We start from the raw sequence: 71,886 nt of genomic DNA, 5'->3' as shown, positions 1-71,886 counted from the left end.
AGACGAAGTCCAGGCCAGGCAGATAGTCCGTAGGTCGAAGTCATTCACTGTCATTAACGGCCAATTGTACAAGGAGAGCGTGTCAGGAGTTCTTCAACGATGCATCTCCCCACAGGAGGGGCAGCTGATCCTGGAGGATATTCATTCGGGAACCTGCGGTCATCACGCCTCTTTGAGAGCAATCATCGCCAAGGCGTTTAGGGCTGGTTTCTTCTGGTTACAGGCAAACGAGATGGCTAAAGATATGGTCGACCGATCTGAGGGCTGTCAGTTCTACTCCAACAAATCCCACAAGCCGACATCTGCGTTCAAGACAATCCCTCTAGTGTGGCCATTCGCGGTATGGGGATTAGATACAGTCGGACCATTCAAGACAGGCCAAGGTGGATACACACATCTGTTGGTGGCAGTCGACAAGTTCACAAAATGGCTTGAAGCCAAGCCCATCAAGAAACTCGACGCCTCAACAGCCGTCAAGTTTATCAGGGACATCATCTCCAGATTCGGTGTACCTCACAGCATAATCACCGACAACGGGACAAACTTTGACTCGGACAGATTCAAAGGTTTCTGTGCAAGCCAAGGTATCCGAGTGGATTTTGCTTCCGTAGCACATCCTCAATCCAATGAACAAGCAGAGCGGGCGAATGGGCTTATTCTTCAAGGTTTGAAGCCCCGACTCCTGCGAGAGGTGGGACACGCCGCTGGCGCATGGGTCACCGAGTTACCTTCAGTACTTTGGGGTCTCCGCACAACCCCGAACAGATCTACAGGGCGATCACCATTCTTCCTCGTTTATGGAGCAGAAGCGGTCCTTCCGAGTGACTTGCTTCATAATGCGCCACGAGTCGAACTCTTCTCCGAAGCTGAAGCAGAATAAGCAAGGCAAGATGGAGTGGACCTTCTGGAGGAGGAGCGCGAGATGGCACTGACTCGCTCAACCATTTATCAACAAGATCTGCGGCGTTTTCATGCACGCCACGTCAGGAGTCGCACATTCCAAGCAGGCAACCTGGTGCTCCGAGTGGATCAGCAAAGACCTCACAAGTTGGCTCCGGCCTGGGAAGGAGTTTTCATCATCTCCAAGGTGCTGAACAACGGAGCATACAGACTTTACAACATCGAGAGGGAGACAGACGAGCCGCGTGCATGGAATGGAGACCTCCTGAAGCGCTTCTACACGTGATCGTCGACTGAAGCAGTGTAAAGAACAAGTATTGGTGAAATATTATAAAGCAGATTCAGTTTTTGCAGATTCAGAATTCTTCCGCGGTCGCAGACTCCGGTCACAAAAAAAAACTTAGTTGCGATCCAGAATCGCCTAAGTTCTAACTTCCTCCGAGTGTGCACTAAACGTCGCACTCGGGGACTTAGCTGTGATCAAGAATCACCTAAGTAATAACTTTCTCCGAGTGTGCACTAAACGTCGCACTCGGGGACTTAGCTGTGATCAAGAATCACCTAAGTAATAACTTTCTCCGAGTGTGCACTAAACGTCGCACTCGGGGACTTAGCTGTGATCAAGAATCACCTAAGTAATAACTTTCTCCGAGTGTGCACTAAACGTCGCACTCGGGGACTTAGCTGTGATCAAGAATCACCTAAGTAATAACTTTCTCCGAGTGTGCACTAAACGTCGCTCTCGGGGGCTTAGCTGTGATAAAAAATCACCTAAGTAATAAATCTCTCCGAGTGGGCACTAAACGTCGCTCTCGGGGACTTAGCTGTGATCAAGAATCACCTAAGTAATAACTTTCTCCGAGTGTGCACTAAATGTCGCACTCGGGGACTTAGCTGTGATCAAGAATCACCTAAGTAATAACTTTCTCCGAGTGTGCACTAAACGTCGCATTCGGGGACTTAGCTGTGAACAAGAATCACCTAAGTAATAACTTTCTCCGAGTGTGCACTAAACGTCGCACTCGGGGACTTAGCTGTGATCAAGAATCACCTAAGTAATAACTTTCTCCGAGTGCGCACTAAACGTCGCACTCGGAGACTTAGCTGTGATCCAGAATCACCTAAGTAATAACTTTCTCCGAGTGCGCACTAAACGTTGCACTCGGCGACTCAGCTGCGATCACGAATCACCTAAGTACTAAAATTCTCCGAGTATGCACTAAACGTTGCACTCGGAGACTTAGCTGTGATTGAGAATCACCTAAGTATTACCTTCCTCCGAGTGTGCACTAAACGTCGCACTCGGAGAGTTAGCTGCGATCAACAATCGCCTAAGTATTCACTTTCTTCGAGTGTGCACTTCACGCCACACTCGGGGACTTAGATGCAATATAGAATCGCCTAAATACATGACTAACACTTACATGTTAAGCATGTTTCCCTTTGGCTTCACCAAGAAACGCCAAACAGAAAAATTCGAAACAACATTGCAACACAAGAGCAAACGCTTTGTTTCAAATTCAAAAGTTCTAACAAAGATAGTTCACTCGGTGCGGATCAAGCTTACCCGCACCGATCCAAGAATGTGACGACCAACAGCAGTGGCCAAAGTTCCTTACAGATCAACACTCGACATACCGAGGATAAAAGTCTTCTTATGCATCATCTGGATTAATGCCAAGACTGGAGGGCTCTACGAACGTGTCAAGATCAATACCGTCGACGATGCGGGTAGCACTCTCAAGGAAAGTTTCCATGAAGTCTTTGAATCGAAGTTTCTTCGTGTTGGCGACCTTCAATGTCTTCAGCTTCTCCTCGAGCACCTCCTTGCAATGGACTCGGACCAGGGACAGAGCAACATCTGCACCACAACGAGCTGCAGATTTCTTCCACGACTGCACTCGGTTCGGAATCTCCTCCAGTCTAGCCATCAAGTTCTCCATCTCCTGCCGCGACTCATCTTCCGGCCAAAGCTCCTTGTCGATTCGGCTGACTACTTCTCTCAGTCGACCGATGAAAGGGCCAACTTTGCCCACGCGGATGTGCGCCTGGAGCAGATCCCGATTGGCGTCCTCGCCGAGTGGAACGTTCTCGCGAATCGACCGCTCCACGTCAGCTGCTTCAACTTCAGCATCAATGCAAAAATCTGCAACAGAAGGACACGCAAACAATAAGCGGCGAGTGTCACGCACATACCACAAGCACTCGGCAAACAACAAGACTTACCAGCCAGACGCGTCATCATCTGCCGAGCCCAGTCGCTGATGTATTTCTCCTGAGCTATGCATCGTTTGTTCAGCACGTCCATCTGCCCGATCAGAGCAGTCCTCTGTTTCCCCATCTTTTCAACTTCCTGAGTCAGCACTTTGTTCGCTTCACGAGCCTGCTCCAATGACTTCTCTCGTCCCGCCAGAGCATCCTTCATGCCAGCCATTGCAAGCAGCGCCGCATCAAGCTCACCAGCTAACTGATTCTTCTCCGCCATGAGAGTCTCATAGGCTGTTCCCATTTCACAAGTTTTCTGCCAGCAAACACCAAGGGACAATCAGAAAATTCAACAACAAAGGTCTAAGTTTTTTAGACCCCTGCCGACGCAAGCAGTCGACAGCGGTTTCGGGGACTACACCCAGTGGGTTCACTCAGAGTGACCCCACTGGCATGCAACTCAAACAGGCCCGCCCTATTGAGATGCATGTTACCACCTACGCCTAAGAGGTCAATACTACCCGACCTGAGTACAAATTACTCTCGGGGACCCTTACAGTAAGTGCACCCCGAGTGCCACAACTGCTCGCAGTCGGTCATATTATTTACAGACCTGACCAAAGCAAAGACAATATGTGTAAAGACAACTGCCGGTGCAAGCACTCGACAGAAGTCTCGGGGACTACACCCACTTGGTTCACTCAGAGTGAACCCATTGCAAACAACAGATGCTATCAAACAACACCCAGTGGGTTACAAGAGAAAAGTAAATACTTACTAGCCCACTTACTCGGATATCATCCCGCAGCTCCAAGCTCCGCTGCTACAAGGATGCGACGGAGTCGTAGGCCCTCTTGGCTTCTCCAGCCATCAGCTCCGCCTGCACCATGGCTCCCTTGGCCGCTCCCACCTGCTCCTCCGGGAGATGCTGGATGTTGAACTCGACATTCGACGAGCCTGGCAGCGTCGGAAGTTCCTGAGGCATCCCAAGGTTCGCTCCAGTCGGCTCTTCAACCACCAGCGCCGGTTCAGTCGGCGGCAGCGCCTCAATCGGCAGCACATCTGCGGCGAGAGCAGCAACAGGAGGAGCAGCCTCAAGAACAGGCTCCACAGCTTGTTCAGCTCTCCCCTGGTCACTCACGTCCATGCAAATCGCCCCTGATAGACGGAACGACGCGAGATCTCAGAAAAAGAAAGAGGCAAGATCTATGATAGAATTCGAGACGCGATAGTATAAAACTCTCGGAGTCACTACAACACACCTGGCTGGGACGAGACGACGTTGTCCGTGTCCATGGGGTCATCCTCCTGGCGCGCCGGAGAGGTGGCAGAAGTAGCAACTCTGTCGAGTGAAATCCATTCGACCAATAAACAGGAGTCCACTCGGATACCAGAAGAAATTAGAAGATCGATGCACTTACGTGGAGGTGACAGGGACAGCAACCCTCATCTGCGGTAGAGCCTTCCGAGGCTTGGGCCCACTCGGTTTGGCCGCCTTGGAAGACTGACCCGCAGGCTCAGCAGCAGCATCCCTGGCCCTCTTGGTGCTTCGAGCACTCGGAGCCACTGGGGCAGTGGGTGGAGCACTCGAGGATGCCGGAGGGACCGAGGGAACGGCAGGCTCGTGTCGGCGCTTGGTCCGATGCTCTAACTGCGGAGGCGGCGAGTCCTGCTCTTCATCTTCCTCCTCTTCCTCGCTAGTCTCTTCCTCCGATTCCCCGCTGTCGGAGACATACTCAGCGCTCTCCACGCTGCCTTACTCCTCCTCCTTGGTCGGGTTCCCGTTCGAGACGGGAGAAAACTAGTTGGTCCACTTCTGCATAAAATTCAGTCGGCGACATCAGACGTCACATAGAGATTCAAGCAAACGATAAGATTAAGACAGTTAAGCGCACTCGACAAATGTTACTCACCTGATTCGGAGGAGGATTATCCGCGCAGAAAGGCTTCACTCGCCGAGATCCTTTGGGATTTCCGCAGGGGCCTGTGATCTGGAGCACCCACGAGGTCACCTTCTCCTCAGTCACGCCCACAACGATGGTCCGAGTGGAATCCTCGGGCCCCGTATAATGCCACATGGTTTGGTCGCGAGCCTGCAGGGGTTGGATACGCCGACCGAGGAAGACCTCCAGCAAGTCTATGCCGGTGACCCCCCTCCTGACGACATCTACGAGTGCCTCAACCAGAGGCTGGATGTCGTTCTTCTCCGCCTTCGTGAGCACGAGCTGCTTAGGTGGGGCGGGCCGGTCTAAGCTAAAGGGAGGCAGCCCTGTCGCGGCATTCGGACAGACAATATCCTGGCAATAGAACCACGTCGACTGCCAGTTCCTGACCGACTCACTTAACTGGAGGGCAGGATGACTACTCTGACTCTTTTTCTGGAAACCTAAGCCCCCGCAGAGCTGGAGAAGATGTGTCTTATCATCCGACTGGCTGAGTCGTTTGATGGTCTGGGATCTAGAAGAAAATATGTGCTTGAACAGCCCTCAATGGGGAGGACAGCCAATGAAACACTCGCACAGAACTATAAAAGCAGAGAGATGAGCAATGGCGTTCGGGGGAAAATGGTGAAGTTGTGCCCCGAAGTGATTCATGATGCCCTTGAAGAAAGGATGCGGGGGCAAGGAGAAACCTCGATGGACGTGGCTGAGCAACAAGACGCGCTCCCCCTCCCGGGGTGTCGGCTCGACCTCGTTCTCCGCCGGCAACCTCCAAGACTTGTGCACGATCATCCCGTGCTCCACCAGCTGCAGCAGATCCCCCTCCGTCACCGTGGAGGGGAGGAAGTCGCCTTGAACCCACCCCGCCGGCAGCGGCCGCTGCCGCCGCTGAGCAGGAGCAGTCGCCTTCCCCTTCTTCTTCCTCGCCTCCATCTTGTTGGTCTGACCCTTGGTCATGGCGGAAGCTGCGAACCCGCGAGAGGAAGGAGGAGGAAGGAGTGTAGAGGCGCTGGAGGTGGCGAGAAGGACGGAGAAAGCGAAGGCAAGAGATTCGGCGAGCGTAACGAAAAACCCTCGCCGCGCGAGATTTAAATAAGGTTCCGACTGGGTCGCTGGCAGGTGGCCCCGAAACCTTATCCCCTGACCCACCGTGGCGATATTAGTGGAGAGGGTGAAGGCGCGAGAATCGAGGCGTCAGGTGCTACTCGAGCGCGATGGCGTCATCCCCACTGAGCGCGCGGAAACCAAAATTTGAGGATCCCGGAAAATCCGCAGCTGTTAGTTGACCGATCGCGTCAGAAGATGCCGCTGAAGCACTCGGTTTCCGACAGTCTGTTTTGCGAGTACGTCCACTCGGATCGTGGATCGGAAAAGATAAAATGGATCAAGGCAGGCAACGCCAAAGTCACGTCCGTGCCAGTCGGATCCAAACCTCAAGCATCACTTCGTCGTTTCAACCTCAATCCATTCGGGGACTAATGATGGGGTTATAGTCCTAGGGTAGGGTCATAAGCCTGCCCTATAGGTCCTACCCAAGGACTACCCTTCATAAGGGACAAGGCCCTTAGTCAGCTCCGACTGAAGTAAGGACTTCCCATCATCCAGTCGGTAACAGACATCCGACCATCCAGTCGAAGGCGAACATTCGGAGCGTATCGAATGGACCGACTGGATTACACTATGTACATCGTAACCCCCCAGGAGGGAAACGGTCATACGTTTCCCACGCTTTTATTAGCATTTAGGCCGTACGTTACCTGTAACGTAGGCATTTATTCGCCATTATTCCACCCCTGTGCACCAACCGTTGTGAAGGGCAGCGCACTCTATATAAGCCACCCTTCCCCACTGGTGCAAGGGTTAGCAACTAATTGTATTCTATATTCCACTCGACAACAAGCTCCCAGAGCACTGAGACGTAGTGCTATTACCTCCACCGCAGAGGGGCCTGAACATACAACCTCGCCGTAGCTAAGGCTCTGCCCATCCTTTTCGTACCCTACACATCTACTGTCAGGCTTATACCCACGACACTCACTGTTCCTAGTTCAGCTTTGTTGTGAGAGAAACATGTTTGCAATGACAACTTAGAGATCATAGTTGCTTATGCCATGCTTACTTAGCTAGGAGCTTACAATGGTTTGTCTTGGTTGCCCACATGAATGTTGAGATGACTATGATGTAGTATGATAGGATGGTATCCTCCTTTGAATGTTTCAAGTGGCTTGACTTGGCGCATGTCCACGCATGTAGTTGAAACAAAATCAACATAGCCTCTATGATATTCATGTTCATGGTGATTTATGTCCTACTTATGCTTGCACTCAATGTTGGTTAATCTCAATGCATTTTGATGACTATTGTCGCTCTCTAGTTGGTCGCTTCCCAGTCTTTTGCTAGCCTTCACTTGTACTAAGCGGGAATACTGCTTGTGCATCCACCTCCATAACCCCAAAGTTGTTCCATATGAGTCCACCATACCTACCTATGTGTGGTATCTACCTGCCGTTCCAAGTAAATTTGCATGTGCCACTCTCTAAATCTTCAAGAAATAATTTGTTTTGCATGCCCGAACCGCTCATGTGGTGACAAGGGGCTATTAGTATTTTCCATGCTAGGCGTGTTATCCTTGATATGTGTTTATTCACTATCATTCACGAGAAAGGGGCCGGTAATTGGAATTCCCAATTCCATGCTCAAATCGAAAAGATAATTGCAAACACAACTCCCCCAGGATTGATGTTGTATGGACGGTACCCGAGGATTCGGCTAGCCATGGAGTGTGATTGATTGGTGGTGGGGCAGTCAAAACTTTACTTTTCTGTTTGGGAACCGCCTATAGCATGTGTAGCGTGGAAGATGTTGAGAACTCTTAGTCATTGCGTTGACAATGAAAGCATGCCACCCAAAATTATTATCTCTGTTTTCAAAGCTTGAGCTCTGGCACCTCTGCAAATCAATGCTTCCCTCTGCGAAGGGCCTGTCTATTTATGTTCCTGTTGAGTCATCCTCCTCTTATAAAAGCACCAATTAGAGAGCACCTCTGTCATTTTTATGTTTTGCTTTTAACTTTGTTGAGTATGAATGTGACTGGATCTTCTCTGCCATGAATTACAATGTTTAGTCAGCCCTTGGTCTTTGAAGGTGCTCTGCATTTATGTTTAGCGTTCTTAGAAAGGGCTAGCGAGATACCATCTGTTCGTACTACTTCATGTTGTTTTGATTGAAGTGTTGACATTTGAGGCTTATTATTATTTGCTCGCTAGTTGATTATGCCATTGATATGAGTTTACCGTGAGACCTAGATGTCATTTGCTTATGTGGTTTGCTCGCTAGATGTTATTTGCTCGCTAGTTGCATTTATGTGGTTTGCTGAAACTCTCGATATGAGTTAGACATAGTTGCAACAAAAAGATCAAACAAAGTCATCAAAGTTTTACTTTTGTCTCTTTCAGTTTGTCAACTGAATTGCTTGAGGACAAGCAAGGCTTTAAGCTTGGGGGAGTTGATATGTCTCTCTCGTATCTACTTTTCCGAACTCTTTTGCCCTTGTTTTGGACTCTAATTTGCATGATTTGAATGGAACTAACCCGGACTAATGCTGTTTTCAGCAGAATTGCCATGGTGTTGTTTTTGTGCAGAAATAAAAGTTCTCGGAATGACCTGAAAATTTACGGAGAATTTTTCTGGAATTAATGAAAAATGTCAGCGCAAAGATCCATTGGAGGAGGTGAGCGAGTGGGCCACAAGCCTAGGGGGCGCGGCCACTCCCCCTGGCGGCGCCGTGAGGGCTTGTGGGGCCCACGAGGCTCCACCGCCTCCAAACTCAGCTCTATATATTTCGTTTTGCCCGGAAAAAAATCAGGAGAAGGATTCATCGTGTTTTACAATATGGAGGCGCCGCCACCTCCTGTTCTTCATCTGGAGCGCAGATCTGGAGTCCGTTCTGGGCTCCGGAGAGGGGAAATCGTCGCCATCGTCATCATCAACCTTCCTCCATCGCCAATTCCATGATGCTCTTCACCGTTCGTGAGTAATCTCATCGTAGGCTTGCTGGACGGTGATGAGTTGGATGAGATCTGTCATGTAATCGAGTTAGTTTTGACGGGGATTGATCCCTAGTATCCACTATGTTCTGAGATTGATGTTGCTACTACTTTGCCATGCTTAATGCTTGTCACTAGGGCCCGAGTGCCATGATTTCAGATCTGAACCTATTATGTTGTTGCCAATTTATGTGTGTTTTAGATCCTATCTTGCAAGTTGTAGTCACCTACTATGTGTTATGACCCAGCAACCCCGGAGTGACAATAGCCGGAACCACTCCCGGAGATGACCATAGTTTGAGGAGTTCATGTATTCACCAAGTGTTAATGCGTTGGTCCGGTTCTTTATTAAAAGGAGAACCTTAATATCCCGTAGTTTCCATTAGGACCCAGCTACCACGGGAGGGATGGACAATAGATGTCATGCAAGTTCTTTTCCCTAAGCACGTATGACTACATACGGAATACATGCCTACATTAGATTGACGAACGGGAGCTAGTTACTTATCTCCCTGTGTTATAGCTGTTACATTATGAATCACATCTGGCATAATCATCCATCACCGATCCAATGCCTACGAGTCTTTTACTACTGGTCCTTGCTACGTTACTTTGCTGCTACTGCTGTTACTTGCTACTGCTGTCACTACTGTTGTTACTTGCTACTGCTGTCACTACTGTTGTTACTTGCTACTGTTGTCACTACTGATGTTACTTGTTACTTTGCTGTTACCTGTTGCAAGACTTTTTCTAGCGCCATTGATACAATAAGTCAGGAATAGTTTGCCGTCAACAGACCTTTTTCTGGCACCGTTGCTATCATACCACTTTGCTACTAATACTTTGCTTGCAGATACTAATATTTCAGGTGTGGTTGAATTGACAACTCAGCTGCTAATACTTGAGAATATTCTTTCGCTTCCGCTTGAGTTGAATCAATAAATTTGGGTTGAATACTCTACCCTCGAAAACTGCTGCGATCCCCTACAGTTGTGGGTTATCAGTCGGCTGCTCTCTCCATTATTCCTAAGAATGGAGTCTTAGTCATCTTGCCCATGATGCACGAATCGCATGTGTCAAATGATTCAAAGTCAAGAGACTCTAACAGTCCATCAGTATGGAGTTTCTTCATTCGCATAACACCAATATGACCAAGGCGGCAGTGCCACAAGTATGTGGGACTATCATTACCAACCTTACATCTTTTGGCATTCACACTATGAATATGTGTAACATCGCGATCGAGATTCATCAAGAATAAACCATTCACCAGCGAAGCATGACCATAAAACATATCACTCATATAAATAGAACAACCATTATTCTCTGTCTTAAATGAGTAGCCGTCTCGCATCAAGCAAGACCCTGATACAATGTTCATGCTCAAAGGTGGTACTAAATAACAATTATTAAGGTTTAAAACTAATCCCGACGGTAGATGTGGAGGTAGCATGCCGACGGCGATCACATCGACCTTGGAGCCATCCCGACGCACATCGTCACCTCATCCTTGGCCAGCCTCCGTTTATTCCGCAGTTCCTGCTTTGAGTTGCAAATGTGAGCAACAACACCGGTATCAAATACCCAGGAGCTACTACGAGCGTTGGTAAGGTACACATCAATAACATGTATATCACATATACCTTTCACGTTGCCGGCCTTCTTATCCGCTAAGCACTTGGGGCAGTTCCACTTCCAGTGACCGGTTCCCTTGCAATAGAAGCACTCAGTCTCAGGCTTGGGTCCATTCTTTTTCTTCTTCCCGGCAGCTGGCTTACCCGGCGCGGAAACGGCTTTGCCGTCTTTCTTGAAGTTCTTCTTACCCTTGCCCTACTTGAAACTGGAGGTCTTATTGACCATCAACACTTGATACTCTTTCTTGATTTCTACTTCTGCAGATTTCAGCATCGAGTAAAACTCGGGAATGGTCTTCTCCAACCCTTGCATGTTATAGTTCAGCACAAATCCCTTGTAGCTTGGTTGGAGAGACTGGAGGATTCTGTCAATTACAGCGTCATCCGGAAGTTCGACTCCAAGTTGAGTCACACGTCCGCGCAACCCAGACATTCTGAGTATATGCTTGATACGTCTCCAACGTTTCTATAATTTTTGATGGTTCCATGCTATTATTTTGTCAAACTTTGGATGTTTTGTATGCCTTTTATATATTTTTTGGGACTAACTTATTAAATCAGTGCCAAGTGCCAGTTCCTGTTTTTTCCGTGTTTTTGACCCGTTTCAGAGGAGAATATTAAACCGAGTCCAAATGGAATAAAACTTCCGAAAAGATTTTTTTCGGAACAGAAGATACGCAGGGGGCGTAAGAACCAAGGCAGAGGCCACCAGGGGAGGCCACAAGCCCCCTAGGCGGGGCCAGGGGGGCCGTGCCTAGCAGGCTTGTGGCCCCCTTGTGGCTCGTCTTCCCTACTTCTTCCGCCTATAAATTCCCGAAAAATTGAAAACCACGGGAGAGATCCACGAAAATACTTTTCCGCCGCCGCAAGCTTCTTTCTCCGCAAGATCCCATCTCGGGCACGTTCTGGTGCCCTGCTGGAGGGGGGATTCGGATACGGAGGGCTTCTTCATCAACACCATTGCCTCTTCGATGATACGTGAGTAGTTCACTATAGACCTTCGGGTCCATAGCTAGTAGCTAGATGGCTTCTTCTCTCTCTTGGATCTTCAATACAAAGTTCTCCATGATCTGCATGGAGATCTATCCGATGTAGTCTTCTTTTGCAGTGTGTTTGTTGAGATCGGATGAATTGTGGATTTATGATCAGATTATATATGAATCTTATTTGAGTTTCTTCTGATCTCTTATATGCATGATTTCATATCCTTGTAATTCTCTTCGAGTTGTGGGTTTTGTTTGGCCAACTTGATCTATGATTCTTGCAATGGGAGAAGTGCTTGGTTTTGGGTTCATACCGTGCGGTGACCTCACCCAGTGACAGAAGGGGTAGCAAGGCACGCATCATGTTGTTGCCATCAAGGGTAAAATGATGGGGTTTATATCTATTGCATGAATTTACCCCTCTACATCATGTCATCTTGCTTAAGGCGTTACTCTGTTCGTCATGAACACAATACACTAGATGCATGCTGGATAGTGGTCGATGTGTGGAGTAATAGTAGTAGATGCAGACAGTATCAGTCTACTTGTCTCGGACGTGATGCCTATATGTATGATCATTGCCTTAGATATCGTCATGACTTTGTGCGGTTCTATCAATTGCTCGACAATAATTCGTTCACCCACCATAATATTTGCTATCTTGAGAGAAGCCTCTCGTGAATACTATGGCCCCCGGGTCTACTTCACATCATATTTTCAGCCTTACACTTTTACTTTGTTGCACTTCCCACCTTCAGATCTCACCTTGCAATCAATCGTGAAGGGATTGACAACCCCTTTGTAGCGTTGGTGCAAATTTGCTGTTTTTGCGCACGTACTTTGGAAACTTGGCTTGATACTCCTACTCGATTGATACCTGGGTTCTCAAAACTGAGGGAAATACTTACTTCTACTCTGCTGCATCATCCTTTCCTCTTCAAGGGAAAGACCAACGCAAGCTCAATAGGTAGCTCATCTCTCTGCGTTTGTAGTGCTTTGCGAGTGCTTTATCGGTTGTCCTCCCCATTGGGGGCTCTTTAAGTACATCTTCTCCGCTAGATCCCAGACTATCAAAAAACTTAGCCAGTCGGACGATAAAACTCAAATCCTCCTGCTCTGCGGGGGCTTAGGCTTCCAGAAGTAAAACAAAAGTAGCTACCCCGCTCTTCAGTTGTCCAAGCCCGTTAGGAACTGGCAGTCGACTTGGTTCTATTGCCAGGACGTCGCTTGTCCGAATGCTGTAACTGGGCTGCCACCTTTTAGCCTAGACCGACCGGCTCCGCCCAGGCAGCTTGCGCTCACGAAGATGGAAAAGATCCAGATCCTACCTCTGGTCGAGGCGCTGATAGATGTCGTCCGCAAGGGAGTCACCGGCACGGATTTGCTGGAGACTTTTCTGGGCCGGCGCATCCAGCCTCTGCAAGCTCGACACCACACCATGTGGCACTATGCGGGGCCTCGGGACTCCACTCGGACTCGTCCCGAATGCGTGACCGGGGAAGTTGTGACGACGTGGGTCCGCAGCATCACAGGCGCCTACGATAACCCCAAAGGAGCCCGACGAGTGAAGCCCTTCCGCGCTGACAACCCTCCTCCGAATGAGGTGAGCATATCTTGTCGAGTGCTTTCAATCCTCTTAGATCCATCGCTTTTTCTTGTATCACCGTCGGACGTCTGATGTTGCCGACTGTATTTTGTGCATGCGTGGACCAACTGGTATTCTCCCGTTCCGAACGGGAATCCAGCTGAGGAAGAGGAAGGCAGCCAGGAGGGCAGCGTGGACAGCGTCGAGTACATCTCCGACAGTGGGGAGACGGAGGAGGAGACCGAAGAGGCGGAGGGGGAAGTTGGGGAGCAGAGCTCGCCACCCCCACCACCAGAGCCTCGAACTAAGCACCGTCCCGAACCCGTGACTCCGTCGGCTCCTCCAGTGGCCCCGAGTGCCTCGCCAGCTCCTCCCGTAGCTCCGAGTGCCCCGCCAGCTCCTCCCATGGCTCCGAATGCCCGGAGCATGAAGAGGACCAGGGACGCTGCTACCGAGCCCACGGACCAACCTTCCAAGGCGGCCAAACCGAGTGGATCCAAGCCTCGGATGAGGATCGCTGTTCCCGTTGCCTCAGTGTAAGTGTCTTGTTCTCCTATCTTCTTTCTGTATTTGATTGAACTCATGCTTATTGGTCGAGTGTATTTTACTCGACAGAGCTGCTACCTCCGCCACCTCTCTGCCACGCCAGGAAGACGATCCCATGGATACGGATAACGTGGCTACATCCCAGCAAGGTACGTTGAGATGACTCCGAGAGTTTGCATTATTGTTTCGTGAATTATGTCTTTAATCTTGCCCTTTTTCTGTAATCTCATGTTGTTCAGTTGGGCTTCCTTCAGAGGTGATTCATCTGGAGGAGGATGACCAGAAGAGGTCAGGGCAAGCTTTGGCGCCTGTCCTTGAGGCTGTTCCATCTGCTGCAGCTCCCGCCACGGACGCGCCGCCGACCGAGACGATGTCGTCGACTCAGACGGTGTCCCTCGCGGCAGAACCGACTGGAGCGGGACTTGGGATGCCCAAGGAGTCTCCTGTCGTGCCGGGTCCGTCAACCGCCCAGTACGACGCCCGACACCTCCCGGAAGACCAAGTGGGAGCCGCCAAGGAGGCCATGGTGCAGGCTGAGTTGATGGTGGGTAATGCCAAGGGAGCGTACGACTCCGTTGCATCTTTGTACAAGAGAAGCTTGGAGATCCGGGACGATATCCGAGTAAGTGCGCTAGTAAGTGTTTACTTTCCTCTTGTAATCCACTGGGGGTTGAAGTGATAGACTCGGATACAGTAGTATTATTTTATAGTGGGTTCACTCCGAGTGAACCGAGTGGGTGTAGTCCCCGAGACTTCTGTCGAGTGCTTGCACCGGCAGTTGTCTTTATATATATTTTTCGTGACTTGATCAGATCAGAACTGATCTGCCCGAATGGTACCAGTGGGGGCACTCCGAGTACACCCACTGGAAGTAGTCCCCGAGAGTAGTTTTACTCACGTCGGGTAATAGTAGCCTCATAGGCTAGTTTTGGTCATGTAGCTCAATAGGGCCGACCTGTTCGAGCTTCATGCCAGTGGGGTCACTCTCAGTGAACCCACTGGGCGTAGTCCCCGAGACCGCTGTGGACTGCTTGCGTCGGCAGGTGTCTAAAGAACTTTGAGCTTTTATTGTTTTCCTTGTTGAATGTGTGTGACCTTCTCTTCGCGCTGATTTGCAGAAAACTTGTGAAATGGGATCAGCATATAATGCTCTGAAGGCTGAAAAGATTCGGCTTGCTGCAGAATTGGAGGCAGCTGTGAATGACTTAGGTGGTGTGAAGGAGGCTCTTGCTGACCGAGGGAAGTCCTTGGAGGAGTCTTGTGTGGCGAACAAGGCACTGGTGGCCGAAATTGAGAAAACGGGCAAACAAAGAACTGAACTGATGGGTCAGATGAAGCTGATGAACAGTCGGTGTATATCGCAGGAGAAGTACGTCGGTGACTGGGCAAATAAGATGATTGCACTGCTCGGTGGTAAGTTTTTTCCGAGTGTTTCTTGACTTTGTATGTCATTCCGCGCTTACTTTCTGCTCGTGTTGTCTTTGCAGATTTTTGTATGGACGCTGAGGCTGAAGCAGCTGACATTGAGCGGTCGGTTATTCCGAACGTTCCACTCGGCGACGAAGCCAATCGAGACATACTCCGAGCGCACATTCGCCTTGGCAGAGTGGGACCTTTCATCGGTCGCCTGAGAGAAGTCATCGGCCGAATCAACAAGGAGTTGTGGCCCGAAGACGATTCCCGGCGGGAGGTAGAAGGGTTGATGACTCGGCTGGAGGACGTCCCGAACCGAGTGCAGGCATGGAAGAAGTCTGCCGCTCGTTGTGGTGCGGACGCGGCGCTATCCCTGGTGCGAGTGCACTGCAAGGAAGCTCGCGAAGAGAAGCTGGAGGCGTTGCAGGTCGCCAACACGAAGAAGCTTCGATTCGAAGATTTCATGGAGACCTTCCTTGAGACCGCCACTCGCATCGCAGACGGGATCGACCTTGACACTTTTGTGGAGCCTGCCAGTCCCGGTGCCAGTCCTGACGACGCTTGAAAAACTTTACCTCGGTATGTCGAGTGGTATCTGTATGAAACTTTGGCCACTGCTGTTGGCCGTCACATTCGTGGTTCGGTGTGGATAAGTTTGATCTACACCGAGCCGACTATCGTTGAACCAACTTTAAATTTGAATCGAATATTTTGCTCTTCTTTTGGCAAAAAAAAAATTGACACGATTTTGGCTCGTGGTTTTTGTTTGACGTTTCTTGGTGAAGCCAATGGCAAACATGCGGAGCATGTAGTTGTCAGTTGTCTTCACATCCACATGAGCCTCAATGAGGGTCTGGTAATCCTCCGAGTGGATCCGTAGGATACACTCGAAGGAAGCTTTTTTATTTAGGCGATTCTTGATCGCAGCTAAGTCCCCGAGCGCGACTGTAAGGTCGTACTCGGAGTGAGTTGCTACTCATATAACTGTCAGTTGTCTTCACAGCTACATGAGTCTCAATGAGGGTCTGCTAATCCTCCAAGTGGATCTGTAGGATACACTCGAAGGGAGCTTTTTACTTAGGTGATTCTGGATCGCAGCTAAGTCTCCGAGTGGGACGTTTAGTATACACTCGGAGAGGGTTTGTACTCAGGCGATTCTGGATCGCAACTAAGTCCCCGAGTGCGGCGTTTAGTGCACACTCGGAGAAGGTTTGTACTTAGGCGATTCTGGATCGCAGCTAAGTCCCCGAGTGCGGCATTTAGTGCACACTCGGAGAGAGTTTGTACTTAGGCGATTCTGGATCGCAGCTAAGTCCTCGAGTGCGACATTTAGTGCACACTCGGAGAGAGTTTGTACTTAGGCGATTCTGGATCGCAGCTAAGTCCCCGAGTGCGACGTTTAGTGCACACTCGGAGAAAGTTTGTACTTAGGCAATTCTGGATCGCAGCTAAGTCCCCGAGTGCGACGATTAGTGCACACTCGGAGAGGGTTTGTACTTAGGCGATTCTGGATCGCAGCTATGTCCCCGAGTGCGACGATTAGTGCACACTCGGAGAAAGTTTGTACTTAGGCGATTCTGGATCGCAGCTAAGTCCCCGAGTGCGATGATTAGTGCACACTTGGAGAAAGTTTGTACTTAGGCGATTCTGGATCGCAGCTAAGTCCCCGAGTGCGACGTTTAGTGCACACTCGGAGAAAGTTTGCACTTAGGCGATTCTGGATCGCAGCTAAGTCCCCGAGTGCGACGTTTAGTGCACACTCGGAGAAAGTTTGTACTTAGGCAATTCTGGATCGCAGCTAAGTCCCCGAGTGCGACAATTAGTGCACACTCGGAGAACGTTTGTACTTAGGCGATTCTGGATCGCATCTAAGTCCCCGAGTGCGATGATTAGTGCACACTCGGAGAAAGTTTGTACTTAGGCGATTCTGGATCGCAGCTAAGTCCCCGAGTGCGACGTTTAGTGCACACTCGGAGAAAGTTTGTACTTAGGCAATTCTGGATCGCAGCTAAGTCCCCGAGTGCGACGATTAGTGCACACTCGGAGAGGGTTTGTACTTAGGCGATTCTGGATCGCAGCTATGTCCCCGAGTGCGACGATTAGTGCACACTCGGAGAAAGTTTGTACTTAGGCGATTCTGGATCGCAGCTAAGTCCCCGAGTGCGATGATTAGTGCACACTTGGAGAAAGTTTGTACTTAGGCGATTCTGGATCGCAGCTAAGTCCCCGAGTGCGACGTTTAGTGCACACTCGGAGAAAGTTTGCACTTAGGCGATTCTGGATCGCAGCTAAGTCCCCGAGTGCGATGTTTAGTGCACACTCGGAGAAAGTTTGTACTTAGGCAATTCTGGATCGCAGCTAAGTCCCCGAGTGCGACAATTAGTGCACACTCGGAGAACGTTTGTACTTAGGCGATTCTGGATCGCATCTAAGTCCCCGAGTGCGATGATTAGTGCACACTCGGAGAAAGTTTGTACTTAGGCGATTCTGGATCGCAGCTAAGTCCCCGAGTGCGACGATTAGTGCATACTTGGAGAAAGTTTGTACTTAGGCGATTCTGGATCGCAGCTAAGTCCCCGAGTGCGACGTTTAGTGCACACTCGGAGAAAGTTTGTACTTAGGCGATTCTGGATCACAGCTAAGTCCCCGAGTGCGACGTTTAGTGCGCACTCGGAGCGAATTTTTTATTTTTTTAGACCGGAGTCTACCAACGCGGAAGAATTTGGAATTTGCAAAAAATCCATTTGCTTTGTATTACTTCAATGATACTTGTTCTTTACATTGCCTCAGTCGGCGGTCACGTGTAGAAGCGCTTCAAGAGATCTCCGTTCCATGCTCGCGGCTCGTCCGTTTCCCTGTCGAGGTTGTAGAGTCGATATGCTCCGTTGTTCAGCACCTTGGAGATGATGAAGGGTCCTTCCCAGGCGGGAGCCAACTTGTGAGGTCTCTGCTGATCCACTCGGAGCACCAGGTCGCCTGCTTGGAATGTACGACTCCTGACGTGCCATGTGTGGAAACGCCGCAGATCTTGTTGATAAATGGTTAAGCGAGTCAGTGCCATCTCGCGCTCCTTTTCTAGAAGATCCACTCCGTCTTGCCTGGCTAGCTCTGCTTCGGCTTCGGAGAAGAGTTCGACTCGTGGAGAGTTGTGAAGCAAGTCACTCGGAAGGACTGCCTCTGCTCCATAAACGAGGAAGAACGGGGATCGCCTTGTAGATCTATTTGGAGTTGTGCGGAGGCCCCACAACACCGAAGGCAGCTCGGTGACCCATGCGCCGGCAGCATGTCCAACTTCCCACAGGAGTCGAGGTTTCAACCCTTGAAGAATAAGTCCATTCTCCTGCTCTGCTTGCCCGTTTGTTTGGGGATGCGCCACAGATGCAAAATCCACTCGGATACCTTGGCATGTACAGAAACCTTTGAATATGTCCGAGTCAAAGTTTGTGCCATTGTCAGTGATTATGTTGTGCGGTACCCCGAATCTGGAGATGATGTCCCTGACAAACTTGATGGCCATAAGGGCATCGAGCTTCTTGATGGGCTTGGCTTCAATCCACTTGGTGAACTTGTCGACTGCCAGCAACAAATGTGTGAATTCCCCTTGGCCTGTCCTGAATGGACCGACTGTATCTAATCCCCACACTGCAAATGGCCAAACAAGAGGGATTGTCTTCAGCGTAGATGTTGGCTTGCGGGACTTGTTCGAGTAGAACTGACAGCCTTCGCATTGGTCGACCATATCCTTCGCCATTTCATTCGCAAGCAACAAGAAGAAACCAGCTCTGAATGCTTTGGCGACGATTGCTCTTGAAGAGGCATGCTGGATTTCTTCCAGGATCGTTGAAGGACGCCTCAAACACTTTCCTTGTACAACTGGCCATCAACGACAGTGAAAGATTTCGACCTGTGGACGATCTGCCTCGCTCGGACTTCGTCCTCCGGTAACTCTTGCCTCAGGATGTACGCAATGAACGGCACAGTCCAATCGGGGATGAGAGCAAGAATCTCCATGATCAAATCAACCACAGCGGGGACCTCGACTTCAATCGGATCTGTCGAGCTCTTTGGTTGTACTGGTTCCTTTGTGAAAGGATCTTCTTTAACTGAGGGAAGGTGCAGGTGCTCGAGGCAGACATCACTCGGGACTGGTCTCCGAGTGGATCCAAGTTTCGCCAATTCATCAGCTGCTTGGTTTTTCAGTCGCGCAACATGGTGGAGTTCCAGACCTTCAAACTTCTTCTCGAGCTTCCTCACTGCATTGCAGTATGAAGTCATGGTGGGGTTCCTTACATCCCACTCCTTCATCACTTGATTAACCACCAAATCTGAATCGCCATAAACCATCAGGCGACGGACGCCGAGTGTGATGGCCATACGCAATCCATAAAGGAGAGCTTCATACTCTGCCTCGTTGTTGGAGGAATCGAAATGTATCTGTAGCACATACTTGAGTTTATCACCTTTTGGCGATATGATCACTACGCCAGCGCCGGAGCCATTCAACATCTTGGACCCATCGAAGAACATTGTCCAATGAGCCGAGTAGATGTGAGTTGGTTGCTGTTGTTCTACCCATTCTGCTATGAAGTCAGTCAGAGCTTGAGACTTTATAGCCTTCTTCGCTTCGAACTTGATGTCGCAGTATAACATCTCCATTGACCACTTCGCCACTCGGCCTGATGCGTCTCGATTGTGGAGGATTTCCGACAACGGAGCATCAGAAACGACAGACACCGAGTGGTCTTGGAAATAATGAACCACCTTCTTCGCAGTCATGTAGATCCCGTAAATAAGCTTTTGATAATGGGGATACCTCTGCTTGGAAGGAGTCAGGACTTCGGAGACATAATACACTGGCCGCTGAACCTTGTGTGCTTTGACTTCTTCTTCGCGTTCGACTGTGAGAACAGTGATGACGACTTGATTTGTAGCCGCGATGTACAAAAGAAGGGGTTCTTTACTGAGCGGGGCAGTAAGAACCGGCTGGGTGGAAAGCAGGGCTTTGAGGTCGTCGAATGCAATTTGGGCTTCGTCTGTCCACTCGAAAGTATCTGATTTTCTTCATGAGTCGGTACAGAGGTAGCGCCTTCTCGCCGAGTCGACTGATAAACCTGCTCAAAGCCGCTAGGCAACCTGTGAGCCTTTGAACATCATGTATTCTGACCGGTCGCTCCATTCGGACGATGGTCCCGATCTTTTCGGGGTTGACATCGATCCCTCGTTCGGAAACGAAGAAACCGAGTAACTTTCCGCTGGGAACACCGAATGAACACTTGGCAGGGTTGAGCTTGATATCGTACCTACGAAGGTTGGCGAATGTTTCCGCCAAGTCAGTCAGCAGGTCGGAACCTTTGCGTGACTTGACTACATTATCATCCATATACGCCTCCACATTCCGACCGATCTGGTCAAGGAGGCATTTTTGGATCATGCGCATAAAAGTTGCTCCTGCATTCTTCAAACCGAATGGCATAGTGATGTAGCGGAAGCACCCAAATGGGGTGATGAAGGCTGTTTTTAATTCATCGGGGCCATACAGACGGATCTGATGATAGCCCGAGTAGGCATCAACGAATGACAAACGCTCGCAACCCACAGTCGAATCAACAATTTGATCAATGCGGGGGAGCGGGAAATGATCTTTCGGGCAGACCTTATTGAGATGCTTGAAGTCAATGCACATTCGGAGAGACTTGTCCTTCTTGGGCACCATGACAACATTGGCGAGCCACTCGGAGTGGTGTACCTCGCGAATGAAGTTGGCTGCCAAAAGTTTAGCCACCTCCTCTCCGATTGCTTTCCTCTTGTGCGCGGCGGACCGACGCACGCGTTCTCGGACGGGCCGAGCAGCGGGATCCACATGAAGTCGCTGCTCAGCCAACTCCCTGGGTACACCTGGCATGTCAGCGGGCTTCCATGCCAAAATGTCCCAGTTCTCACGGAGGAATTGGATGAGCTCGACTTCCTATTTTGGATCGAGGGTGGTGGAGATGTTCGTCGGGGCAGCGGTGTCGTCCGTCGGGTGGATGCTGACCTTCTTTGTGTCTCCCGCCGACTGGAATGCGGACTCCGAAGCTGGCTTCTTAGAATGCATCAAGTCAGCAGGGTCGGCTGTCTTCTTGTACTCGTCCAGCTCGAGGATAGCCATCTGTTGATCGGCGATCCTCGGCCCGCTGCCGATTGCCCGTGACAGTGATCACACCTTTGGGACCCGGCATCTTCAACTTCAGATACACGTAACATGGACGGGCCATGAAACGCGCATATGCCGGACGGCCCAGAATCGCATGGTATGCACTCTGGAAGTGTACCACCTCGAATGTCAGCTTTTCCTTGCAGAAGTTCATGTCGGAGCCGAAAACGACGTCTAACGCGATCTGGCCAAGTGACTTGGCCTTTCGTCCAGGGACGACTCCGTGGAACTACATGCTGCTCTCGCTAAGTTTGGACATCGGAATGCCCATCCCCTTGAGAGTGTCGGCGTACATGATGTTCAAGCCGCTGCCGCCGTCCATGAGGACTTTGCGCAGTCGGACTCCTTCCACCACCAGGTCGACGACCAGAGCCTGTCTCCCTGCGGTGGGCACGTGTGCTGGATGATCCGACTGGTCAAAGGTGATCGCAGTCTGAGACCATTTGAGGAACGTGGGGTTGGTTGGGGTGGCCATGTTCACCTCCCTGTTCACCAGCTTCAGTCGACTCTTGCTTTCCACGTCAGCAAAAGCCATCATTGTTGCATGGACTTGGGGGAACGGATCCTCCTTGTCCTCATCATCCTGTTCATTGTCCTTTTCACTCGGTTGCCCATCGCCGAACCCTTGGATCAGGAGGCAACATTGCCGAGTGGTGTGCTTCGGGAATATGGCGTTGCCTTCTTCGTCCATTTTCGTGTGGATTGGACATGGCTGATCCAGGATGGAGTTTCCGAACTGCTTCTTCTTGGGGTGAACTGCGCCTTCCCCTTGCCCTTGAACTTGGCATTGGTAACGGCTGCGGCCTCTGCCTGCGGAGTGGACGGAGATTTCTGCTTCTGCTTCCGAGTGCTGTTCCCATCTCCATCGGCGACTACTTTATGCTTGGCTCTACGAATGCGGTCCTCTTCTTCGCCATTTGCATAGTGTGCCGCTATCTCCATCATCTTGCTCATGGAGATGTCGCCTGCCTGACCGAACTTCAGGTACAGATCTCTGTACCGCACGCCTGCCTTGAAGGCGCAGACTGCTTGGTGCTCTATGACGTTCTCCACCGTGTGGTAGAGGGTTGTCCAACGCTGGATGAAATCGCGCAGGGGCTCATTCTGCTTCTGGACACAATGCTGGAGCTCCACGAGACCAGCAGGGCGTTTGCACGTGCCCTCGAAGGTCCTGATGAAGACTCGGGCCAGATCTGCCCAGCTGTAGATGCTTGAAGGAGCCAACTGGTTCAGCCACGCTCGTGCCGAGCCGTCGAGCATGAGGGGGAGATGTTTCATGGCGACCTGGTCATCTCCGCCACCAATCTGGACCTCCACTCTGTAGTCGTCCAGCCACGTTTCTGGCTTGGATTCTCCTGTAAACTTGCTGATCCCAGTCGCCAATCAGAAGTTGGGAGGGATTTCAGCCGAATGGATGGCCCGACTGAAACACTCGGGGCCAGAAACGATGGTCCTGCTTCCACTCGGACGGTCTCTGTCATGACCATCACGGTGAGCTCGACTCCTGTCGACCTTCCTCTGGGCGATGTACCCTCTTGCGTCGGGCCTTGGATCATACGTGTCACCGACTGAACGCCGATCATCCTGATGTCGGGGCCCGTAAGGCCCACCCCGCAGAGGGGTGCGTGAACGGCGACGATCTTCGGGATTCATGGAACGGCTGCCTCCTCTATGTCGCTGATGAGAATCGGGGCTGAAAACCGACCGATGCATGTTCGCGTCGACGGAACTGTTGTGGATCCTGTTGTGCGACTGGGAGACCGCCGAATTCTGCTGTTGCGCCGTGTGCAACAGGGCACGGATCTGCTCGATCCCTCTACCAGACTCTGAATTAGTCGGTTGGAGGGAATCGGCTATCTTGGCAGCGGCAGCCAGGTTGAGGACGGGCGTGCGGAACACCTCCACGTTGCTCTGACGAGCGCGTCGACTGGCGGAACGGTGGGGCTGACGCCGAGCGTCGGAAGACTCGCCGACCTCGTGCTCGTTCCGACCAGTTTGGCGGGGACTTTCATGGGAATTGGCCATGAGAACTTCGGCCACAGGCCCGCGACCCAAGTACTCGGAAGGCATCTCAATCGGAACTGAGTCCAAGCACTCGGACGACGGCGTGACCACAACCGACTCGAGGACCGCCACTTGAGAGGACGCGTGCTGGCGCGCCTGAGTGTGTCGCACCCAACGTTGGAGCCGCGGACGGCGAGACCGCTTGTTGCGGCGCGTGACGGGGGCGAGGATCGACACCAGAGCCGACTGCTGGAGAAGAAGGACGTCGCGAGCGCCGGCACGGAAGTGTGTAGCCCCGCGAGTGGGGAACGCCTCGACGTCGAGAGGCGCATCCCGAAGCCATGCCGAATCGTCGACGATGAAGGAGAGTGCGCCGAAGAGGATCTCATGACCCATGAACAAATCTCCACCGGACGACATGATGAAAAGATGTAGTCGCAAACTCGCCGGAAGTCGCTTAGACGCCTGCCCCACGGTGGGCGCCAACTGTCTTGGGTATAAGTCTGACAGTAGATGTGTAGGGTACGAAAGGATGGGCAGAGCCTTAGCTACGGCGAGGTTGTATGAGTTCAGGCCCTCTACGGTGGAGGTAAAAGCCCTAAGTCTCAGTGCTCTTGGAGCTTAATGTCGAGTGAAATATGGAGTACAGTGAAATGCTAACCCCTGCACCAGTGGGGAAGGGCGGCTTATATATATAGAGTGCGCTGCCCTTCACAACGGTCCGGTGCACAGGGGTGGAGTAGTGGCGAATAAATGTCTACGTTACAGGTAACGTATGCCTTAAATGCTAATAATGGTGCATGAAAACGTATGACCGTTGCCCTCCAGGGAGGTTACGATATACAGAGTGGAATCCAGTCGGTAAGTTTAATACGCTCCGAATGCTCGTCCCCGACTGGATGGTGGGGGAATCGTCACCGACTGGATGATGGGAAGTCCTTAATTCAGTCGGAACTGACTAAGGGTCTTGTCCCTTATGAAGGATAGTCCTTGGATAGGACCTATAAGGCAGGCCTATGACCCTATCCTGGGACTATAACCCCATCATACTAGGTTTCTATGACTATGATACTTATCAGCGTTGAACTTTCAGCACATCGATCATAATGTAATAACTAATGCAGTGTAACACAATATTTGCTGCTTTGAAGTACTCATCACAAGCTCCAACCCCGATCCCAAGTACAATTATTGGGTGCTTTAACTAAGACCCATATGGCGTCTTTTGCTTGTAAAAGCGCGCGTGCCATGTTGTCATGAATCGATCTGAAGTTGATCGAGTAGGCTAGGGTATAAACGAGTCAACTTTCGAAGCCTGATAGGAACATAATGAGTACAGATCGCGATGATTGTATTTGTACTCCAGAAAAGTGCTGTTCAAAGTTTCAACTTTCTTAGAATAGGCACCATCTCACGCAACCGATGCATGCGTGGAGTGGGCACTGCCGGCCACCTCGACTCAGCCAAGACACTGGTAGAGTATATATACGCCCCTCCGCTATCTCTGTCTCCTGTGCTCACCAACTCTTAAGGTTAAACACAGGAGCTATGGCGTCTACGTTTAGCGTTGCCGATGAACGAGACAAGTATTTCAATGCACAATCCACTGGTTCCACAAATAAAAGTCAAGATGGGGAAGAAAACACTGTGCCTACGTTTATTAAAGGTAAGCAGACAGGTTCTTTTATCCGCCTAGTGCTGACCTCTAGTTCCTCATCAAGGCTTTTTGTTGGGGAAACGTTTCTGGCCGATCCGCGCATGCAGCTGATTAGGCATGTAATTTTTTTTTCGTCTAAATTTATTGTAACCATCGTTCATATTTGCTACAAACGTTTTTTATTTGCTACATTTGTCCAGTAAAAAAGTTACATATATGTTTGGTTGCAACTTCAGTTTGTCGTATTTTTCGTTACAATCGATGTTTTTACTTTTGCTACAAGTGTGTTAATTTTTTCTACAACTGGCATCATTTTTTGCTGCAGCCGTTCATTAAAGAAGTTGCATACACGTTCGTCAGAGTTACAACCCGAGTTCACCGGATTGTTTTGCTACAACCCTTTTTTTGTTTTGCTACCACGCATCATCAGCTTCGTTTTTTTGTTACGACCACGTTGATATTTTTTTGCTACAACTATATTTTTGTTGCAACTATGGACGAAAATTGCTGCATCATGACGAAATTTATTGCATCGAGAGAATAATGCTGCATGAAGATTTAACGGTGTGGCCCGCATACATCTGACGGATCGGGCAGGCCGCGCGCCGGCGCAGAGCACTGCTCTTTTTCTTGAGATATACAGTAAATAGAACATGTACCTCTGTGGATTTGTAAAAAGTATTTGTGATTCACTATTTAATTTTTTTATCCTCAGCTGAGATCTCGGATTCGTTTGATCAGCTTCTGTTTCCATGGAGATGTGAAAATAGCACCCCCACCCCCACAACGAACACACAGTACAATGGTCGCACAAATGAAAGCCATACAAAAAATGCATTTTACCTCCTTTTCTATATACTCTTTCTGTACCTAAGTATTTGTAGTTGAAAAGAACCAGACATTATTTGCATATGGTACCCATCGTACCATATGCATGTACATAGCGAGGCCTGGACATGTACTCCCTGCTTTTCAGTTTATACGGCTCATCTAAAAAATCTTAGATTTTTATTATACTAGGCTCATTTTGAGTATAAATGAGTTAAAGTGATTTGAGTCTCGCATCGTATTTAATTTTCGTAGAGATAAGAGAAAGAAAATTAATGGCTATGCATGATTTCTTTGTACATGCATCATGCAAGTACAATAAGAGGGGGGGTGCTACATTTATTGCTTTGCACATCAAATTTGAGCGAACATGTAATTCCAGCCGGGATTGCACTTTTCCAGTGGGACAAACAGGTCTAGGATCGGTGTAGGGTTGATTTTGAGCGGGATCAGAGGGTATCGATTTCAGGGATTCAAAGGTTGAGGTTCGATTCCGACCAGCTCTACGAGTTTAAGGTTTAAAACAGACTTTGGCCAATTAAATACGACACTCACATAATACCACATTAATTACCAATCTAGATTACCAATTTACCCTTGAAATCAAGGCACTCCTCAAATTTTGGTTGTAGTACTCCCAGGTATCCATATAGGAGTACCAAACAATTCTATCCATCAGATTAGAGTAAATGGATGGCTCTTATTTACTTGTGGGTACTGTAAAAGAGCTCTAAAAAAAAGAGTATACGATAACTATAATTGCACTTTTTGTCATATAGTTAATCTGATACCATCGTATGTGCGCGCAGACTTTATCCAGCAGAAGCAAAAACTACTAGACGATTTCGAGAGGACATTCCTGCTGCCTACCAACTCAAGTGATGCAATAGCTTGCTTGGAAAAATGTACAATCGATATCAAATGCGTCGCTACCCTTGTTTTGAAGGGCAGTGTGAAGGTGAGCTTGGCCCCGTCCTTACTTAGTGACAAGTGACATGTAATGGTCGAACCTATATATGAGTTTGGCTTCGGTACACCCCACTTGAAATGTTTGCAATTTTTGATGCAGCTTAAAGATGGAGATTATAGTTTACTCCTTCAATAAAAAAGTTGAGATCGTTCTGTGATCTCTTATTTGATCCACTACAGGAACAGGGATTAGAATTAGTTGATTATGGAAGTATGAAAAAAATACATTTTTAAGTAACTTTAAGATTCGTGCAAAGTTTTAGGGGGAGGGGGTGGACGAAGCAAAACTCCCTATACATTTGTGGGTTATCTCCAATTTACCTCGAGTATAAGATCGATGCAACAGTCAACTAATAATGTTCTGTTTGTTTACAGCATGTGAAAGAACAATATGAGGTGAAGCTTACGCCAAGAGAAACGAGTAATCTCAAGAAACTGCCTATCACTCCCCCATCCAAGGACCAGACCATGACCGTCGTCGATAAGACAAATGATGCAAAGAAAGAGAAAAGTAAGGGCTCCCATCTTCCTCTATCATCGACAAATGATGCAAAGAAAGAGAAAAGTGAGGGCTCCCTTCTTCCTCTATCTCGTATTCTTTGAACTTCATTGTAGATGAGTTTACTTCTATGTTAATGAAAGCTGTTGATATAAGTTTGATCAAGGGATTATTAATCCCTGATATAATTCTTGATGTACAGTTTTCAATATGCTGATGAGAGCGTCATGTTCCTTGAAAATTATATTTGTACTGTTAGAAATGTTGAATGGTCACTTTCTTTGAACACTTATTAGGAAAGAAAATCATTTTCCCGAAAGTGATTTACTTGCCCATAATTGAGATGACAAAGTGCACTTGAGTTTGCTTGCATGATTTTCTTGCAAATTGAAAGATTTTCATTTTACATATTTGTGTACTCCTTTTCATCTGAGTAAATTGCCTAAAGAGGAACACCGAACTATGGGAGATAAACTAGATTAATGACTTTTATCTTTCCACTTTGTTCTGGGACCTTTATTCTATTTATAATGAACACAACATTATTATTTATTGCGCTTGGTATTATATAGCGGCACAATGCACATATTGCACGAAGCCAGGACTCTGAAGCAGGAGATTTCCGATTTTATGCCATGCAATTTTTTCTAGTTTATGAGGATACCATCTCCTCTATACTTTATATACGCCGGACTTGGGATCGAATCAATACAAGATAAATATTCCAATTTTCTTCACTTGGGATGCTACTGATATTGAATATAATTCACATTTATGACAAGTGATGATAGGCATATGTTAGATCATTGGAACGAATTGATTCGGTTGATTTTCTCTGTTCGGTCATATTATTCAGAAGCATTTTGACTCTTCATTATAGTAGTGTATATTCAACAAAATGCACGAATCGCATTGTTAACAACACCGGTGTTAAACCGTCATTTTGCCATGCTCTCTGGTATCTTATGATTCCTCCCATGGTTTTAAATAGTGCGCTATAGCATGCTATAGCGTTTACAAGAGGTCTTGCGTTAAGGGACATTGATCAAAACACATGAACAAATATTTTAATAGCGCGCTATAGCGTTTAGAATAGGTCCTCCACTAAGAGGATGAACACCTATTTAAAACTATGATTCCTGCTAGGATCAAGTATTCTCGTGCTAGATTGCCATCAACCCATTTCCAACTTGTTTATTTTTCCTGGCATATGAAACCATAGATCATCTCTTCTTTTGTTACATTCTTGCAAAGAGGTGTGACAAATAATTATTGATATGTTTAATTTTCATCTTAGTTCTTATTTGTAGTCGATTGCGCAATTATGGCTTCCTAACAAAAACAAAAGGACATTGAACATTTTCATTTATGGTGCTCTTTGGAGCACATGGTCTTTAAGCAATAATATGTGTTTTCAGGACAATCTACGACTTCAGTAAAACCTTTGCAAGAACACCCTTCCGGCTCTGGAGAATCACCTGGAAAAGGTCTCCAACCTGGAAAGAAAACTCTGGAAGCCACTGAAGGGAAACATGGAAAGGCTCCAAAACCTATAGAAGGTCCTAAGTAACTAGATGATTCAAGGCCAGTTTGTTCTGGTTTAGAAATCCAACCGGCCTGTACTCTGTAGTAGGTGCTTGAACGCATTTGTATCAGCTCCATAAAATAATTATTTCGTACTGAACATGTGAAACAGATTTATGGTTTCTTTCAGTGTGACGAAACCTGGGGGTTTTCACACTTTTCTTCATTTTATCGAATGGATTGTTTGTGTGTATTTCACCAGTTCAATTTTCAATGATGATGTATTATAGAGGTTTCTTTCTTATTTTCAGGAGAGGATTTTGGTTCCTTTTTACCAGCATTATGACTAAACAGTGGGATAAATTAAAACACTAGATATATTTCTAGTATAATCTTGTTTGTGTCAAAAGCAGTTGATGTGGCACACAATTCTTGTTGATGAAAGCATGGCGTCCGAAAAAAATTCTTGTTGAAAAATGTGAAAGCAGTAACCCAGGCACACAATTTGTGATGATTGATGAAGTTTCTTGATTAATGGCTGTATTGTAAGATATGCTCAAGAAGACCTCACTGCCACTGCCATCATGAATCTATGCCGAGACCGGACATAATCCCCTAGATCAAGGAGTATCAATACGTGGTACATATGGCACCCTAGCGTCTACCTTGACGATCAGAGAAGAACTGGAGTGAACCCAACGGATATTTTCCATATGATGCCCTTCATACCATTGGGTTTCCACCAATAATAAAGACACTTAGCCCTAACCTAATCAATACTGTATAACAAATATAAATCTAATATTCCTCATTCTTGAAAGAGGAATTGGCTGTAGATGTTAATCATGTTGCTCATGTAGGATTAGGAAAGAAAGCCAAACCGAGTCCTAGTAGTATTAGGATTCCTAGTCCTAGTCTATTTCCATAGTCCCTTGTGGACGTGTATAAAAGACACCCTAGGGGTGTTGATTGTAACACCAGAAAAACGAAAAGCAATACAAAGCAAAGGCTCGACACGGGCCTTTAGCCATCAAATCCATCGATCAGTTTTATTCGTGTCGCTAGTTACGCAAGTTCCGTCAAGTAGCCGGCCGAAGCAAGAATCGCGTAGGCACGCCTGTACAGCTGCATACGCACGTTCAAAAGCCAACATTTGGTATCAGAGATCGCCATGCGTCTTACTACTTTGGTGGGAGAGATCCGCGCGCTTGGTGCAAAGCTCGATGAGACCGAGATCGTGGAGAAATTTTTCAGTTCTGTCACTGATAAATTCACGTATATCATCGGCACGCTCGAGCAGCTTTACGACATCGACGACATGACCATAACGGAGGCGATCGGACGATTGCGGACATGGGAAGAGAATGCTCGTGGCTGTCGAAAAGGCAAAGGAGGAGGTAGCGACCAACTCATGTACTCGCGCGCAGATTGGGAGGCCCCAAGTAGCAAAGGAAGGCGTGACGGTGGCGAAGGCTCAGGCAACACGAAGGGTGATGGACAAACCGGAAAAGGCAAAGGAAAAGGCAAACCACAAGGTCGTGGTAAGGCGGGCCAATCTAAAGAGCAGAAACCACGGAACTTGGACTTGTCCGAGGTCAAGTGCTATAACTGCAATAAGATGGGTCACTTTGCGAAGGATTGTCCAAAGCCTAACAAGCGGGAGATCAAGGCAAATTTGGCAAAGCAGGAAGACGAAGGTCCAGGTCTTCTGATGGCCGAAGTTTGTGATCTCGCTAAAACGGTGGTTGTAAAACCAAGCCGGAAGGTGCTACTTCATGAGGAAAAAGTGACACCAAAGTTATCCGGTGATCAGAACGTGTCGTGGTATCTCGACACGGGTGCCAGTAACCACATGACGGGGTGCAAGGAGAAATTCCTCGAGCTGGAATACGATGTTGAAGGCTCGGTCAAGTTCGGTGATGGTTCAGCTGTGGAGATTTGCGGACAAGGATCTGTCCTCTTTGAGGGTCTCACAGGCGAACATCGCATACTCACCGGAGTGTACTACATCCCACGGCTGCGCAACAACATCATCTCTATTGGGAAGCTTGACGAGAATGGATGCAAGGTGAATATAGAGAGCGGAGTGATGACGATCTTCGACAACCTCCGAAACGTGCTAGCTCGTGTTAATCGCACACGGAATAGGCTCTATATCCTCAACCTTCATCAATCTCAACCGGAGTGTTGGCTTGCCAAGAGTGATGATGATTCGTGGTTATGGCATGCTAGATTTGGACACGTTAACTTCTACGCCTTGAAGAAGATGTCAAAGATGCAGATGGTATCCGGGATGCCAGTTATCGACCATGTTGATCGAGTATGTGACGGGTGCTTGGTTGGAAAACAGCACCGCAGGCCATTCCCTGCTCAGTCTACCTATCGTGCAAGTGATGCACTCGAGCTGCTCCATGGTGATCTATGTGGCCCTATCACCCCGGCAACTCACGCTGGAAAGAAGTATTTCTTCCTTGTGGTAGACGACTACTCGAGATATATGTGGGTCATTCTCCTACGATCTAAAGATGAGGCGTTTGAAGCGTTCAAGAAATTGAAGGCTGCAACAGAGATGGAACACAAGCTGAAGGTTCGCGCTCTACGGACAGATCGCGGCGGAGAGTTTACGTCGAATGAGTTCAACGACTACTGCGAGAAGATTGGCATAAAGAGGTTCCTCACGGCACCTTACACGCCGCAGCAGAATGGGGTCGTTGAAAGGCGCAATCGAACCGTCGTTGACATGGCAAGGAGTTTACTCAAGAGCAAGAACCTGCCAGGGACTTTTTGGGGAGAAGCTGTCTCGACGGCGGTCTATCTTCTCAACCGGGCTCCAACGAAGGCGGTGATCGGCAAGACTCCGTATGAAGCAATTTACGGACGTAAGCCGAATGTGTCTCATCTACGGACATTCGGGTGCGTGGCACATGTGAAGACGGCGGAGCCGCACCTCTCAAAGCTTGCCGATCGTAGCACCAAGATGGTGTTCATCGGATACGAGAGCAGTTCTGGCACCAAGGCATACCGTTTCTACGATCCACAAACCAAGCGTCTACGGATTTCACGCGACGTCGTGTTTGAAGAAAACCAAGCGTGGAATTGGAGCGCCGCAGCCGACGATGCTCCAAATAGTAACATATTTGCAGTTGAATTTCCAACTGATGATGATGCAGGGGAGGATGTCCAGGTGATTGGCAAGACACCTAACCAAGGTGACCACAATGGTAGTGATCATCATGGTGCCGACACCGACGACGACGCGCATAGGTTGCAAGGAGATAGCGACAACGCCGCGCACGACACAGGTGGAGATCTCGACGACAACATCGACAACGAGGCGCATAGTGACGACGACAATCAAGATGATGGTCACGGTCACGACGACTACGCCGACGACACGGATGTCGATGACACACCAAGGTCTCAGCCGTCTTCCTCAAGTGCATCAACACCGACACAATTTGTGTCGCCTCCTTCGCAAGCCACAACGGACTCCTCAGGGCCTCGTCGCTACAAGACCCTCAAGAAAGTCTACAAGTACACAAAGCCAGTTACGCTCGAGTACTCCGGACTATGTCTGTTCGGAGTTGAGGAGCCGGCGAACTTCGTAGAGGCGAGAAAAAGTCCTAGCTGGACGCACGCCATGGATGAGGAGATGAAGGCAATTGAGAGCAATGGCACGTGGACTTTGGTAACCCGACCTCCAAACCAAAAGACGATAGGTTTGAAGTGGGTTTACAAGTTAAAGAAGGACACGGAGGGTGCCATTGTGAAGTACAAGGCAAGACTCGTTGCAAAGGGCTACGTTCAACGTCAAGGAGTTGACTATGATGAGGTATTTGCACCGGTTGCTCGAATCGAGACGGTGAGAGTGCTCCTAGCTTTGGCAGCACAAGAGGATTGGAAGGTTCATCATATGGATGTTAAATCCGCTTTCCTCAACGGCGATCTCACAGAAGAAGTGTACGTGGAACAACCCCTCGGCTACGAGAAGAAAGGCGAAGAAGGGAAAGTTTACAAGCTCAAGAAGGCACTTTACGGGTTGAAGCAAGCGCCAAGAGCTTGGAACTCAAAGTTAGACCGAAGTCTGGTCTCGCTCGGGTTCAAGAGATGTCCCCTCGAGCACGCAGTCTATACAAAGAACTCCAAAGGCTCAAACCTGCTAGTTGGAGTTTATGTTGACGATCTGATTATCACCGGAGATAGCGTACAAGAAATTGAACGTTTCAAGGCACAAATGAAGAACAAGTTTAGCATGAGTGATCTGGGATTACTCAGCTATTACTTGGGCATCGAAGTGAAGCAAAGCTCCGGAGAGATTTCCCTATGTCAATCGGCTTACGCGGTCAAGTTATTGGACAAGTGTGGCATGTCAGATTGCTACGCGACACAAGTTCCAATGGACCAACGTCACAAGTTGAGCAAGCGTAGCTCAAATCCGCCGGTGGACACCACAATGTATCGAAGCGTTGTGGGTAGCCTAAGATACTTGGTGCATACCCGACCTGACTTGGCTTATTCAGTCGGGATCGTGAGTCGTTTCATGGAGAATCCGACAACCGAACACATGAGCGCGGTCAATCAAATTCTACGCTATGTGAAAGGCACAATTAATCTTGGCTGCACGTACAGAAAGGGAAAGGAAGGATTGATCCTTCGTGGATATTCAGATAGTGACATGGCAGGTGATGTTGATGACCGAAAGAGCACAACGGGCATGGTTTTCTACCTTGGCCCGAATCCGATTAGCTGGAATTCTCAGAAGCAAAAGGTGGTGGCACTGTCTTCATGCGAGGCAGAATACATAGCGGCAAGCACGGCGGCTTGTCAAGCAGTGTGGCTGAGAAGACTCCTAGCTATTCTTGCAAAGCGGGAGGTGCAGAAGGTGTCACTGAAGATCGATAACCAAGCTGCAATCTCGTTGTGCAAAAATCCGGTTCATCACGAAAGGAGCAAGCACATAGATACCCGGTTCCACCATATCCGGGAGTGCATTGAAGAAGGGTTGATCGAGGTTCAACATGTGAACACGAAAGACCAACTTGCCGATATTTTCACCAAGTCCCTCGGTCGACAGAAGTTCATCGAGATGAGGAGGAAAGTCGGAGTGCAAGAAGTGAAGTCAAGCAACAAGATTAAGGAGGTGAATGTAGATGTTAATCATGTTGCTCATGTAGGATTAGGAAAGAAAGCCAAACCGAGTCCTAGTAGTATTAGGATTCCTAGTCCTAGTCTATTTCCATAGTCCCTTGTGGACGTGTATAAAAGACACCCTAGGGGTGTTGATTGTAACACCAGAAAAACGAAAAGCAATACAAAGCAAAGGCTCGACACGGGCCTTTAGCCATCAAATCCATCGATCAGTTTTATTCGTGTCGCTAGTTACGCAAGTTCCGTCAAGTAGCCGGCCGAAGCAAGAATCGCGTAGGCACGCCTGTACAGCTGCATACGCACGTTCAAAAGCCAACATTGGCAATGTAAACAAAAAAGGAAGGCCGAAGGAAGAAAGGGAAACCGTTGACCATTTCATGGCCGCTAGTAAAGTTTTTTTTTGTTTCCCATCCTATTGCCCCTATGTATGTGGCAGACTGGCAGTGGATTGGATGACTACAGGAACAGCTCTTTACTCATTCCAATCCATATTACATAAGTTAACAAACTAAAACATTTACGACACAACATTAATATTATTGGATCTATCATCAACTATGCTTCTAAGGTATACTCCCTCCGTTCTAGAGTATATATATGGTGTATTGATTATCATGCAAGTCAATCATTCGAGTGTTTGACCAAGGTTAGAAAATAAACTAACATCATACACTACAGCACGACACTGTCACCGACCGACTTTTGGCTGGAAAAACCACTATCAAACTGTTAGTCGGTAATACTCGCGTGTAATGACCAACTGTTCGGTCGGAAATGTTGAAACATCTGGCATCAAACTATGTGTCTCTGATACAATTTGTTTTCTGCTCAAGGGAAGCAAATATAGTAGCTCATACTCTAGCTAGGTTTGCTGAACCCATTAAGACTATAAAGTGGATGGAGGAGCCTCCCGGCTTCCTCATTGATACATTAGCTAATGATGTAACTGTGTTTTTCAATGCAATATAAAAGCGGTCAGGCTTTCCCCGCTCAAAAAAAAAACTATGTGTCGGTAAAGTACTGCCAGACTGTTCGTGGGTCGAGAACTGGGGCGTCCAAATATTTGTGCGCGTGTGCCTGGGAAAACTTAGCGCGCGAAGCCCATACGAAATTTTCTGGACTCTCGCCCCCATAGCCCACCTTATCTCTCTCTGGCCTCTCTTCCTTATCTCTTTCTCTCTCGATCTGAAGAGCGGCGGCGTCTCCCATCTTGTTGCTCCACTCCTCTCCCGATGTGGAGGAAGGTACCATTGCCCCGAAGTGGAGGCGGCCGTCGATCTGTGCCCCTCTCGCGCGCCGCCTCCACACGGCGTGGATCTACTATCCCTTCATACGGCCCACGCGCTGATTTTGGGACTGTTCATTTCCTCCCCGGCACGGGACGGACCACACTGCCATGTCATTTTGCTGCAACCAGACCACAGCCCGTACCCTCGCGCTCAATGCAGAGGGTCATTCTTCCTGTGGTGACTACGCGCTCCTCACGGTGGTGGCACGCTGCCCGCTGTGTTGCCATTCTCCCAGCGACTGCGCCCTTCGACCCCTACCTCTAATTAGTGAGTCCTTCCTGCTTGCTTCGAATTTTGATGCGCAAGTGTAGGCATGTCTTCGTTTATCTTTAAATTCTCTCATATCCCTATCCGTATGTTACTCACTTTGCAATAGAACTACACATCTTACCTAGATGATAATTGTTTGATTCTTTACCTATCCTTTTTGCACCCGCACATCGATGTGACAATAGAGAGATGAAGCTGCAAAGAAGCATAATGGGGAAGAAGCAGGTACGCCTCTACTCTCTATAATATTTCGGATAGGATGATTAAACTAATATTGCCAACAAATATGTGTGTTGTCCTGGACCTGGATGGCTGGATGTCAATGAAACTCTTTTTCTTCCAGTTTGGAGTTGGTTTGCATCATTTCTGCAAAAGAATTTTGTCTGAACGATGTAGAAAATAGTTGCTCAAGAGTCATATGGGTACAATGCATTCTATCAACTCTGCCCCTACTCAATATACATGCGATTAATTATTTCTTTGCTATGATAAGTTGAGAAATAACTTGTCTTGTTCTTTCCTGTTGTGAACTATACGATATGAACATTTCACTTTAGTTTGTGCTATGTTTTTTAACCCTAATTGACATGGTGATATGTAAGTGTAGAATTTTTTTTATTTCTGTTGGAACATATATTATCAATTTTACACCTTGCAGAATTTATGACTAACAAGTTACATGCTGATTTCTTACTGTTTAGGTTTCGACATTGGACTTTTGAACAAATCATATAATGGAGACTGCTTGTTTTCTAATAAAAGGTAAAGTTACCAAGTGAACAGAGCGGACAGTACTTGTATTAGTGTTTTCAAGTGTTTACATACACAGGCTGGAAGGTGGTTCATGTTTTACAAAATTGTGCTTGTGTAGCAATACTTCCTGCAACAACTAAATTGTTTCATGATCCATTGTGAGGCGTCGCCAGGCCTTGATTTTGAATTTTTCAGTATTTCTCAGATATGTTTGGTTCAGATTTTAAACGTAAAAACTACATTGTTCCTGTGATCCATTGCGAGGCATATAAATGCTTTGATTTTGACTTTATTTTTCAGCAGAGTTCAGCTAGTATTGGATAAAAGTTGGACAAATGCAGATAGGTAAGGGTTATCAATGATGGTTTACGATCAAAGTTGGGCGAATAGCCTTCCCGAGCCAACATACGAAAAGCTGGATTGGGTACTAATGAGGATCGATTGGGTAGATAAATTCCCGTTGGTAACAGTGCGCACTCTCGAACCTATTGAGGCATTAGCTGACCATGTCCCCATCCTTTCAAATTCGAGTTGGGATGGTTGGAACGTGATGGATTTTATGAGTTAGTTAAAAAAAGGTGTGCTCCAAGCCAGTGGATGGTGATTCACCTATTCGAAAATGGAATAAAAAAATCGTAATCTCCGTAACTATCTTCGAGGCTGGACACGACACACAGTTGGTATTCTTAAAAAAAAAGAAAAAAAAACGCCTTTGTTCCATCATTGACGAGCTTGACCGTCGGGCAGAATTACGTGTCCTATCACCGCAGGAGATCGAGCTTAAAAACCAATCTAATGCGAAAGTAGCACGTATGTTGCGTGAGGAAGAACTCAAATGATACCAGAGATCTATGGCAGTAACCTTGCTGAAAGGGGACTCGAACACGAGATATTTTCATAATGTCGCCAATGGCAGACATAGGAAAAAAACGTATTCATCCCCTTAACCAGGAGGAAGGTTGGATCGAAGGACAAGAGCAACTCAAGGCATATATTTCAAAGTATTATAAAGATATGTCCGATGCTCCAGAGGAAGGAAATATATCCATAGATGAGTCACGAACCAATGATATCCCTTAAGTAGAACTCCTTTCTAAAAAGGATATGCGTATATATATTCGAAACGGAAGGGCTAATAAACATAGAAACGGAACTCAAACTAAGCGGAAAAAACCAATGCACCATATGTTATGGAACGGCGGGAGTACTACTCAACTGATTAGAAAGCGCCCAGCTGGGAGTTCTCCATTAGAAAAGAACACAGGAACGACAAGGCCATCCGGCCGAATCCAGTTTGTGAAGATTCAAAAGAAAAAAAGCAATGCAAAGCCTAAAAGCGCCAGGAAAAACCCACTGAGACCAGCACATAGACTGATCTAGTCTAGGGAGAAAAAAACCTGACAGTTCAAATTAACCTTATTATTACAGCAGCCAATAATAATTAAGCTGGTGCGGCTGCTTACTTGCCATGTTGTCGTAAGGAGATACCGGCAAGGATGACTTGAATCAGCTGAAAAGCAAACAGTAAGCCAGCGGTGACGAATGCAAGGATGCGCATGGTGTCGCCGCAGTGCATGTCGAGGAATGATCCCCAGCAGTTGTGCCCCCGGCTCTCGCAGCGCTTATGCAGCTCGCGCCATGTGTCTCGTAGGTAGTTACTGTGGCCGTTGTTGACGTCCAAGACCACCTTCTTGCAGAGGTCGGCGAAGCCTCGTGCGACCTCCTCCTCGTTGCCCCAGGAGTGATCCACGATCTTTTTCCTCATCAGCAGCTCGATGTCCTCCACCTTGGAGGCCAGCTGCGACATGAACATGCAGTAGGCCGTGACGACTGGGCGTGTGCCTGTCTGCTCCTCCAACGCCATCAGATTGCGTAGCATCGTCCAAGTGCTGCCATCGATCCGCAGGCAAGGGATCCACAGCGTGTTTCCTACGAGACACACGTCAAGAATGGATTCCGCACCATCCTCGAGCGTCCGAGGCTTGAGCTGCACGTTGCCGTACCTGCTGTACTCCGTCGCCCGGCGCCACCGGCCCACGCGAAGACCTTTTTCTTCCGGCTGTTCATCAGCATCTACGCAAACGGAAGAGGTCTCAGATTTTGGCTGCAAGTAGACTTGCACCAGTTGCAGGAGGTGATCACAAGTTGCCGCCTGCTCGCGCGGCGGCGTCCCTGTTGTTGTGATGACGTACATATGTTTTCTCAGCAGACACAGAAGAAAGCCTTGTACGGCTTCGCGGACGTCGACGGCGACGTTGCTCCCAGTAATCAGGCACTCATGGATCCGTTGAAGGACGGTCACAGGCAACTGGTTCTCAAGGAGGTACATGATGTCGCACATCACCGTGTTGCCCTCGCCGCTGGGAAGTTGGACATGCGGAAATCCAGGGTACTTCACAAGGAAACGGAGCACGTAGCACCCATCATTCCGCAGCATACTGAACAACTTCTGCGAGTCCATGGCGGGGAAACCGCCGTAGCAACCACTCACACCGTCCACCAGGTTCCGAACCTTCCACTCCAGCTGATCCGCTGCTTCTGGGCCGCGCGAATCCCGGAGACACCTTAGGGTCTCTTCGGCCACGCGCTGTTTCTCCTGCTTCCATCTTTCTGAACAATAACCAACATGGTAAGGGCCGATCGGCACGCTCAAGGGTGTGAACAGGTCTTGGTTCACGGCACGGAAGGACGGACGTGCCATGGAGATGGGCATCACCACTTGCGCTGGCACGGGGTTGGAAGTAACAGATGTTTCTGTATCTGCATACCGTAATTAATTTAATTAGTCACAAGATAATCAGTATGCTAGGTGAAAAAGTTAGCCCAAGTTTTCAAGCCGCAGTTATTTTTTTCCGATATGATATGATATTTTCTCTAGTTAAGTTATTAGGGTGCCCTCTCTCCTTTTGTTTGCTCAACACTGATGGCTAAACAACAATACCAAATATTTCTTCGTCGGCTTGCGGTGGCGCGGCTCCTGTTGTCACAGGGTTGGAGGTAACAGATGTTCCTGTATCTGCATACCGCAGTTAATTTAACTAGTCACAAAATTACCAGTATGCTAGGTGAAAGAGTTAGACCAAGTTTTCAAGCCGCTGTTCTTTTATATTCTTATATTATATACTCCGATTTCAAGCCGCAGTTCTTTTATATTCTTATATAGTACTTCCTTCGTTTCTTTTTAGTCTGCATATAAGATTTGGTTAAAGTCAAGATTTGTAAAGTTTGACTAAGTTTATATTTAAAAATATCAACATTCACAACATGAAATCAATATTATTAGACGCATCACGAGATGTATTTTCATACTATATAATTTTAGTACAGTAGGTATCCATATTTTTTGATATAAATTTAGTCAAACTTTATATTATTTGACTTTGACCAAATCTTAACGCGGAATAAAAAGAAACGAAGAGAGTATATGATATGATATTTTCTCTAGTTAGGGTGCCCCCCCCCCCCCCCCCCTCTCTCTCTCTTGGTTTGCTCAACACTGATGGTTAAATAACAATACCTAATATTTCTCCGCTGGATTGCGCCGGCGTGACTACTGCCGCGGGGTTGAATGTCCTAGGGTTGAATATCATGGTCATTTCTGCATTAGTATACCACAGCTAATTAGACACAAGATTATCAGCATGCTAACTAGAAAAATTAGCTCAACTTTTCAAGCCACGGTTTTTTTTTTTTTCTATAACATGATATTTCTATAGCTAGGGTGCTCTCTCTCCTTTTGTCTGCTCAACATTCATGGCTAAACAAGAATACCTATTATATCCCCGTCGGCTTGCGCTGACCTGCCTGTTGCCACAGGGTTGGATGTTCCAGCTGTTTCTGATTCTGCATAACGCAGATAATTCGTCACAAGATTGTAAGTATGCTAAGTACAAAATTTAGCTTAATTTTCAAGGAGCAGATCTTTTTTCATTATGATATGATACTTTCTCTAGCTAGGGTGCTCTCTATCCTTTTGTCTAGTCAACACTGATGGCTAAACAACAATACCTAATCTTTCTCCGTCGGCTTGTGATTGTATGGCTGCTGCCACAGGGTTGGATGTCACTGCTGTTCCTTGCATACCACAGATAATTTGTCACAATATTATTAGTAAGCTAAAAGTTAGCCAAATTTTTCAAGCCACGGTTTTTTTATATGATATGATATTTCTCTAGCTAGGATGCTCTCTCTCCTTTTGTCTACTCAACACTGATGGTTAAACAAAAATACCTATTCTTTCTTGGTCGTCTTGCACGGGCATGGTTGCTGCCACAAGGTTGGGTTTATGGTTTTGGGTGGGCAATGGGTCCGGGACTCAGTTTTGGTTGGACCCCTGGCTTGATGGAGAGCCTCTGCCTTTGCGGTTTTCAAGGCTCTTTGCTATTTGTGACGATCCGACTGTCCTTGTCTCTGCGGCTGCTTTGGAGGACGGATGGCAGTTTGCATTCCGCCGCTCCTTCGGACCAGCCGAGGTCCAGGAATGGGATGTCTTGAATGAAGTGGTCCCTCTCCCGGTCTCTTCCGTCAATGACAATGTTTCCTGGAGTCTCTCTCCCTCGGGAGAATTCTCCATTAGTTCTGCCTATCAGGCGCTCTGCCGGGTGCCGGTCCTTCCGTGGTTATCCCCACTTTGGAAGGCCCCGATGCCCCTGAAGATCAAGATTTTCGTTTGGCAGCTTCTCCACGACCGTATGCCTTCGGAGACCGAGGTGTTGAAACGCCATGGTCCGGGCAACGGCTCCTGTCCCTTGTGCCACATCCTGGAAACTGGAACGCACATTCTTTTCTCCTACGTAGCTGCACAGGCCCTCTGGTGCTTTGTGCGTGAGGCCCTGGGACCGGAGTGGGAGGCTCATGATCTTGCAGAGTTTCTGCAAATTAGGGCCACCCAGGTTGGCCGTAAGCGCCAATTGTTCTGGCTTGTCTTCGCAGCTATGTTGTGGACTCTTTGAACTACTCATAATAAAATGGTGATTGAGCGCGTGTTCCAGCGGTGTGCATCTGACTCGTTCTTCAAATTTCTTGCCTTCTTGCAGCTCTGGCATCCACTCGCTAGGCCCCGAGCCCGGGACCGACTTCAGATGTATCTCGACGTGCTGCGGGCGTCCGCCCGAAGGCTCTCCGTCCGTTCGCCTTCCTCTTAGCTTGCCCTGATGGTGGCCTTTTTTGTTTCCTTTTCTTTCACTTGGGCGTGACTGTGCTGTGGCCCCAGCCATTTTCTGTTTCTTTCTCTATGTTGGGTTGTGGCTGTATGGATGTTGGACTATTTGCTTTATATATAAAGTCGGGGCGAAAGCCTGTTTTGAGAAGGATGTCTCAGTTGTTCCTGCACCTGCATACCGCAGATCAGCTGGGCATACCTATGTAGAGGAGACTCGCGGTACCTCTACAACAGGAGACCCCTTTACCTCCAGATCGGATCTCGCCGGTGCCGTACCTCGCCGACGGGCGCCTCCACTCCATAAGCCCCTCCCGTCACCCCCAGTAACCCCCTCCCGTCGTCCCCGTGGGCGACCAGGGGGTAACCCTAGCTGCCGCCGTCGGTTCTCCCTCGCTCCTCCTTCATCCTCGCCGACGCCAGCAACGCCGCCGGGCGAAGCCTGGCCGGCAGGGGCGGCGGAGAGGATCCTCTCCCCTTCACGCGACATGGCTGGCGCGGGACGGCCGTTCGCGAGGAGGCGCCGGACTAGCGCGCGGTGCGGCAGCACGGCATGTGGATCCTAGCGGCGGCGTGCGGAGCGCGTCGAGGGATGGGGTTCGTTCTTGTGGCGCGGTGTGGCGGCTGCGGGAGGGAAAAGACATGGTGGTCGCATGCGTCGTCGAGTTCGGATTATATCCTTCTGGATCTAGCGCCCGGACGTCGTCGGCCAGCGCAGGGTGGTGGTACTCGTCACTGTTCAGATTGGATCTTCATTGATCTAGATACCCGCGGTGTGCTTCTCTCCTCCGGTTTCCTGGCGTTGCCGTGGATGAAGCTGGTGGAGGAGATTCAGATAAGGGGAAATCCATTGGTCGGCCCTGGCCGGCCGCACCGACGACGATGCTCAAGGGTGCCGTTGTTCTTCCTGAAGACGTCGGTCTACGTCTGCTCCTCCACTTCCTACCTCACCGCCTCTTGGGTGAAAACCCTAACTCTGGTGGGCGGCGGTGGCGTCCTTGACGTCGTGACCTTCCTGGAGGCGTCGCCTTGAGGGCTGAGTGGTGATGGTCGCTATGTGGGTCCTGGATGGTTGCTGGTGGTGGGCACTGCTTCGGGGGAAACCCTAAGATCTGACTTTCCAGATCGGACGATGGCGGTACTGCGGTGCCGTTTCTCTCTTGGGAGCATCGTTTGTGGAGAAGTGCTGGATGGCAAAGGCAGGAGATGGAGCGGCTTCGTGTGGCTCGAAGATTTGGTGGAACTGTCAAGCCATGCCTGGACGATAGGTGCTACGCTGAGTCATGTCTGGTTGGTAGGTGCTACGCACGACAGTTCTGCCAGAATCTTCGTGTCTGGACGAATGAGCGCAGGGCGGTGGCGCTGTTTGGCGCCGTGGTGGTGTCGATCTTCTTGCACGGAGCTTTCGGTGGAGATGTCAAGTCATGCCTGTCCTACAGGTACTACGCTGTGTCATGCCTGCTCGGCAGGTGCTACGCACGACAGATCATTCAGAATCTTCGCGTCTGGAGTGACGAGCCGTGGTGGCGTTGACGGATGGACGGACTGGCAAGGATGATACAGATCTGTCTCCTGAAGATGGGTCAGCGGCCTGATGATGATGGCGGCGTCTAAAACGTGTGCATGTGGTGTACGCTTTAGGTCTGCTGCACAGGCTGACGATTCCGATACATTATGTGGATGGATCGATGACGGCATCGATTTTAGATATGGGGAGTGAGCTCACTCCACATTGTCGAGTTTCGTAGGTGTGAGTGATGGCTTCGGATGATTTGATGTATGTTCTTGTTAGATCTATGTTGAATAATTAATAAAGATGGCCGTATGCATCGATTGATGCAGAGGCTAGAGTTTGAACCTCCTTTTCCAAAAAAAACTCTGCATACCGCAGATAATTTGTCGCAAGATTATCTATCTGTGTCGTGACCAAGGCAGAGAAGAAAACAAGATAATTTAATGTTCATTTGCTAATTAACACCTTTGCATGCAATGAACTGGTCACTGCATGCTTTGCTAGGTAATCTCAAGTCATTAAAAACATACACATCACATGTCTTTTATTGGTTGATTATTTTATTTATGTCAAAAAACAAGAAATGAGGTGAGAGTTAATGCACCGCAGCTAAGAGTTTTGGGATTATTTAATTTTTCTAAGATGACTTATGCATCGAGACGAAAGGAGTACCGATTATTTCTTCGCCGGCTTGCGCTGGCATGGCTACTGGCACAGTGTTGGATGTCCAAGTTGTTCCTGCATGTGCATACCGCAGTTAATTAGTCACAATATTATCAGTATGCTAGGTTGAAATTTTAGCTCAAGTTTTTTAGGTTTTTGTATGATACGATAATTTCACTAACTAGGGTGCTCTCTGTCCTCTGTACTCTCAACACTAATGGCTAAACAATAATACCTATCCTTTCTCCGTCGGCTTCCGGTCGCGTGGCTGCTGCCATAGTATTGGATGTTCCCGTTGTTCTTGCATCTGCATACCGTAGTTAATTAGTCACAAGATTATCAGTATGCTATGTACAAATGTTAGCTAATGTTTTCGAGACGTGGTCTTTTTAATGTTTATATGTTACTACACTGTGCCAGTAGCAACGGCGGTTTACCTCCGTTTATCTGCTCAACACTGATGTCTAAACAACACTACCAATTCTTTCTCAAACACTGATGTCTAAACAAGACTACCAATTCTTTCTCAGCCGGCTTGTGCTGGCGTGGCTACTGCCACTGGGTTGGATGTCTCAGCTATTCCTGCAGGCTTGTGCTGGCGTGGCTATTGCCACTGGCTACTGCCGCAGGTAATTAGTCACGAGATTATTAGTACGCTAGGTAGAAAAGTTAGCTCAAATTTTGACACCCCAGTTTATTTTTTATTTTTATGATTACATATTTTCTCTGGCTAAGGTGCTCTCTCTCCTTTTGTGTGCTCAACACTGGTGGCTAAACAATAATAGCTATTCTTCCTCTTCTTTCCAAGATATGCAGAAAAATGATTTGGTCATATTTCTCGTCTTTGTTTAAAGACTCTTAATATTTTTGCTTGATCAAAATATGTCTCACAGGTAAAAATGACGGGTGTCTACAGGACTAACAACAAGTGTTAGTGTCACAGTTATATGTTATAAAAATGAATTACGACAAGGTTGCAATTAATCCTAGAAATAACACTCATCGGTTACTGTTCTCTCTCAGTTGCAAAAATTATAAAGATGAATTACGACAAGGTTGCAATTAGATTTCCCATTAGTTACTTACGAGTACAGTGTTTCACGCCTTACCGATTAATTTTTTTGAAATGCGGTTCCTTAGATACCGATGTCATTAAAAAAGGTCGAAGAGAGTTGCCCGGTTAATAATCGAGAAACCGGGTTAAAACCATCATAATGCGCCCGTCACAACAAGGCACACAGGGCGAACTGGCAACCTACACAAGAACGCACACACGCCGCAAAGGGGAAGAGCTCCGTCGAGGTTGTAATCTGGCGTCATCGTCATCAGCCTTCGCGAGGGCGACTCCGACTTCACCATCGACGACCACTGATGTAGCCTCCACCATTGACGAGCGTAGAGGCATGCGCCGGACAACGCCAAATAGTCCACCACATGCGTCTGCGACCATGCAGCTTTGACTCAGCCGGCGAGCATTGTAGGATAAAAAGCAATGGACCTGCGCCGAACCAGCGCCAGAACCGCCCACCCGTCTTCACGTCATCGTCGCCGCAAGGTTCCTCCTCAAACAGCTCCGACTTCAGAAGACAAGAGAGGCACGGCGAACCCTCGAACACGCCGGATAAGACCGACTACCAGAACCCAACAGCAAATCCTACTCCGCTTGAAGGGGCCATCGTTGCCACACAGGAAGCCGCGCAGATCATCCACATAGCCGGACGAGCCCCAGCCGACCGCAATGTCGCGAGCGTCTAGCCCCTCGAGAGTGCAAACCCCCAAGGAGGAAGCGACGATGCCGACTCTGTCGTCCGACCCAACCGGGCCTAAGATTTTCATCCGAAGAACTGGATCCGAGGGTGTGTAGGGAGAGAACTCCTAAACGGTGCCTCCAAGGAGTTGAGACGACATCCACAGATGCCGACACCATCGACCGGCAAGCTTTCGCCCAGAGCACCTCCCAACACCACAACCCCACACACAACACCTCCGCTAACACGCACGCCTCCCACCAAGCCATCGCGCCATGACCACGGACGGGAGCACCGCCCCCAGCCGACCCCCCTCGCTAGATCCGGCTGGCCAGCAGGACCCCGACGAGGGAGGCCAACCAGGGCCACCCGAGGCCGCCGGGAGCCAGATCTGGTCGCCGGACGTCGCCTCGAGAAGCAACCGCCATGCCTTGGCCCGCTGCCACGCTGAAGAGCCAGCACGCCGCTGCCCGCGCCCGCCCAGCGTCTCTGCCCAGGCAAGGTGGCCCGCGCCCACTGCCACATACGGGACAGAGGAGGAAGAGCCCCGCCGCCAGCCACTGCGCGGGGCTTTGCCCCGGCGGCTCGGGCCAGCGGCGGCGACGGGGGAGAGGGTGGAGGGGGTGGGGGCAGGGAGCAGGAAAGCGCCGCCACCCGAGTCGCCCGCGGGGGAGCGACGCGGAAAAGTAGAGGTTTAACTGCCAACCCTTACCGACTAATCGTTCTTTGACTTTTACCAAGTACTCCCTCCGTCACGGTTTAGAAGGCACAGTTAGACTTGCGTGCGTTTTCAAAATAGACAAATATTAAGGCACGTTGCATTTACTCCTAGCAGCTAATTAGTACTCCGTTGTACTACTTCTATATGCACGTGTAGTGTGAATGCTATTTTTTAACTCATTTCACAGCCAATCAATAACCACCTAGGTCCTACAGAATCTGCATGCACGCTTTCTAAACCGTGACGGAGGGAGTAGTATTGAACTGCTGCAATAAATAGATCCAATTTTTTGATTCTTAGCTCGAATTGCTTCATTGCGATCTCATTGCGACGCTTGTCATTGGTACACATTTTTTATTGTGAAGTGTTCGTTGCTTCACTAACTCGTCTGTACAGGAAAACACATCTCTCTCTCTCTCTCACTCACACACACACACACAAACAAACACACACACACATTTGTAAAAGGAGTAGTATATGGTACGTTGGTATCAACGTTGCGCCACAGTTAGCAACTAAGTTTTGGCAGGCATCTATTTTTGTCGTAGATTGAATGTAAACTAATTAATACTCCCCCTTTTTTAATAAGGCGTATTTTCGTTTTGTAGATTCATTCTTTGGCCTGCAATATATCCCGTTAGTACATAAAATTGATAACATCAGATTGATCTTCAAAAGCATTTTCTAATGGTTGTCGCCGAATATAATATATTTACCGATAGTTGTAAAAGAAATTTATGGTCAAATCGTGGATGTTGGCGGGTCAAAACTCGCCTTATAATTTTAAATGGATGGATTATAATATGATGATCAACTTTAACCTTCTAATTAGGACCACTAAGAATATGTTACTTCTTTGAATCAGAAGGAAAGAAAACTCGTACTCTATTCCTAGTGTGAACGTGTAGTTGTATCAGGTTCTGTTTTTATAAGGGTTATTTCTTTTTCCTATATCCCAAATAATAGTTATTTTTGTGACGCAAAATTTTAACATTAGATTCATTTGCAAGAGCATTTTCTTATTATGGTGGTCTTGCACCTCTCTGCAGTAAAAAAAAGTTAAAGAACTTTACATCAAGAAAAGGCTGTATTTTTTGCTGAAAAATACGCCTTTTAATCAGAAATGAAGGCAAATGCAATAATAGAGTTCAGTGTTCCAAAATAGAGCATTCACAACTAAAATGGAAATGGCACATTTGTGGAGATAATTGTAACCTAGAAGCACCGACTCAATCAAACGAATGCAAAGATGATATATGCATCTTCTTACCTCCAGACATTGCACAATTGAGCTAGCTGGTTGTGCTATGCGGTCTCCTGAGCAACAGGCAATGGGACGAAGTCTGCGGAGGCCAGCGCGGGAGGATGACACGACAGGCTTGACAATCGGCACTTCTCGAATACTGGATGGAGTCAGCACGCTTGCGTTGGCAACTTGCTGTGAAGAGAAGAGAAGAGGAGGGCTCCGGCTCTGGAAATAATAACCAAGGCGGGGCACTCGTATTTATCGTATGTGTCGCTCTGCCTTAAAGTTCAGAGTCAAGTCGTCGGCAACGCAGAAGTAAGACCAAATACAATAAGACCCTTCCCAATGCTTCACCGTAGACAGATGCTAAGCATGCAACATAAATAAAAATATATGACATGGCACAATAATTAAGGAGGAGCGAAAGCATTTTGATGACTCCAGAAAGAGCCGATGCTAAGCACGTGAACCTAGCCAAACTACTTAAGTGAGAGAAGTTAGCCGATGCATGAAAGAATTTACATTCTAAATCTTTAAATAATTTGAGCTTAGCGACAACGAGCTAAGCATCTATGCATTGAAGAATTGAGTTGCTAAGCAATTTAATGTACTTAACACCTCATCTAAGCACTTTGGCATTGAAACATGCCTAAGGTGATGTAGATGAATTGCAAGACTTTAAATATTCTATTTTTGTTTAGTTGGAAGAGAAAGGGGAGAAGCGGGCAATTGATTTACATTTAGTTGTGACAGTAACAGTATATATTTATATCTAACTATTATACATGCCCGCAACTCCCTCCCAGGCTTCCCTCAAAAAAATGTTTTCCCATTTTATACCTATCATTTTTTATCGCTCTCATTCACATGTTCATATTTTAAGATGCATTAAATCGTTGCATGCAAGGATCCAGGGAAGCCTGCTTCTCATCAGTGCATGTACTCCTAAAAATGTTCTTGATCATTTATTGCTTACGCATGCATGCATTGCAATTAGCACATTGGTAAACACAATTTCTTGAGCAAAATAACTCTCTTAATTGAGTAATTTTGCAAACTATAAAAGTTAGTTCACCACATACCATCTACCTTGGTTGGTCAGATTTTTGAGCCCTACAAATCAGAAGGGAGGGAGTATAAGTTTGGCTATACATGACATGACAAAATCATATAGCCAATAGTTGGCCGTGCTATTAGAGATGCTCTAATAGTGAAGAAAGATTGGTCATGGCGACTAAAGAGGTGTCATGGCATGGCAGACGAATTCAATCCGATGGGATTAGGGAAGGGAAAAGGAATGACGTCATGCTGGTGCCGCCGAGAGAGGTGAGGCTTGAATCCATTGTCGGGGAAGGGAGAGGAGGATTCGCTGAAAGTGCTTCAGGTACCATTCCTTGCATTTGCACAATTGTTGTTGGACGGTCATGCGGTGTCACAACGCTAAGGGACCTGAGATAGATCGCAGGATGCATATGCACGCAACGCTCCTAGTTGTCTTTGGCTGCCCGTAATAAGAATATCATTGCTAGTATCATGCATTCATGCATGTAAATTAGGTAATTTAGATCAGATGATGTCTTATTGAATGAAAAAAGACAGATTAGGATATTGTTACTGTATCATAATAAATTCTACTTCCTCCGTCATGGTTTAGAAAATGTGTTTGAAAATTCTCTAAAACATAGATGATTATTGATTGACTGTCAGATGAGCTCAAAAATAGCATTTGTACTATGCATAGAAATAGGAGTAGTACATCGGGATATTAATTAGCTACTGGAAGTAAATGCAATACGTCCTAAACCTTGTCTATTATAAAAATACACGTAAATTTAACCGTGTCTTCTAAACTGTGATTAAAGGAGTATAGTACTCCCTCCATCCAGATGTGTTGGGCACCTAAAGAAAAGCACTGCAATCTAGGCGTAAAAAGATTGGGCTAGGTAAATAATTCGAACCTAAAAAACAATCACCACCTAAGTCTCTTTTATAAAACACTTCAAAAAATCAAACAATAATATCTGGCTAGCATACTATGAATGTAGTATAATTTGCTATGACGAGCCATTGTCACTAGTTAGTCCCGGTTCAAATCAAAACTGGGACCAATGCCAGGCATTGGTTTCGGTTCGGTTTGCCGGGTCATTGGTCCCGGTTCGGTTCACCTCACTAGCCCCGGTTTGGAGAAAAACCCGATTGAGATGATATAATATATTCGTGACGATGTGCAATATAGTTGTTTCTTTATTGTTGTGTATGTGCAATTCAATTTAGTGCAAAATAAAAATTAAAAAAATGCTCAAAACAAATAAATGAGAAAATAGGGGGCAGCAAAATAGCCCCATTCAATTTAGTGCAAAACCCTAAACCAAAAAATTGCTCAAAAAAATAAAACAACGAAGAAATAGCTCCGGTTCGTAATACGAACCGGGACTAATACCCTCCCTCCCTCCCAACCCCGCCACGTGAAAGGCCATTAGTCCCGGTTCACGAACCGGAACTAATGGCTCAATCAAACCGGAGTTACATGCTTTTTTTCTACTAATGTGTGAGGCAGGCCAACGTAATAAGTCATAAATTAAATGTCAAGTTTGATATGCCGGCGCCAGAGGAGGCAGGCCACACATGCAGACGAGTGATATCAATTTTGGCGAGGCCCGGGGAGAGTAGGTCCAAGGAAATAAATGAGGTTCACCGAAATTTCTTTGAAACATGCATGCAATGTGTCCAAAGGGACCCTGCAACATGAAGTACTGCCGCCTGCATCAAGATGCCTAGAGAGAGTATCTCGAAGAATGGGGCTAGTAGTCTTGGACCAGCATGCTTGATTCACGCACTGATTGTTTCAAAAGTCTCAGGATTTTTTTTTGTCCCAATTAAAAAGTTTCTAGTCTTTATCTGTTTCTTTTCATAGACTAAACAGAGACTAGATGTCATTAATGACATACAAAAAGATCATGTTACCACTAATAATGTACTATAAGTTATTAAATGACATGTTAAAAGTAGGGGCACTGTTAGAAAAAGTGTCAAAAAAGTCCCAAAAAGACCCTTCCATAAGAATTTCTTCCTTTAGTTTCAAATACCCCATTTTAGTCCCTAAAAGTCCCTCCTGTTTGTTTCACATGAGACTAAAAAAACCTTTTTTTAGTCCCTACATCAAAAAATCTTTAAAAACAAACACTCCTTAGAAAAACAAACTCTACTACACGTATTTTGTGATAAATATATGCTTCCATGAAAGCACAGGGTCCTGTCATTAATCCATGGAAGCCAAAGTTTCTGTGGTACAGAATACTCTACATCAATCAAGTAGTCTCAACTCTCACTTGAAAGCACGGGGTCCCCTCATTAAGCCATGCACTTTATTTTGCTGTATCATATTGAAAACTGCGATGTTTCTCGATTAAATAAATACAACTACTATAATAAAAAGATGCCTTGCTGTCTAGTTTCTTCGCATATTGCAAACGAAAATGCATGACCCTATCGTAAAAACCATTTGAGTTACATTATAATTCACAAGAAGTATTTTTTTTAGAAAAGGAGGAAGACCCCCGACCTTTGCATCTGAGCGATGCATGCATCCATTTTATTAATTATTCACAAATACCTTACAAAGTAACACATCATTAAGACTGAAGCCATCGTCTAGACAACATATGTCGCTACTTCTATACAGTTGATGAAGGGATGCTGATAGTCTGGGCCTAATACCAAACAGACCTCGCAGCCAAACCTAACATCTAAGACCTGAAGCCCCAACCAAGCCACCTGTCGGGTATGGGGCACCCACCGGTCCGACGCACACTCAGAGGTCGCCGCCGCCAACTTCATCAATCCATCTTCAGAACTGTACTGACGCATCCACCTTGCCCGATCTAGCTGTCGTCGACGCCACCACGATGCCAGACAACGTCGCCCTCCTGCGCGAGTCCATCCTCGCACATCAGACGCCTAATCACCAGGGCGCCATGCCATCGAGATCCCTCGCCTTCAATGTGCAGGATGAAGCACCGCTCCACCGAAGAAAACATCCACTGGTCCCCCGAACCCGCGTACACCTCCAAGAATGACGCCCCAAGGGGGAGACGACACAAGCGCGCCGCCGTCTTCTGATCTATCGATCTGGGTTTCCTCTGGAGGTAGCAGATAGTGTTCTAGAACTTCTCCTCAGCGATGCCTTCAAGAAGGGAACGACGTCATAGAGCGTCGCCATCGCCGGCCTTGGCATCTAGCCACGAGCAGGTTTTCACCCAGATTTGTTCGGAAAACTCCATCCAGCTTCTTGTGCACAGGTCGCCGCCTTCTCTGCTGGAGATTAGATCAAAGGATCCAGTCGCCGCCGCCTGAACGGCCGAAGCACCACCACGGTGCCAAAGCAGCCCGACACTGACTCGACTGCGAGTGGGAAGACGGAGACTGCAAAGGTGACACCTTCAAGAAGGTAATGACGCGTAGGCGCCGTCTTCACCCGCCATGACCGAAGTCGGATCACGGATTTCACTGGCAGCCGCCCATCCCCACTCCATGCACAGCCAGCTGGCCGACCACCTCCAACGAAGAAGAAGGCCACCACCACCAAGCCTAGGACCGGCGCCCCAGACATCCTCGTGTTGCAGATCAAGTCCATGAGCAGTGCACCGCTGACAGCGATTGAGATCGGTAGCACACCGAATCAACCCGACTGAATCAAGGCCAGATCCGTGGCTGCTGGTGCCGTCCTCCTACGCCGCCGCCACACCACAGCTATGCCGCCGCCGATCTGCGTCATCGCCGTCGATCTGGCCGAAAAAGAGCGCCGCCTCCCAACCAGATTGAGATCCGAGGAGAAAACCGCCGCCGCCACGCCACAAGGGCTTTGCCATGTGACGCCACGGACGACGGCGGCGGAGGGGAGAGGAGGTGGGGGCGGCTGTAGGAGGAGGGAGGGGGCTCCCCGGTGCAGGGCGGCGCCGCCGCACGGGGGAGGCTGGGGGCGGCTGTAGGGGAGGTCGAGAAGGAGGTCCTGCTATACCATAACGATCATAATTCACAAGAAGTAGTTTTTCTATTTGGGTAAGAAGTAAATAGCATGTATCTTTTACTATCTTTTATTCAATGATTTAGGTTCATTACACTAGTGGAAAACGGGCCTTTAGCCGGGACCATTTAGTCCCGGCCTGCCTCTGGGCCGGGACTAAAGGCCCGGCCACGTCGCCCCAATTCTCAATGCCTCCATCGAGGCTTTAGTCCTGGCCCGTAAGGAGCCTTTAGTCCCGGTTAGTGTCCCAAACCGGGACTAAAGGGCTACGCGGCGGGCAGTGGTGGTGGCAACCGTTCGTATCCCCCTTTAGTCCCGGTTGGTGGCTCAACCCGGGACTAAAGGACTAACACGTGGCCTGCCGTAGTGGTGGCAACCGTTGGTATACCTCTTTAGTCCCGGTTGGTGGCTCAACCCGGGACTAAAGACCCAAACGGTTTGCATCCCGCATCGTTTCGGGCGTTGAAAAGCACGAACCGAAGCACAGTCGCCATTTCTCTGTTTCTTCTTCTCTCTCGCTCTCCCTCTCTGTTCTTCTCCTCTCTTCTTTCCTTCTCTTCTTCCACCATGCCAAGTCGCTTTCTTAAGGTGCTCGCACATGGCACGACCAAGCTCGATGTCGTGTACACGAACGAGAGCAGGGAGGTGCCGTTTTTTCTTGAACAGTTGAAGGAAAAATGGTTTGACGACGCAATGGAGCATGAGAAGTTCTTGGGGCTTGATCTGGAGTACACGGCCGATCAAGGCGGTGTTGCCGTCATCCAACTATGCTTCGCACGCCATGTCTTGATCTTCCAATGGGCGAGGTAAGTTTTGAGGCTTTCTTTGATCCAAGATAATGACATTGTAAGTTTATTTGTTTCAATCATAGTTGGTTCCCTTCATATAGTTGTAGTGAAACAATTTTGATTAGTTGAAGGGGAACACAATCTAATTGGAATAGTGTTCCATAATCTAAAAAATCGTATTAGAATCAACTAGTGTTTAATATGTTCCATTGGAATCATAGTTGGTTCCCTTCAAATAGTTGTAGTGAAACAATTTTGATTAGTTGAAGGGGAACACAATCTGATTGGAATAGTGTTCCATAATCTGAAAAATCGTATTAGAATGAACTAGTGTTTAATATGTTCCATTGGAATCATAGTTGGTTCGCTTCAAATAGTTGTAGTGAAACAATTTTGATTAGTTGAAGGGAACACAATCTGATTGGAATAGTGTTCCACAATCTGAAAAATCTGATTGGTTCAATATGTTCCATTGAAATCATAGTTGTAGTGATACAATTTTATGCGGTGTTCTTTGATCCAAGGTTATGAAAATTGCATATAGCTAGTGATCTCTCTAGGTTCCATTGGATAGCAATATGATATGTCATAGTCATGAAAATTGCATATAGCTAGTGATCTCTCTAGGTTCCATTGGATAGCTATAGTGATCTCTCTAGGTTCCATTGCATATGTTCTATTTGAATCGTAAAGATAATTTTCTCTTTAGTTGCAGTGAAACATGTTTCCTTATTGCAGCAGTATGTAACATTTGTTCCATTTTAATTTGTTTCTGTTGCAGGAGTGACAAGCATTGTCCAGAACTCATGGACTTCCTTCGCAGTGGCATCACTTTTGCTACCGTTGACATAAGGAACGACAAGCTGAAGATGAGGCACAGCTTCGATATTGAGATACCAGCTGGTTGCCTCATTGATCTCCAAACGGTATTCAGGCTTCGACATTACAGGACTTCGATGGCTCATATGGCAGTTGCCTTGATCGACGAGGAATATGGTGATATGAAGACCAGTTTCCCAAAGTCTCAGCACAAACTTTAGGAGAAGGCCCCACTTGATCCTATCAACATTGAGTATGCAGCAAAAGATGCCTACGTTTCATACGAGTTGTACCGCAAGATTCGAGTCGTCAACTATGGCCAGCGTCACCTCGAGGAAGGTGGACATTCTGATTAGGACGATTCCGACGAGTAGTGTTCTCAACGTCGAACACTTGTATATATATCTATGGTAGCTATTATTATGTACTGTCTGGACTAGTATCATGTACTGCTTGGACCAATTTATATATGTCTAGTTTCTGTTTGTGCCATTATAGTTTCGAAATTTGAATGGTTTAGCCCTTTCTAACTTCATTTGCTACTTTTGAATGGTTTAGCCCTTTCTAACTTCATGGTATCATGCATTTCGACCACATATATATACAAAAAGTCTTCAGTTCAAATAAGTTCAAAAAATGAAATCCCTTTTGTAACAGATTTGTTTTTGATTAAAACAGTCATTTAAAAATGAAAGACCATTAGTCCCACGTGGCGTGCAGCAGAACCACGTGGCGTGCCGCGAAACCACTTTTGTTGTGGGGGTCGCTTCTCCTTCTTCTCCTTGTGCTAGATATTGGTTATGCAGTAGGGGAAGTAGGAGTAGCGACCATCATCGACGGTTGAAAAATCAGGTGAGCTAGTGTCCACCATATATGAGAGAAGAAGAATGTCGTCTCTTATTGTGGGGGTCGCTTCTACTTCGAGAGAGATTGTCCATTTTGTGATGTGCCTTTGAATGGTGCATTTTGAACACACAAAAAGTATGGTGTTCAAATAAGTTCAAAAAAATGAAATCCCTTTGTAAGAGATGAGTTCTCGTTCGAAACGCTGCTACTTTGAGAGAGATTGTCCGTTTTGTACACGAAGTGCATCCAGTTTTTGTCGTAGCCCTCTCAACTTTTTAACACATGCTATGTGGGTGAAATGATGATCGCATGTCAAATTTCAACATTTTCAGAGTTCATTTGTAGTGTTTTTCAATTTCAGGGTCAACTAGCTCAAAACAAATAAGTAAATGCACGAAGAATACCAAATGAAGTCAGAAATTGTTGAAATTTTGTGATGTACCTTTGAATGGTGCATTTTGAACACACAAAAAGTATGGAGTTCAAATACGTTCAAAAAAATGAAATCCCTTTGTAAGAGATGAGTTCTCGTTCGAAACGCTGCGACTTCGAGATAGATTGTCCGTTTTGTACACGAAGTGCATCCAGTTTTTGTCGTAGCCCTCTCAACTTTTTAACACATGCTATGTGGGTGAAATGATGATAGCATGCCAAATTTCAACATTTTCAGAGTTCATTTGTAGTGCTTTTCAATTTCAGGGTCAACTAGCTCAAAAAAAATAAGTAAATGCACGAAGAGTACCAAATGAAGTCAGAAATTGTTGCCATTTTATGATGTGCCTTTGAATGGTGCATTTTGAACACACAAAAAGTATGGAGTTCAAATAAGTTCAAAAAATGAAATCCCTTTGTAAGAGATGAGTTCTCGTTTGAAACGCTGCTACTTCGAGAGAGATTGTCCATTTTGTACACGAAGTGCATCCAGTTTTTGTCGTAGCCCTCTCAACTTTTAGCACATGCTATGTGGGTGAAATGATGATAGCATGCCAACTTTCAACATTTTCAGAGTTCATTTGTAGTGCTTTTCAATTTCAGGGTCAACTAGCTCAAAAAAAATAAGTAAATGCACGAAGAATACCAAATGAAGTCAGAAATTATTAAAATTTTGTGATGTGCCTTTGAATGGTGCATTTTGAACACACAAAAAGTATGGAGTTCAAATAAGTTCAAAAAAATGAAAACCCTTTGTAAGAGATGAGTTCTCGTTCGAAACGCTTCGACTTCGAGAGAGATTGTCCGTTTTGTACACGAAGTGCATCCAGTTTTTGTCGTAGCCCTCTCAACTTTTTAACACATGCTATGTGGGTGAAATGATGATAGCATGACAACTTTCAACATTTTCAGAGTTCATTTGTAGTGCTTTTCAATTTCAGGGTCAACTAGCTCAAAAAAAAGTAAATGCACGAAGAATACCAAATGAAGTCAGAAATTGTTGAAATTTTGTGATGTGCCTTTGAATGGTGCATTTTGAACACACAAAAAGTATGGAGTTCAAATAAGTTCAAAAAAATGAAATCCCTTTGTAAGAGATGAGTTCTCGTTCGAAATGCTGCTACTTCGAGAGAGATTGTCTGTTTTGTACACGAAGTGCATCCAGTTTTTGTCGTAGCCCTCTCAACTTTTTAACACATGCTATGTGGGTGAAATTATGATCGCATGCCAACTTTCAACAATTTTAGAGTTCATTTGTAGTGCTTTTCAATTTCAGGGTCAACTAGCTCAAAAAAAAAGTAAATGCACGAAGAATACAAAATGAAGTCAGAAATTGTTGCCATTTTGTGATGTGCCTTTGAATGGTGCATTTTGAACACACAAAAAGTATGGAGTTCAAATAAGTTCAAAAAAATGAAATCCCTTTGTAAGAGATGAGTTCTCGTTCGAAACGCTGCTACTTCGAGAGAGATTGTCCGTTTGTACACGAAGTGCATCCAGTTTTTGTCGTATCCCTCTCAACTTTTTAACACATGCTATGTGGGTGAAATGATGATAGCATGCCAACTTTCAACATTTTCAGAGTTCATTTGTAGTGCTTTTCAATTTCAGGGTCAACTAGCTCAAAAAAAAAAAAGTAAATGCACGAAGAGTACCAAATGAAGTCAGAAATTGTTGCCATTTTGTGATGTGCCTTTGAATGGTGCATTTTGAACAAACAAAAAGTATGGAGTTCAAATAATTTCAAAAAATGAAATCCAGTTTTTGTCGTAGCCCTCTCAACTTTTAAACACATGCTATGTGGGTGAAATGATGATAGCATGCCAACTTTCAACATTTTCAGAGTTCATTTGTAGTGCTTTTCAATTTCAGGGTCAACTAGCTCAAAAAAAATAAGTAAATGCACGAAGAGTACCAAATGAAGTCAGAAATTGTTGCCATTTTGTGATGTGCCTTTGAATGGTGCATTTTGAACACACAAAAAGTATGGAGTCCAAATAAGTTCAAAAAATGAAATCCCTTTGTAAGAGATGAGTTCTCGTTTGAAACGCTGCTACTTCGAGAGAGATTGTCCGTTTTGTACACGAAGTGCATCCAGTTTTTGTCGTAGCCCTCTCAACTTTTTAACACATGCTATGTGGGTGAAATGATGATAGCATGCCAACTTTCAACATTTTCAGAGTTCATTTGTAGTGCTTTTCAATTTCAGGGTCAACTAGCTCAAAAAAAAATAAGTAAATGCACGAAGAATACCATATGAAGTCAGAAATTGTTAAAATTTTGTGATGTGCCTTTGAATGGTGCATTTTGAACACACAAAAAGTATGGAGTTCAAATAAGTTCAAAAAAATGAAAACCCTTTATAAGAGATGAGTTCTCGTTCGAAACGCTGCGAATTCGAGAGAGATTGTCCGTTTTGTACAGGAAGTGCATCCAGTTTTTGTCGTAGCCCTCTCAACTTTTTAACACATGCTATGTGGGTGAAATGATGATAGCATGACAACTTTCAACATTTTCAGAGTTCATTTGTAGTGCTTTTCAATTTCAGGGTCAACTAGCTCAAAAAAAAGTAAATGCACGAAGAATACCAAATGAAGTCAGAAATTGTTGAACTTTTGTGATGTGCCCTTGAATGGTGCATTTTGAACACACAAAAAGTATGGAGTTCAAATAAGTTCAAAAAAATGAAATCCCTTTGTAAGAGATGAGTTCTCGTTCGAAATGCTGCTACTTCGAGAGAGATTGTCCGTTTTGTACACGAAGTGCATCCAGTTTTTGTCGTAGCACTCTCAACTTTTTAACACATGCTATGTGGGTGAAATTATGATCGCATGCCAACTTTCAACAATTTTAGAGTTCATTTGTAGTGCTTTTCAATTTCAGGGTCAACTAGCTCAAAAAAAAAAGTAAATGCACGAAGAATACAAAATGAAGTCAGAAATTGTTGCCACTTTGTGATGTGCCTTTGAATGGTGCATTTTGAACACACAAAAAGTATGGAGTTCAAATAAGTTCAAAAAAATGAAATCCCTTTGGAAGAGATGAGTTCTCGTTCGAAACGCTGCTACTTCGAGAGAGATTGTCCGTTTTGTACACGAAGTTCATCCAGTTTTTGTCGTAGCCCTCTCAACTTTTTAACACATGCTATGTGGGTGAAATGATGATAGCATGCCAACTTTCAACATTTTCAGAGTTCATTTGTAGTGCTTTTCAATTTCAGGGTCAACTAGCTCAAAAAAAATAAGTAAATGCACGAAGAGTACCAAATGAAGTCAGAAATTGTTGCCATTTTGTGATGTGCCTTTGAATGATGCATTTTGAACAAACAAAAAGTATGGAGTTCAAATAATTTCAAAAAATGAAATCCAGTTTTTGTCGTAGCCCTCTCAACTTTTAAACACATGCTATGTGGGTGAAATGATGATAGCATGCCAACTTTCAACATTTTCAGAGTTCATTTGTAGTGCTTTTCAATTTCAGGGTCAACTAGCTCAAAAAAAATAAGTAAATGCACGAAGAGTACCAAATGAAGTCAGAAATTGTTGCCATTTTGTGATGTGCCTTTGAATGGTGCATTTTGAACACACAAAAAGTATGGAGTCCAAATAAGTTCAAAAAATGAAATCCCTTTGTAAGAGATGAGTTCTCGTTTGAAACGTTGCTACTTCGAGAGAGATTGTCCGTTTTGTACACGAAGTGCATCCAGTTTTTGTCGTAGCCCTCTCAACTTTTTAACACATGCTATGTGGGTGAAATGATGATAGCATGCCAACTTTCAACATTTTCAGAGTTCATTTGTAGTGCTTTTCAATTTCAGGGTCAACTAGCTCAAAAAAATAAGTAAATGCACGAAGAATACCATATGAAGTCAGAAATTGTTAAAATTTTGTGATGTGCCTTTGAATGGTGCATTTTGAACACACAAAAAGTATGGAGTTCAAATAAGTTCAAAAAAATGAAAACCCTTTGTAAGAGATGAGTTCTCGTTCGAAACGCTGCGAATTCGAGAGAGATTGTCTGTTTTGTACACGAAGTGCATCCAGTTTTTGTCGTAGCCCTCTCAACTTTTTAACACATGCTATGTGGGTGAAATGATGATAGCATGACAACTTTCAACATTTTCAGAGTTCATTTGTAGTGCTTTTCAATTTCAGGGTCAACTAGCTCCAAAAAAAGTAAATGCACGAAGAATACCAAATGAAGTCAGAAATTGTTGAACTTTTGTGATGTGCCTTTGAATGGTGCATTTTGAACACACAAAAAGTATGGAGTTCAAATAAGTTCAAAAAAATGAAATCCCTTTGTAAGAGATGAGTTCTCGTTCGAAATGCTGCTACTTCGAGAGAGATTGTCCGTTTTGTACACGAAGTGCATCCAGTTTTTGTCGTAGCACTCTCAACTTTTTAACACATGCTATGTGGGTGAAATTATGATCGCATGCCAACTTTCAACAATTTTAGAGTTCATTTGTAGTGCTTTTCAATTTCAGGGTCAACTAGCTCAAAAAAAAGTAAATGCACGAAGAATACAAAATGAAGTTAGAAATTGTTGCCACTTTGTGATGTGCCTTTGAATGGTGCATTTTGAACACACAAAAAGTATGGAGTTCAAATAAGTTCAAAAAAATGAAATCCCTTTGTAAGAGATGAGTTCTCGTTCGAAACGCTGCTACTTCGAGAGAGATTGTCCGTTTTGTACACGAAGTGCATCCAGTTTTTGTCGTAGCCCTCTCAACTTTTTAACACATGCTATGTGGGTGAAATGATGATAGCATGCCAACTTTCAACATTTTCAGAGTTCATTTGTAGTGCTTTTCAATTTCAGGGTCAACTAGCTCAAAAAAAATAAGTAAATGCACGAAGAGTACCAAATGAAGTCAGAAATTGTTGCCATTTTGTGATGTGCCTTTGAATGATGCATTTTGAACAAACAAAAAGTATGGAGTTCAAATAATTTCAAAAAATGAAATCCAGTTTTTGTCGTAGCCCTCTCAACTTTTAAACACATGCTATGTGGGTGAAATGATGATAGCATGCCAACTTTCAACATTTTCAGAGTTCATTTGTAGTGCTTTTCAATTTCAGGGTCAACTAGCTCAAAAAAAATAAGTAAATGCACGAAGAATACAAAATGAAGTCAGAAATTGTTGCCATTTTGTGATGTGCCTTTGAATGGTGCATTTTGAACACACAAAAAGTATGGAGTTCAAATAAGTTCAAAAAAATGAAATCCCTTTGTAAGAGATGAGTTCTCGTTCGAAATGCTGCTACTTCGAGAGAGATTGTCCGTTTTGTACACGAAGGGCATCCAGTTTTTGTCGTAGCACTCTCAACTTTTTAACACATGCTATGTGGGTGAAATTATGATCGCATGCCAACTTTCAACAATTTTAGAGTTCATTTGTAGTGCTTTTCAATTTCAGGGTCAACTAGCTCAAAAAAAAAAGTAAATGCACGAAGAATACAAAATGAAGTCAGAAATTGTTGCCACTTTGTGATGTGCCTTTGAATGGTGCATTTTGAACACACAAAAAGTATGGAGTTCAAATAAGTTCAAAAAAATGAAATCCCTTTGGAAGAGATGAGTTCTCGTTTGAAACGCTGCTACTTCGAGAGAGATTGTCCGTTTTGTACACGAAGTTCATCCAGTTTTTGTCGTAGCCCTCTCAACTTTTTAACACATGCTATGTGGGTGAAATGATGATAGCATGCCAACTTTCAACATTTTCAGAGTTCATTTGTAGTGCTTTTCAATTTCAGGGTCAACTAGCTCAAAAAAAATAAGTAAATGCACGAAGAGTACCAAATGAAGTCAGAAATTGTTGCCATTTTGTGATGTGCCTTTGAATGATGCATTTTGAACAAACAAAAAGTATGGAGTTCAAATAATTTCAAAAAATGAAATCCAGTTTTTGTCGTAGCCCTCTCAACTTTTAAACACATGCTATGTGGGTGAAATGATGATAGCATGCCAACTTTCAACATTTTCAGAGTTCATTTGTAGTGCTTTTCAATTTCAGGGTCAACTAGCTCAAAAAAAATAAGTAAATGCACGAAGAGTACCAAATGAAGTCAGAAATTGTTGCCATTTTGTGATGTGCCTTTGAATGGTGCATTTTGAACACACAAAAAGTATGGAGTCCAAATAAGTTCAAAAAATGAAATCCCTTTGTAAGAGATGAGTTCTCGTTTGAAACGTTGCTACTTCGAGAGAGATTGTCCGTTTTGTACACGAAGTGCATCCAGTTTTTGTCGTAGCCCTCTCAACTTTTTAACACATGCTATGTGGGTGAAATGATGATAGCATGCCAACTTTCAACATTTTCAGAGTTCATTTGTAGTGCTTTTCAATTTCAGGGTCAACTAGCTCAAAAAAATAAGTAAATGCACGAAGAATACCATATGAAGTCAGAAATTGTTAAAATTTTGTGATGTGCCTTTGAATGGTGCATTTTGAACACACAAAAAGTATGGAGTTCAAATAAGTTCAAAAAAATGAAAACCCTTTGTAAGAGATGAGTTCTCGTTCGAAACGCTGCGAATTCGAGAGAGATTGTCTGTTTTGTACACGAAGTGCATCCAGTTTTTGTCGTAGCCCTCTCAACTTTTTAACACATGCTATGTGGGTGAAATGATGATAGCATGACAACTTTCAACATTTTCAGAGTTCATTTGTAGTGCTTTTCAATTTCAGGGTCAACTAGCTCCAAAAAAAGTAAATGCACGAAGAATACCAAATGAAGTCAGAAATTGTTGAACTTTTGTGATGTGCCTTTGAATGGTGCATTTTGAACACACAAAAAGTATGGAGTTCAAATAAGTTCAAAAAAATGAAATCCCTTTGTAAGAGATGAGTTCTCGTTCGAAATGCTGCTACTTCGAGAGAGATTGTCCGTTTTGTACACGAAGTGCATCCAGTTTTTGTCGTAGCACTCTCAACTTTTTAACACATGCTATGTGGGTGAAATTATGATCGCATGCCAACTTTCAACAATTTTAGAGTTCATTTGTAGTGCTTTTCAATTTCAGGGTCAACTAGCTCAAAAAAAAGTAAATGCACGAAGAATACAAAATGAAGTTAGAAATTGTTGCCACTTTGTGATGTGCCTTTGAATGGTGCATTTTGAACACACAAAAAGTATGGAGTTCAAATAAGTTCAAAAAAATGAAATCCCTTTGTAAGAGATGAGTTCTCGTTCGAAACGCTGCTACTTCGAGAGAGATTGTCCGTTTTGTACACGAAGTGCATCCAGTTTTTGTCGTAGCCCTCTCAACTTTTTAACACATGCTATGTGGGTGAAATGATGATAGCATGCCAACTTTCAACATTTTCAGAGTTCATTTGTAGTGCTTTTCAATTTCAGGGTCAACTAGCTCAAAAAAAATAAGTAAATGCACGAAGAGTACCAAATGAAGTCAGAAATTGTTGCCATTTTGTGATGTGCCTTTGAATGATGCATTTTGAACAAACAAAAAGTATGGAGTTCAAATAATTTCAAAAAATGAAATCCAGTTTTTGTCGTAGCCCTCTCAACTTTTAAACACATGCTATGTGGGTGAAATGATGATAGCATGCCAACTTTCAACATTTTCAGAGTTCATTTGTAGTGCTTTTCAATTTCAGGGTCAACTAGCTCAAAAAAAATAAGTAAATGCACGAAGAATACAAAATGAAGTCAGAAATTGTTGCCATTTTGTGATGTGCCTTTGAATGGTGCATTTTGAACACACAAAAAGTATGGAGTTCAAATAAGTTCAAAAAAATGAAATCCCTTTGTAAGAGATGAGTTCTCGTTCGAAATGCTGCTACTTCGAGAGAGATTGTCCGTTTTGTACACGAAGTGCATCCAGTTTTTGTCGTAGCACTCTCAACTTTTTAACACATGCTATGTGGGTGAAATTATGATCGCATGCCAACTTTCAACAATTTTAGAGTTCATTTGTAGTGCTTTTCAATTTCAGGGTCAACTAGCTCAAAAAAAAAAGTAAATGCACGAAGAATACAAAATGAAGTCAGAAATTGTTGCCACTTTGTGATGTGCCTTTGAATGGTGCATTTTGAACACACAAAAAGTATGGAGTTCAAATAAGTTCAAAAAAATGAAATCCCTTTGGAAGAGATGAGTTCTCGTTCGAAACGCTGCTACTTCGAGAGAGATTGTCCGTTTTGTACACGAAGTTCATCCAGTTTTTGTCGTAGCCCTCTCAACTTTTTAACACATGCTATGTGGGTGAAATGATGATAGCATGCCAACTTTCAACATTTTCAGAGTTCATTTGTAGTGCTTTTCAATTTCAGGGTCAACTAGCTCAAAAAAAATAAGTAAATGCACGAAGAGTACCAAATGAAGTCAGAAATTGTTGCCATTTTGTGATGTGCCTTTGAATGATGCATTTTGAACAAACAAAAAGTATGGAGTTCAAATAATTTCAAAAAATGAAATCCAGTTTTTGTCGTAGCCCTCTCAACTTTTAAACACATGCTATGTGGGTGAAATGATGATAGCATGCCAACTTTCAACATTTTCAGAGTTCATTTGTAGTGCTTTTCAATTTCAGGGTCAACTAGCTCAAAAAAAATAAGTAAATGCACGAAGAGTACCAAATGAAGTCAGAAATTGTTGCCATTTTGTGATGTGCCTTTGAATGGTGCATTTTGAACACACAAAAAGTATGGAGTCCAAATAAGTTCAAAAAATGAAATCCCTTTGTAAGAGATGAGTTCTCGTTTGAAACGTTGCTACTTCGAGAGAGATTGTCCGTTTTGTACACGAAGTGCATCCAGTTTTTGTCGTAGCCCTCTCAACTTTTTAACACATGCTATGTGGGTGAAATGATGATAGCATGCCAACTTTCAACATTTTCAGAGTTCATTTGTAGTGCTTTTCAATTTCAGGGTCAACTAGCTCAAAAAAATAAGTAAATGCACGAAGAATACCATATGAAGTCAGAAATTGTTAAAATTTTGTGATGTGCCTTTGAATGGTGCATTTTGAACACACAAAAAGTATGGAGTTCAAATAAGTTCAAAAAAATGAAAACCCTTTGTAAGAGATGAGTTCTCGTTCGAAACGCTGCGAATTCGAGAGAGATTGTCTGTTTTGTACACGAAGTGCATCCAGTTTTTGTCGTAGCCCTCTCAACTTTTTAACACATGCTATGTGGGTGAAATGATGATAGCATGACAACTTTCAACATTTTCAGAGTTCATTTGTAGTGCTTTTCAATTTCAGGGTCAACTAGCTCCAAAAAAAGTAAATGCACGAAGAATACCAAATGAAGTCAGAAATTGTTGAACTTTTGTGATGTGCCTTTGAATGGTGCATTTTGAACACACAAAAAGTATGGAGTTCAAATAAGTTCAAAAAAATGAAATCCCTTTGTAAGAGATGAGTTCTCGTTCGAAATGCTGCTACTTCGAGAGAGATTGTCCGTTTTGTACACGAAGTGCATCCAGTTTTTGTCGTAGCACTCTCAACTTTTTAACACATGCTATGTGGGTGAAATTATGATCGCATGCCAACTTTCAACAATTTTAGAGTTCATTTGTAGTGCTTTTCAATTTCAGGGTCAACTAGCTCAAAAAAAAGTAAATGCACGAAGAATACAAAATGAAGTTAGAAATTGTTGCCACTTTGTGATGTGCCTTTGAATGGTGCATTTTGAACACACAAAAAGTATGGAGTTCAAATAAGTTCAAAAAAATGAAATCCCTTTGTAAGAGATGAGTTCTCGTTCGAAACGCTGCTACTTCGAGAGAGATTGTCCGTTTTGTACACGAAGTGCATCCAGTTTTTGTCGTAGCCCTCTCAACTTTTTAACACATGCTATGTGGGTGAAATGATGATAGCATGCCAACTTTCAACATTTTCAGAGTTCATTTGTAGTGCTTTTCAATTTCAGGGTCAACTAGCTCAAAAAAAATAAGTAAATGCACGAAGAGTACCAAATGAAGTCAGAAATTGTTGCCATTTTGTGATGTGCCTTTGAATGATGCATTTTGAACAAACAAAAAGTATGGAGTTCAAATAATTTCAAAAAATGAAATCCAGTTTTTGTCGTAGCCCTCTCAACTTTTAAACACATGCTATGTGGGTGAAATGATGATAGCATGCCAACTTTCAACATTTTCAGAGTTCATTTGTAGTGCTTTTCAATTTCAGGGTCAACTAGCTCAAAAAAAATAAGTAAATGCACGAAGAATACAAAATGAAGTCAGAAATTGTTGCCATTTTGTGATGTGCCTTTGAATGGTGCATTTTGAACACACAAAAAGTATGGAGTTCAAATAAGTTCAAAAAAATGAAATCCCTTTGTAAGAGATGAGTTCTCGTTCGAAACGCTGCGAATTCGAGAGAGATTGTCCGTTTTGTACACGAAGTGCATCCAGTTTTTGTCGTAGCCCTATCAACTTTTTAACACATGCTATGTGGGTGAAATGATGATAGCATGACAACTTTCAACATTTTCAGAGTTCATTTGTAGTGCTTTTCAATTTCAGGGTCAACTAGCTCAAAAAAAAGTAAATGCACGAAGAATACCAAATGAAGTCAGAAATTGTTGAACTTTTGTGATGTGCCCTTGAATGGTGCATTTTGAACACACAAAAAGTATGGAGTTCAAATAAGTTCAAAAAATTGAAATCCCTTTGTAAGAGATGAGTTCTCGTTCGAAATGCTGCTACTTCGAGAGAGATTGTCCGTTTTGTACACGAAGTGCATCCAGTTTTTGTCGTAGCACTCTCAACTTTTTAACACATGCTATGTGGGTGAAATTATGATCGCATGCCAACTTTCAACAATTTTAGAGTTCATTTGTAGTGCTTTTCAATTTCTGGGTCAACTAGCTCAAAAAAAAAGTAAATGCACGAAGAATACAAAATGAAGTCAGAAATTGTTGCCACTTTGTGATGTGCCTTTGAATGGTGCATTTTGACCACACATAAAGTATGGAGTTCAAATAAGTTCAAAAAAATGAAATCCCTTTGGAAGAGATGAGTTCTCGTTCGAAACGCTGCTACTTCGAGAGAGATTGTCCATTTTGTACACGAAGTTCATCCAGTTTTTGTCGTAGCCCTCTCAACTTTTTAACACATGCTATGTGGGTGAAATGATGATAGCATGCCAACTTTCAACATTTTCAGAGTTCATTTGTAGTGCTTTTCAATTTCAGGGTCAACTAGCTCAAAAAAATAAGTAAATGCACGAAGAGTACCAAATGAAGTCAGAAATTGTTGCCATTTTGTGATGTGCCTTTGAATGGTGCATTTTGAACAAACAAAAAGTATGGAGTTCAAATAATTTCAAAAAATGAAATCCAGTTTTTGTCGTAGCCCTCTCAACTTTTAAACACATGCTATGTGGGTGAAATGATGATAGCATGCCAACTTTCAACATTTTCAGAGTTCATTTGTAGTGCTTTTCAATTTCAGGGTCAACTAGCTCAAAAAAAATAAGTAAATGCACGAAGAGTACCAAATGAAGTCAGAAATTGTTGCCATTTTGTGATGTGCCTTTGAATGGTGCATTTTGAACACACAAAAAGTATGGAGTCCAAATAAGTTCAAAAAATGAAATCCCTTTGTAAGAGATGAGTTCTCGTTTGAAACGTTGCTACTTCGAGAGAGATTGTCCGTTTTGTACACGAAGTGCATCCAGTTTTTGTCGTAGCCCTCTCAACTTTTTAACACATGCTATGTGGGTGAAATGATGATAGCATGCCAACTTTCAACATTTTCAGAGTTCATTTGTAGTGCTTTTCAATTTCAGGGTCAACTAGCTCAAAAAAAATAAGTAAATGCACGAAGAATACCATATGAAGTCAGAAATTGTTAAAATTTTGTGATGTGCCTTTGAATGGTGCATTTTGAACACACAAAAAGTATGGAGTTCAAATAAGTTCAAAAAAATGAAAACCCTTTGTAAGAGATGAGTTCTCGTTCGAAACGCTGCGAATTCGAGAGAGATTGTCTGTTTTGTACACGAAGTGCATCCAGTTTTTGTCGTAGCCCTCTCAACTTTTTAACACATGCTATGTGGGTGAAATGATGATAGCATGACAACTTTCACCATTTTCAGAGTTCATTTGTAGTGCTTTTCAATTTCAGGGTCAACTAGCTCCAAAAAAAGTAAATGCACGAAGAATACCAAATGAAGTCAGAAATTGTTGAACTTTTGTGATGTGCCTTTGAATGGTGCATTTGAACACACAAAAAGTATGGAGTTCAAATAAGTTCAAAAAAATGAAATCCCTTTGTAAGAGATGAGTTCTCGTTCGAAATGCTGCTACTTCGAGAGAGATTGTCCGTTTTGTACACGAAGTGCATCCAGTTTTTGTCGTAGCACTCTCAACTTTTTAACACATGCTATGTGGGTGAAATTATGATCGCATGCCAACTTTCAACAATTTTAGAGTTCATTTGTAGTGCTTTTCAATTTCAGGGTCAACTAGCTCAAAAAAAAAGTAAATGCACGAAGAATACAAAATGAAGTCAGAAATTGTTGCCACTTTGTGATGTGCCTTTGAATGGTGCATTTTGAACACACAAAAAGTATGGAGTTCAAATAAGTTCAAAAAAATGAAATCCCTTTGTAAGAGATGAGTTCTCGTTCGAAACGCTGCTACTTCGAGAGAGATTGTCCGTTTTGTACACGAAGTGCATCCAGTTTTTGTCGTAGCCCTCTCAACTTTTTAACACATGCTATGTGGGTGAAATGATTATAGCATGCCAACTTTCAACATTTTCAGAGTTCATTTGTAGTGCTTTTCAATTTCAGGGTCAACTAGCTCAAAAAAAATAAGTAAATGCACGAAGAGTACCAAATGAAGTCAGAAATTGTTGCCATTTTGTGATGTGCCTTTGAATGATGCATTTTGAACAAACAAAAAGTATGGAGTTCAAATAATTTCAAAAAATGAAATCCAGTTTTTGTCGTAGCCCTCTCAACTTTTAAACACATGCTATGTGGGTGAAATGATGATAGCATGCCAACTTTCAACATTTTCAGAGTTCATTTGTAGTGCTTTTCAATTTCAGGGTCAACTAGCTCAAAAAAAATAAGTAAAAGCACGAAGAGTACCAAATGAAGTCAGAAATTGTTGCCATTTTGTGATGTGCCTTTGAATGGTGCATTTTGAACACACAAAAAGTATGGAGTTCAAATAAGTTCAAAAAATGAAATCCCTTTGTAAGAGATGAGTTCTCGTTTGAAACGCTGCTATTTCGAGAGAGATTGTCCGTTTTGTACACGACGTGCATCCAGTTTTTGTCGTAGCCCTCTCAACTTTTTAACACATGCTATGTGGGTGAAATGATGATAGCATGCCAACTTTCAACACTTTCAGAGTTCATTTGTAGTGCTTTTCAATTTCAGGGTCAACTAGCTCAAAACAAATAAGTAAATGCACGAAGAATACCAAATGAAGTCAGAAATTGTTAAAATTTTGTGATGTGCCTTTGAATGGTGCATTTTTAACACACAAAAAGTATGGAGTTCAAATAAGTTCAAAAAATTGAAAACCCTTTGTAAGAGATGAGTTCTCGTTCGAAACGCTGCGACTTCGAGAGAGATTGTCCGTTTTGTACACGAAGTGCATCCAGTTTTTGTCGTAGCCCTCTCAACTTTTTAACACATGCTATGTGGGTGAAATGATGATAGCATGACAACTTTCAACATTTTCAGAGTTCATTTGTAGTTCTTTTCAATTTCAGGATCAACTAGCTCAAAAAAAAGTAAATGCACGAAGAATACCAAATGAAGTCAGAAATTGTTGAAATTTTGTGATGTGCCTTTGAATGGTGCATTTTGAACACACAAAAAGTATGGAGTTCAAATAAGTTCAAAAAAATGAAATCCCTTTGTAAGAGATGAGTTCTCGTTCGAAATGCTGCTACTTCGAGAGAGATTGTCCGTTTTGTACACGAAGTGCATCCAGTTTTTGTCGTAGCCCTCTCAACTTTTTAACACATGCTATGTGGGTGAAATTATGATAGCATGCCAACTTTCAACATTTTCAGAGTTCATTTGTAGTGCTTTTCAATTTCAGGGTCAACTAGCTCAAAAAAAAAAGTAAATGCACGAAGAATACGAAATGAAGTCAGAAATTGTTGCCATTTTGTGATGTGCCTTTGAATGGTGCATTTTGAACACACAAAAAGTATGGAGTTCAAATAAGTTCAAAAAAAATGAAATCCCTTTGTAAGAGATGAGTTCTCGTTCGAAACGCTGCTACTTCGAGAGAGATTGTCCGTTTTGTACACGAAGTGCATCCAGTTTTTGTCGTAGCCCTCTCAACTTTTTAACACATGCTATGTGGGTGAAATGATGATAGCATGCCAACTTTCAACATTTTCAGAGTTCATTTGTAGTGCTTTTCAATTTCAGGGTCAACTAGCTCAAAAGAAATAAGTAAATGCACGAAGAATACCAAATGAAGTCAGAAATTGTTGAAATTTTGTGATGTGCCTTTGAATGGTGCATTTTGAACACACAAAAAGTATGGAGTTCAAATAAGTTCAAAAAAATGAAATCCCTTTGTAAGAGATGAGTTCTCGTTCGAAACGCTGCTACTTCGAGAGAGATCGTCCGTTTTGTACACGAAGTGCATCAAGTTTTTGTCGTAGCCCTCTCAACTTTTTAACACATGCTATGTGGGTGAAATGATGATAGCATGCCAACTTTCAACATTTTCAGAGTTCATTTGTAGTGCTTTTCAATTTCAGGGTCAACTAGCTCAAAAAAAAATAAGTAAATGCACGAAGAATACAAAATGAAGTCAGAAATTGTTGCCATTTTGTGATGTGCCTTTGAATGGTGAATTTTGAACACACAAAAAGTATGGAGTTCAAATAAGTTCAAAAAAATGAAATCCCTTTGTAAGAGATGAGTTCTCGTTCGAAACGCTGCTACTTCGAGAGAGATTGTCCGTTTTGTACACGAAGTGCATCCAGTTTTCGTCGTAGCCCTCTCAACTTATTAACACATGCTATGTGGGTGAAATGATGATAGCATGACAACTTTCAACATTTTCAGAGTTCATTTGTAGTGCTTTTCAATTTCAGGGTCAACTAGCTCAAAAAAAATAAGTAAAAGCACGAAGAGTACCAAATGAAGTCAGAAATTGTTGCCATTTTGTGATGTGCCTTTGAATGGTGCATTTTGAACACACAAAAAGTATGGAGTTCAAATAAGTTCAAAAAATGAAATCCCTTTGTAAGAGATGAGTTCTCGTTTGAAACGCTGCTATTTCGAGAGAGATTGTCCGTTTTGTACACGACGTGCATCCAGTTTTTGTCGTAGCCCTCTCAACTTTTTAACACATGCTATGTGGGTGAAATGATGATAGCATGCCAACTTTCAACACTTTCAGAGTTCATTTGTAGTGCTTTTCAATTTCAGGGTCAACTAGCTCAAAACAAATAAGTAAATGCACGAAGAATACCAAATGAAGTCAGAAATTGTTAAAATTTTGTGATGTGCCTTTGAATGGTGCATTTTTAACACACAAAAAGTATGGAGTTCAAATAAGTTCAAAAAATTGAAAACCCTTTGTAAGAGATGAGTTCTCGTTCGAAACGCTGCGACTTCGAGAGAGATTGTCCGTTTTGTACACGAAGTGCATCCAGTTTTTGTCGTAGCCCTCTCAACTTTTTAACACATGCTATGTGGGTGAAATGATGATAGCATGACAACTTTCAACATTTTCAGAGTTCATTTGTAGTTCTTTTCAATTTCAGGATCAACTAGCTCAAAAAAAAGTAAATGCACGAAGAATACCAAATGAAGTCAGAAATTGTTGAAATTTTGTGATGTGCCTTTGAATGGTGCATTTTGAACACACAAAAAGTATGGAGTTCAAATAAGTTCAAAAAAATGAAATCCCTTTGTAAGAGATGAGTTCTCGTTCGAAATGCTGCTACTTCGAGAGAGATTGTCCGTTTTGTACACGAAGTGCATCCAGTTTTTGTCGTAGCCCTCTCAACTTTTTAACACATGCTATGTGGGTGAAATTATGATAGCATGCCAACTTTCAACATTTTCAGAGTTCATTTGTAGTGCTTTTCAATTTCAGGGTCAACTAGCTCAAAAAAAAAAGTAAATGCACGAAGAATACGAAATGAAGTCAGAAATTGTTGCCATTTTGTGATGTGCCTTTGAATGGTGCATTTTGAACACACAAAAAGTATGGAGTTCAAATAAGTTCAAAAAAAATGAAATCCCTTTGTAAGAGATGAGTTCTCGTTCGAAACGCTGCTACTTCGAGAGAGATTGTCCGTTTTGTACACGAAGTGCATCCAGTTTTTGTCGTAGCCCTCTCAACTTTTTAACACATGCTATGTGGGTGAAATGATGATAGCATGCCAACTTTCAACATTTTCAGAGTTCATTTGTAGTGCTTTTCAATTTCAGGGTCAACTAGCTCAAAAGAAATAAGTAAATGCACGAAGAATACCAAATGAAGTCAGAAATTGTTGAAATTTTGTGATGTGCCTTTGAATGGTGCATTTTGAACACACAAAAAGTATGGAGTTCAAATAAGTTCAA

At 44.9% G+C, this 71,886-nt stretch overlaps 2 protein-coding genes and 1 long non-coding RNA gene across 5 annotated transcripts; all 3 read left to right on the top strand.

Moving 5' to 3' along the window:
* Nucleotides 1-24,951: 24,951 nt before the first annotated feature.
* On the top strand, nucleotides 24,952-29,230 carry LOC123421803. Of its 3 annotated transcripts, none has more exons than XM_045107610.1 (4): nucleotides 24,953-25,115; nucleotides 26,744-26,892; nucleotides 27,279-27,414; nucleotides 28,821-29,230. In XM_045107610.1, the coding sequence occupies exons 1-4, from the start codon at nucleotides 24,998-25,000 to the stop codon at nucleotides 28,970-28,972; spliced, it is 555 nt and encodes a 184-aa protein (XP_044963545.1). In that variant the 5' UTR covers nucleotides 24,953-24,997; the 3' UTR covers nucleotides 28,973-29,230. The 3 variants fall into 3 exon arrangements, with proteins under 3 accessions (XP_044963546.1, XP_044963545.1, XP_044963544.1); XM_045107609.1 differs by having other exon boundaries at nucleotides 27,279-27,468; XM_045107611.1 differs by lacking the exon at nucleotides 28,821-29,230 and having other exon boundaries at nucleotides 24,952-25,115; nucleotides 27,279-28,814.
* Nucleotides 29,231-35,282: 6,052 nt separating this feature from the next.
* LOC123421792 lies at nucleotides 35,283-37,051 on the top strand. Its single transcript, XR_006619957.1, has 3 exons — nucleotides 35,283-35,630; nucleotides 35,819-35,858; nucleotides 36,335-37,051. It is a non-coding gene; the product is annotated as an uncharacterized LOC123421792 (long non-coding RNA).
* Nucleotides 37,052-40,826: 3,775 nt separating this feature from the next.
* Nucleotides 40,827-41,796, top strand: LOC123421776. Its single transcript, XM_045107608.1, has 2 exons — nucleotides 40,827-41,285; nucleotides 41,423-41,796. The coding sequence occupies exons 1-2, from the start codon at nucleotides 41,030-41,032 to the stop codon at nucleotides 41,440-41,442; spliced, it is 276 nt and encodes a 91-aa protein (XP_044963543.1). The 5' UTR covers nucleotides 40,827-41,029; the 3' UTR covers nucleotides 41,443-41,796.
* Nucleotides 41,797-71,886: the final 30,090 nt, after the last annotated feature.

The sequence above is a fragment of the Hordeum vulgare genome, chromosome 1H (assembly GCF_904849725.1).
Source record: "Hordeum vulgare subsp. vulgare chromosome 1H, MorexV3_pseudomolecules_assembly, whole genome shotgun sequence".
Taxonomy (NCBI): domain Eukaryota; kingdom Viridiplantae; phylum Streptophyta; class Magnoliopsida; order Poales; family Poaceae; genus Hordeum; species Hordeum vulgare.
Note: the sequence above shows the minus strand (reverse complement) of the source record. Positions and strands in the feature narration are given on the sequence as shown.

Bases quoted from the DNA above. Each gene is read 5' to 3' on its own strand.
- LOC123421803 (XM_045107609.1), top strand. From the start codon at position 24,998: ATGGCGTCTACGTTTAGCGTTGCCGATGAACGAGACAAGTATTTCAAT. The intron at 26,893-27,278 runs GTGAGCTTGGCC...GTTTGTTTACAG, and splicing joins TTTTGAAGGGCAGTGTGAAG to CATGTGAAAGAACAATATGA. The intron at 27,469-28,820 runs GTGAGGGCTCCC...ATGTGTTTTCAG, and splicing joins TGATGCAAAGAAAGAGAAAA to GACAATCTACGACTTCAGTA.
- LOC123421776 (XM_045107608.1), top strand. From the start codon at position 41,030: ATGCCCCTGAAGATCAAGATTTTCGTTTGGCAGCTTCTCCACGACCGT. The intron at 41,286-41,422 runs GTAAGCGCCAAT...GCCTTCTTGCAG, and splicing joins TAGGGCCACCCAGGTTGGCC to CTCTGGCATCCACTCGCTAG.